Raw genomic sequence first — 72,089 nt, 5'->3', positions numbered from 1 at the left:
ACTCTAACAAACCTTCTCCTGTTCCACTGCATCTATCATTATTTTAATTCTCCAAATCGAAACGCCAAACCCCAAACTGTGTACTGCTGAATGAATCGACTGTTAAACAGGTTGATCCGAAAATGGAAATGTTCAATTGACTCTTTGCAAACAACGTTGATTAACACAATCTATTTATTCTGCAGGGAAAGTTTATGACGGAGAAGGTATTAACTTTAATTTCAGAAATCGGTTTCTCCAAAAGAATCAGGGCAGAATGTGTGAGCAATAAACAGTTTTGATGACAGACAGACACAAACTCCTTTTCTAATAACTATACTCAGAACATCAGCATCTACTGTTTTGTTCATTAATTCACTCCAGTCCGGAGTGAGTCCCTCAAGTGAATAGATTCTGAGCCCTTTGTTTATATCTATTGCTCAGGGTTACCTAATTTGCCCAGGTTTACATCCCAAAGATTTCATAGGCAATGAGATTCACCTGGTCCCAGTCATAATGGAAAGTGCTGAAAATATTATTTTCTAATGAATTCTGTACAATGTTCAGTAACACATCTGTTTTGTTTTTCTCCAGCAGTGCGACCTTGGTATGGTCAAGGTAATGCCTTTAATTCTGTAGATCAGTTGATTTGAAAATGATGGGAAAAAAGAAATAGGCTTATCAATATATCATAATGGTGAGTTTTTTCGCCATGAACTAGATTCAAACAAATCCCAGTTGCTGGGTCGGATTTGGGCACAGTGTGGGAATATGACATTGGGATAGATGATCAGCCACCCACTAGTATGGCAGGATAGAGTCAAATGGGTAAATAGCCTTCCCACATTCCCATGTATTTATCATTCTTTTAATTCTGCAAATAGAAACACCAACACGCAGACCGTGTAATTCTGAACAACCCAAATGTTGAACTGATTCTGATGTAAACGTAAACGTGTGATGGACTCATTGCAAACTCCTTTCATTAACAGAATTTGTTTATTCCACAGGGCAAGGTTATGATGGAAAAGGTATTGTCTCTAATTTTTGTCATTGGTTTCTCCAAAGGAATCAGGGCAGAGAGAGTGAGGGTTTGATGACGGACATACGCAAACCATGTTCCTTTAACTATAACCTCAACCTGAGCATCTATTTTTTATTTGCAACTTATTAGCTGAGTGAATTTTTTTTATCATAACCAAATTTGGACATGGAACATACACAGTGTATTATGAGAAAGAGATAGAGAAAATTGGCAATGTGAATAGTTTGAAAATTTGAAGAGATGAGTAATTTACAACAAAATCAGTAAGAATTGGAAAGTACACTGAAAATTTTCAAATAGTAACTGTACTCAATAATCTGTTCTGCTCCATATGTACCTCAACTTTTAAACAGAAAATTCCGAAATTATAATTTTACATTTAATTCTTTAAATTGTTGAGTGACACATCTGCGTTGGTATCCTGCAAATGTGAGACCTTTTTACAGTCCAGGTAATGTCTATAATTCCATAGATCTGTTGATTTAAAAGTGATAGGACCCAAGAAGTAGTCTTATTAATAAATGATAATTTTGACATTATAGCTGTGAACTAAATTCAAACAAATCCCTGTCGAATTGCCCTAAAAATGTTTTTGGTATCTGAAGATACTGATATGGAATGTGCCAAATTTCCAGCAGGCCTTCTCAATATCAAGGCGGAATGTGAGCACACGGTTGCAGCATTAAAAACCAACACATTTTGAACTGAGCTGAATAGAAATTTCTTCACTCAATGAGACAGTGACTTTTTAGGAACCATTACCTCCAGGGGCTGGTGGAAGATCATCGTTGAGCGGATACAAGACAGAAATTTACAGATTTCAAATTCCTTCTCATGTCAAGGGATATGTGGATGGTGTGGGAACATGGCATTGAGAGAGATGATTAACCACATTTTGGAATGGGGGAACAGATTCAAATTTTCTTTCAAACTTCTCCTGTTCAAATGCATCTATCATTCTTTTAATTCTGCAAAGAAAAACATCGACCCCCCAGACTGTGTAACTTTCAACAAACGAAATGTTAAACTGATTGAGTTGTAAATGTAAATGTGCGATTGATTCTTTCCAAAGACAGTTCATTAACACAATCTGTTTATTCCACAGGAAAAGGTTATGACAGAACAGTTATTGTCATTAATTTCAGAAATCAGTTTCTCCAAAGGAATCAGGGGAGAATAACTGAGCAATGAATAGTTTTAATGACAGACAGACACAAACTGCTTTTCTGTAACAATACCTTAAACATTCACACCCATTGTTTCATTGCAAAGTATAAATTGGGTGAATTTTTTTATTCTAACCGTATTTGACTGTGGGCCAAATACATTATATTATGAGAAGATAAAGAGAAAATATGTAATATGAATAGATTGATGTTCATTAGGACATTAAAAACAATGAATAAATTGTCATAAAATCACAAAGACAGTCTCATTGGGGAACTCTGATCGATAATCTCTTCTGTTTGGAATGAACCTCAATTATTGAGTGGCGAAATCACTGCACAGAGTCAATATTCCATCAGCAAGTCACTCTTTACTTATATGTTTGCAGTACACTGTCTGTGACCGTCCAGCTCAGAGTCAGCCGATTGAGTGAGGAGATTCTGAATCTCCTGTTTACATTTATCACTCATGGATTCTAGAGTGCCCCAGGTTAACAATCCCAAATCAGAAATCTCATCATCAATGAGATTGATCTGGTCCCAATCACGACAATAGAAAGTACTGAAAATATAATTTCCCAGTTAATTCTCTATAGTGAGCAGTGACGCCTCTATTTTGCTTTTCTCCAACGGTGGGATCTCTTTATACTCCAGGTAATGTGTTTAATTCCATAGATCTGTTGATCTAAAAGTAATAGGAAAAAAAAATAGGCTAATCAATATATGATAATGTTATGTTTTTAGTCATGGACTAGATTCAAACAAATTCCTGTTAAATTATCCTACGTATATTTTTGTATCTAAAGATACTGACAGGGAATGTGTCAAGTTTCCAGCAGGTCAGCTCAATTTCCAGAGATAATGTGAGCACACTGTTCTAACATTAAAATATCAAGGCATTTTCAATTGAGATAAGAAGGAATTTCTTCACTCAGAGGTGGCATAAATCTTTGGAATTCCCAGCATTCAGAGACTGGTGGAAGATCAGTCGCTGAGTAAAGTCAAGACAGAAATATACAGATTTCCAATTTCTTCCCATATCAAGGAATATGGGGAAGGTGTGGGAACCTGTTATTGGGATAGATACCAACCATAGATTGGAATGGGAGAACAGGCTCAAACTTTGAACTAGCCTTCTGCTGTTCAAATGCATCTATCATTCTTTTAGCTCTGCAAAGAGAAACATCAGCCCCTAGACTGTGTAATTCTCAACAGACCAAATGTTAAACCGATTGAGCTGTAAATGCAAAAATGCGATTGATTCTTTCCAAACACTGCTCATTAACACAATCTGCTTATTCCACAGGGAAAGGTTATGACAGAAAAGGTATTGTCTTTAATTTCAGAATCAGTTTCTCCAAAGGAGTCAGGGGAGAGTGGGTGAGAAATGAATGGTTTTGATGACACACAAACACAAACTGCTTTTCTACAACAATACCCTCAACATTAGCATCTATTGTTTTGTTGCAAGTATTAATTGGGTGACTTTTTAATTCTATCCATATTTGGCCATGGGCCAAATATATTATATTATGAGAAGATAAAGAGAAAATATGTAATATGAATAGATTGATATTCATTAGGACATGAAAAGCAATGAATAAATTGTCATAAAATCACAAAGACAGTCTCATTGGGGAACTCTGATCGATAATCTCTTCTGTTCAGAATGAACCTCAATTATTGAGTGGCGAAATCACTGCACAGAGTCAATATTCCATCAGCAAGTCACTCTTTACTTATATGTTTGCAGTACACTGTCTGTGACCGTCCAGCTCAGAGTCAGCCGATTGAGTGAGGAGATTCTGAATCTCCTGTTTACATTTATCACTCATGGATTCCAGAGTGCCCCAGGTTAACAATCCCAAATCAGAAATTTCATCATCAATGAGATAAATCTGGTCCCAATCACGACAATAGAAAGTACTGAAAATATAATTTCCCAATAAATTCTCTATAGTGACCAGTGACGCCTCTATTTTGCTTTTCTCCAACAGTGGGATCTCTTTATACTCCAGGTAATGTGTTTAATTCCATAGATCTGTTGATCTCAACATGACAGGAACAAAAGAATTGGCCAATCAATAAATAATAAATTTGTGTTTTTAGCCATGGACTAGATTCAAACAAATCCCTGTTAAATTTTCCTAAGTATGCTTTTGGTATCTGAAAATACTGACAAGGATTGTGTCAAGTTTCCAGAAGGTCTGGTCAATTCCCAAGGAGAAATGTGAGCATACTGTTCTAACATTAAAAAATCAAGGCATTTTCAACTATAATGAGAAGGAATTTCTTCACTCAGAGGTGAATCTTTGGAATTCCCTGCCTTCAGAGGCTGTTGGAAGATAAATCATTGACTAAGCTAAAGGCAGAAATATACAAATTTCCAACTTCTCTTCATATGGCAATGTGTAGGAACATAGCATTGAGATAGATGATCACCTACACACCAGAATGGCAGACTTGGGTCAAACGGCTAAATAGCCTTCCTGTGTTCCCAAATATCTATCATTCTTTTAGTTCTGCAAAGAGAAACACCAACCCCCCAAGCTGTGTAATTCTGAACAAACCAAATTTGAAATTGATTGAGATGTCAATGGAAACGTGCGATTTACTGTCTGATGTCACTGTTCATTAACACAACCCATTTCTTCCATAGGGTACGGCTATAACAGAAAAGGTACTGTCTTGAAATTCAGAAATCGGTTTCTCTGAAGCTATCAGTATAGAGAGAGTGATCAAAAACAGTTTTGATGACAGACAGAAACAAACCCCTTTTCCATAACAATACCCTGAACATTAGCACCTAATGTTTTGGAGCAGAGTGTTAATTGAGCGAATGTTTTTATTCTAACCATATTTGGCCATGGGCCATATACATTTCATTAATAGGAAATAAAGAGAAAATATGCAGTATGAATAAATTGATATCCTTTAGAAAATTGCTGGAGATGAATAAATTGTCATGAAGTCACTAAGAATGGGAAAGTTCCTTGAACTTTTCATAGAGTATCTCCGATCGAAAATCTTTAGTATCCTGAATGAACTTCAGTTGTTGAATGGTGGTGACTGCGCAGAGGCCAGCATCCCATCAGCAGATTACCCTTTATTTATGTTTACACAGTACATTAGTTATGGCCAACCAGTTCAGAGCCATTCACTAAAAACATGAGATTCTTAATCTCTTGTTAAAATCTATAGCTCAGGGTTTCTTGAGGTAAACTGCCTCAATCAGGGATGTCATAGTCAATGAGATCCACCTGGCCTCAATCAGTGCAACAGTGAGCACTGAACATGTAATTTTCCAATTATTTCTCTACAATGCTCAGTAACACATCTGTTTTGGTTTTCTTCAACAGTGAGGCCATATTACAGTCGAGGTAATGTCTTTAATTCCATACGCCTGTTGACCTAAAAATACTAGGAAAATAGAAATAGGCCACTCAATAAGTGATAATATTAAATTTGAAGCTATCAACTAGACTCAAACAAAAGCATAATAAAATGTGAGGCTGGATGAACACAGCAGGCCAAGCAGCATCTCAGGAGCACAAAAGCTGACGTTTCGGGCCTAGACCTCTCTGATGAAGGGTCTAGGCCCGAAACGTCAGCTTTTGTGCTCCTGAGATGCTGCTTGGCCTGCTGTGTTCATCCAGCCTCACATTTTATTATCTTGGAATCTCCAGCATCTGCAGTTCCCATTATCTCTCAAACAAAAGCATGTTGGATTGTCCTAAATATATTTTTGGTATCTGGAGATACTGGCAGGTAATGGGTGTAGTTTCCAACAGGTCTGTTCAATATCCAATGATGATATGACTGCACTATTCCAGCATTCAAAAACCAAGGAATTTTGAGCTGAGATGAATTTCTTCACTTGGAAGGGGGTGGGGGTGTGAATCTTTGGATATCTCTCGCCCCAGAGGCTGGTGGAATTTCAGTCATTGACAAAATTGAAGTCAGGAATTTTCAGATTTCCAATTTCTTCTCATTTCAAGCGAAATGGGCATAATGTGGGAATATGGCATTGAGATGGATGATCAGCACTCACGAGAATGGCGGAATAGCATTAAACAGCGAAACAGCCTTCCCATATTCCAATGTATCTTCATCCTCATTCTGTTAATTCTGCAGACTGTGTAATTCTCCCAGACTGTGTAATTCCGAATGAACCAAATGTTGCACTGATCAAACTGTAAAGGTAAATGTGGGATTGATTCTTCGCAAACACCATTCATTAACACAATCTGTTTGCTTCCAAGGGAAAGATGATGCTGGAAGAGTTATATTCTTTAATTTCAGAGACTGGCTTTTTCCAAAGGAATCAGGGCAAAGCAAGAGAGCAATGGATGGCTTTGATGAGAATTAGACACAAACTGCTTTTCTATAACAGTTACCAGAACATTAGCATCTATTGTTTTGTTGAAAAGTACTAATTGGGTGAATTTTTTGTTCTGACCGTATTTTGCATTGTACCAAAGACATTTCCATTATGAGAAAATAAAGAGAAAATATGCAAAACAAATAGGTTGATGTTCATTAGAAAGTTAGAAGCAATGAATAAATTGTCATATAATCGTGAAGAACTTCGTATAGAGTAACTTCAATCGATGATCTCTTCTGTTCCAAATGAATCGCATTTGTTGAGTGCTGAAATAACTGGTCTGAGGCTCACATCCCATTGCCAAGCCAGACTTTAATTACGTGTGCGCAGTACACTGTCTGTGGGCAGCCAGCTTGGAGTCAGTCCCTCAAATGAGGTGGTTCCGAACCCCCTGATTACATCAATTGCTCAGGGTTTCCTGATTAGACAGGTTAACAAGCCTAATCAGAGATCTCATCATCAATGAGATCGACCTGTTCCCAATCAATACAAAAGAAATGCTGAAAATATAATTTCCCAATTAATCCTCTTAACATTAAATGATGCATCTGTTTTGTTTTTCTCCAACAGTGGGATATCATTATACTCCAGGTAATGCCCTTAATTGCATAGACCTGTTGATCAAAAAGTGATAGGAGCAAAGAAATAGGCTAATCAATAAGTGATAACATTGAGATTTTAATTGTGAACTAGATTCAAACAAATCCCTGTTAAATTGTCTGACATATGTTTTTTGGTAAATGAGAATACTCAACAGGGAACATATCAAATTTCCAGCAGGTCTGTTTAATTTCCAGAAATAATGTGAGCATACTGTTCCAAAGTTTAAAAATCAAGGCATTTTCAACTGAGGAGAAAAGGAATTTCTTCAATCAAAGGTGGCATGAATCTTTGGAATTCCCTGCCTTCAGAGGCTGGTGGAAGATCAGTCATTGAGTAAACCAAAGACAGAAATTTACGTATTTCCAATTTCTCCTCATATGAGTATTGTATGGGAACATGGCATCAGGATAGATGATCAGCCACACACTGGAATGGCAGAATAGGATCAAATAGCCAAATAGCCTTCCTGCATTCCCATGTATCTATCATTCTTTTAATTCTGCGAAGACAAACGCCATCCCCGAGACTGTGTAATTCTGCATGAACCTAATGTTAAACCGATTGAGCTGTAAATATATTATAATATAACATAATCTGACTACTCCACAGTGAAAGGTTGTCTTAGAAAAGATATTGTCTTTAATTTCAGAAATCAGCTTCTCCAAAGGAATCAGGGCAGTGAGAGTGAGCAATGACTGGATTTGATGACAGACAAACATAAACTCCTTTTCTATATGCATACCCTGAACATTCGCATCTAATGTTTTGTTGCAAAGTATTAAATGGATGAATTTTTCATTCTAACCATACTTGGCCATGGACCAAATACATTCCTTTATGAGAAGATAAAGAGAAAATATGTAATACATATAGGTTGATATCATTAGAAAATTAGAAGAAATAAATAAATTGTCATAAAATGTCAAAAATAGAAAGGTCCTTGAACTTCTCAGGGAGTAGTTTCAATCAATCATCTCTTAATTCTGAATAAGTCTCAGTTGTTGAACAGTGAAATAACTGCACAGAGGCTAGAGTTCACACTTTACTTCTATACACATAGTTCACTGTTGGTGGGTAGCCAGCTTGGACTCAGTCCCTCAAGTGAGGAGATTCCGAGCCCCCTATTTATATCTATTGCTCGGGGCTTCTTGATTGGCCCAGATTAACAGACCCAGTCACGGATCCCAACATCAATGAGACTCACCCAGTCCCAATCACTAGTACAGAAAGTGCTGCAAATATAATTTCTGAATTAATTTTCTGAAATGTTCAGTAACACGTTGTTTTTCTCCAACAGTGAGATATCAATACGTTCCAGGTACTGTCTTTAATTCCATTGATCGGTTGATCTAAAAATGATAGGAACAAAGAAATAGGCTTATTAACAAATGACAGTGTTGAATTTTTAATCATGAGCTAGATATAAACATATCCCTGTTAAATTGTCTGAAACATATATTTTGCATCTGAAGATGCTGATAGGTAATGTGTCAAGCTTTCGGAAGCTTTTGTAGTGTTCAGAGACAATGTGAGCACACCATTCCAATGTTCAAAAACCAAGGCATTTTGAAATGAGATGAGGTGGCATTTCTTCACTCAGTTGCGAGGGTGGGAGCTGGGTGTAAATCTTTGCATTCTCTGCCCCTGGAGGCTGGTGGAAGATCAGCTATTGAGTAAATTCAAGGCAGAAATTTACAGATTTCCAATTTCTCCTCATATCGAGGGGTATGGGCATTGTGTGGAAACACGGCATTGAGATAGATAATCAGCCACACACTGGAATGGCCGAACAGGTTTAAACATCTGAATAGCTTTCCTGTGTTCCCACACCTCTATTGTTCTTTTAATTCTGCAAAGAGACGCCCCAACCCCCAGACTGTGTAATTCTGAATGAACCAAATGTTAAACGGATTGAGCTGTAAATGTAAATGTGTAATTGGCTCTTTGCAAACACAGCTCATTAACACAATCTGTTTATTCCGCAGGGAAAGGTTATGACAGAAAAGGTATTGTCTTTAGTTTTAGTAATTGATCGCTCCAAAGAAATCAGGGCAGAATGTGTGAGCAATAAACTGTTTTTATGACAGAAGATACAACACCCTTTATGATAAAAGCAGCCCAAACTTAGATTTGTTGCACAATATTAATTGGGTGACTTTTTATATTCTAACTATACATGACCTTCAACCAAATACATTTCATTATGAGAAGATAAACAGAAAATGAGCAAAATGAACAGATTGATATTCATTAGAATGTTAGAAGAGATGCATAAATTTTCATAAAAGCACTGAGAATGTGTAAGTTATAGGGGGATGGGTTTTGGTGGGCTGCTCCAAGGGGCGGTGTGGGCTGTTGGGCTGAAGGGCCTGTTTCCATACTGTAGGGAATCTAATCAAGTCTAAACCAAATTGGAACTTTTTATAATGTAACTCCAATCAATAATCTCTTCATTCTGAATGAGCCTCAATTGTTGAGCGGTGAAATAAGTGCACCGAGACCAGTATCTCATCACAAAGTCACAATTTACTTGCAAGTACATAGTTCACTGTTTGTGGGCAGCGAGCTCAGAGCTAGCCCCTCAAGTGAGGAGATTCTGAATCTCCTGCTTGTATCTATCACTCAGGATATCCTGATTGGCCCAAGTTAAAAGCCCCAATCAAGGATCTCATCACCAATGCAATTCACCTGGCCCCATTCACTGCAACAGAAAGTGCTGTAAATATAATTTCCCAATTAATTCTCTGCAGGGTTCAGTAATATGTCCTGCCTCCCTAACCTGTTCTTCCTCCCATCCCAAGCCGCACCTCCATCTCCTACCTACTAACCTCGTCCCACCTCCTTGACCTGCCCGTCTTGCCTGGACTGACCTATCCCCTCCCTACCTCCCCACCTATACTCTCCTCTCCACCTAGCTTCTTTTTTCTCCATCTTCGGTCTGCCTCCCCCTCTCTCCCTATTTATTCCAGAACCCTCTCCCCATCCCCCTCTCTGATGAAGGGTCTAGGCCCGAAACGTCAGCTTTTGTGCTCCTGAGATGCTGCTGGGCCTGCTGTGTTCATCCAGCCTCACATTTCATTATCAGTAATATATCTGTTTTGTTTTTCTCCACCAGTGGGACCCTTTTACCGTCCAGGTAATCTCTTTAGTTCCATTGATCTGTTGATCTAAGATTGATAGGAGGAAAGTAGTAAGCTTATTAAGATTTGATGTTAGGAAGCAGGATGTGCTAGAAATTTTGAAAAACACGAGGATAGATAAGTCCCCTGGGCCAGACAGTATACACCCGGGGTTGCTACAGGAAGCGAGGGAAGATATTGATGCACCTTTGGCAATAATGTTTCGGTCCTCACTCCATTGGAATAGTACCAGAAGATCGGAAGATGGCAAATGTTATTCCCTTGTCCAAGAAAGGGAATAACAGACCAGTCAGTCTTACTTCCATGGTGGGCAAATTATTGGAGAGGATTCTGAGAGATTGTGTTTATGATTATTTGGAAAAGCGCAGTTTGATTGAAAATAATCAACATGGCTTTGTGAGGGGCAGGTCATGCCTCACAATCCTTATTGAATTCTTTGAAGATGTGACAAAACACATTGATGAAGGCACAGCAGTGGATGTGGTGTATATGGACTTTAACAAGGCATTTGATAAGGTTCCCTGTGGTAGGCTCATTCAGAAATTAAGGAGACATGGGATTCAGGGAAATTTGGCTGTCCAATCGAAGATGGAGAGTGGTAGTGGATGGAAAGTATTCAGCCTGGAGTTCAGTGAGCATCTGTTCTGGGACCTCTGCTCTTTGTGATCTTTATAAATGACTTGGTTGAAGAAGTGGAAAGATGAATTAGTAAGTTTGCCAATGACATGAAGGTTGGTGGAGTTGTGGACAGCGTGGAGGGCTGTTGTAGGTTGCAAAAGGACATTGACAAGATGCAGAGCTTGGCAAGAAAGTGGCAGATGGAATTCAACCCAGGAAAGTTTGAAGTGATTCATTTTGGAAGGCCTTAGTTGAATGCAGAATACAGGGTTAATGCAGGATTTTGGCAGTGTGGAGGAACAGAGGGATCTTGGGGTCCATGCTCCCCAAACTGATAGGGTTGTTAAGAAGGCATGTGGTGTATTGGCTTTCATTGTCAGGAGAATTGAGTTTAAGAGCTGCGGTGTTATACTGCAGCTCTAAAAAACTCTGGTCAGACCACACTGGGAATATTGTGTGCAATTCTGGTCACCTCGTTATAGGAAGGATGTGGCAGCTTCAGAGAGGGAGCAGTGAAGATTTACCAGGATACTGCCTGGACTGGAGGGCAGGTTGTATGAGGAAAAGTTAAGGGAGCTAGGGCTTTTCTCATTGGAGCGAGGAAGAATGAGAGGTGACTTGATAGAATGTACAAGATGATGAGAGTCTTGGAGTGGATAGCCAGAGATATTTTCCCAGGGTGTAAGTGACTACTGCAAGGGGGCACAATTTTAAGGTGATTGGAGGAAGGTATACGGGAGATGTCAGAGGTAGGTTCTTCACACAGAGAGTGGTGGGTGCTTGGAATGTGCTGCCAGCAGTGCTAGTGGAGTCAGATACAATAGGGTCATTTAAGCAACTCTTGGGTAGGCACATGGAAAATAGTAAAATGTAGGGTGTGCGGGGTAGTTTGATCTTAGAGTAGGATAATAGGTCAGCACAACATCGTGGGCCAAAGGGCCTGTACTGTGCTGTACTGTTCTATGTTCTGTGTTCTTATAAATGACAGCATTGAATTTTTAACCATGAACTTGATACAAACAAATCTCTGTTAACGTTCCCAAAATATGCTTTTGGTACCTTGAAGATACTGAACAGGTAATGTATCAAGTTTTCAGTGGGTCTTGTAATATTCAGAGACAATGTGAACACATTATTCCATCATTCAGAATTCAAGGCATTTTGAAATGAGATTAGAAGGAAGTTCTTCAGTCGGTTGAACACATGGGTATATCTTTGGAATCCTCTGTCTCCAGAGGCTGGTGGCAGATCAGAAATTAAGCAAATTAAAGGCAAGAATTTACAGATTTCCAATTTCTCCTCATTTCAAGTGATATGGGCATTGTGTGGGGACATGTCATTGGTGCCGACCATCAGCCACACACTAGAATTGCAGACATGGGTCCAGTGGCGAAATAGCCTTCCTGTGTTCCAATATATCTGTCATTCTTTTAAATCTTTTAAGAGAAACACGGACCCCCAGACCTCAAACACTCTGAATGAATCAAACGTAAAACCGATTGAGCTATTAATGTAAGTGTGTTTGGCTCTTTGCAAACACCGTTCGTTAACACAATCCGTTTATTCCACAGAGAAAGGTTATGACGTTAAAGGTATTGTCTTTAATTTCATTAATTGGCTTCTCAAAAGTAATCAGGGCAAGTTGTGTGAGCAATAAACTGTTTTGCTGACAGAAGAAACAAAATCTTTTGTTATAACCATAGCCCGAACATTAGCATCTCTTCTTTTATTTTACACAGTATTAATTTTTGAATTTTTATTCTAACCATATTTGGCCATTGACCAAATATTTTTCATTATGGTAAGATAAAGAGAAAATATTCAATATGTATAGATTGATATCTGATAAAATTTTCGAAGAGACGACTAGATTGTCATCAAATCAGTAAGAATTGGAACTTTTCACAGAGCAACTCCAATCGATAGTCTGTTGTATATTTTCCTTTTTCAAGTGCTGAAAGTATAATTTTACAATTAAATCTCTACAATGTTTAACACATCTGTTATGTTTTTCTGCAACAGTGGGACCTCTTTACATCCCAGGTATCCCATAAAGTTGAGTTTTTAGATTCAAACAACTCCCTGTTAAATAGTGCTAAATATGTATTTGGTATCTGAAGATACTGGCAGGGAATGTGTCAGAGGTCTAGCAGGTCTGCTCAGTATCCAGGGACAATGTGACCACACTATTCCAACATTGAATAGCCAAGGAATTTTGACAAGGAATATCTTCATTCAGCAGGGTTTGCATCTTTGGAATTCTCTGCCCCTAGAGACTGGTGGTGGATCAGTCATTGAGCAAATTCAGGGCAGAAATTTACAGATGTCCAATTTCATATGAATGGATGCGTGGATGGTGTGAGAACATGGCATCGAGATAGATCATCAACCCCACACTGGAATGGAACGATAGGTTCACAAAACTACCTAGCCTTCTCCTGGTCCAATGTATCTATCATTGCTTTAATTCTGCAAAGAAAAACAACGACCCCCAAACTGTGTAATTCTGTGAATGAACCAAATGTTAAACTGATTGAGCTGAAAATGTAAATGTGCAATTGTCTGTCTCATGCCACTATTCACTAACACAATCTTTTTGTTCCACAGGGAAAGGTTATGATGACAAAGGTATTGTCTTTAATTTCAGAAATCGTTTTCTCCAAAGGAGTCAAGGCATTGTGTATACACATTAACGGTTTTGTTGACAGACACAAACCCTTTTGCTATAACAATACCCTGAACATTACCATTGATTCTTTTGTAGTGCTGGATTAATTGGGTGAAATTTTTGTTCCAAACATAATTGACCGTGGAACAAAGCCATTTTATTATCTGATTTAGTTTTAAATTTAAATACACATGTGAATAAATGGATAATCATTAGGCAGCTAGAAAAGATGAATAAACTGACATAAAATCAATAGCAATTACAAAAATCATTAAACTTTTCAAACAGTAACTCCAGTCTATAATCTGTTCAGTTTTGAATGAACACCAAATAGATTCCAAAGCAATTTATTCCCGACTGTTATCAGACTACTGAACAGATCTCTGAAGTGTTAATTCTGATCTCTCTCTCTCCCTGCACCTTCTCTGTGGCTGTAACACTGTGTTCTGCATTCTGTTCTGCCACCCTGATATACCAGTGTGGTCCAATCTGCCCATAGAGCACTCAGTAACAACACTTTTCACTGTACCTCAGTACATGTAATGACAATCAATCAATCGACCAATTGTTGAATGGAAAGTGCTGAACACCCAATTTGACAGTTAATTCCCTACAATGTTCGGTAGTGTCAGCTCTATTGTTTCCGTCAACAGTAGGGCTTCCTTACAATGCAAGTACTGTCTTTAATTTCATAGATTTGTTGATTGAAAAGTAATAGGAACAAAGAAATAGGTTAAATAAATGGTAATGTTGAGTTTTTGAATCACAAACTAGATTCAAACAAATTCCCGTCAAGTTGTCCCTAATTATATTTTTGGAATCAGTAAATACTGAAGTAAATACATCAAGTTTCTAATTGGACTGTTGAATGGCCAGGTGCAATGTCAATACACACTTACATGTTCACAAGCCAAGGTATTATGAACTGAGAAGGGGAGGAATTTCTTCACTCAATAGCAGAGTGAATGGTTGTAATTCTGTGCCACAGAGGGTACTGGAAGTTCAAATGTTGAGCAAATAGAAGACGGGAATTGACAGGTTTCTAGTTCCTGCTCATATCAAGAGATGTGGGAAGATGAGATTGAGTTAGATGCTTAACTATGGCCTGGAATGACAGTACAAACTCAAGGGACTGAACAGCCTTCTCCTGTTCCCATGCACCTGTCATCAATTTAATTTTGCAAAGGCAAACATTGATCCCCACACCAAACAACCAAATGTTAAGATAATAAAATGTGAGGCTGGATGAACACAGCAGGCCAAGCAGCATCTCAGGAGCACAAAAGCTGACGTTTCGGGCCTAGACCCTTCAGCAGAGAGGGGGATGGGGAGAGGGAACTGGAATAAATAGGGAGAGAGGGGGAGGCGGACCGAAGATGGAGAGAAAAGAAGATAGGTGGAGAGAGTATAGGTGGGGAGGTAGGGAGGGGATAGGTCAGTCCAGGGAAGACGGACAGGTCAGGGAGGTGGGATGAGGTTAGTAGGTAGATGGGGGTGCGGCTTGGGGTGGGAGGAAGGGATGGGTGAGAGGAAGAACCGGTTAGGGAGGCAGAGACAGGTTGGACTGGTTTTGGGATGCAGTGGGTGGGGGGGAAGAGCTGGGCTGGTTGAGTGGTGCAGTGGGGGGAGGGGACGAACTGGGCTGGTTTAGGGATGCAGTAGGGGAAGGAGAGATTTTGAAACTGGTGAAGTCCACATTTATACCATTAGGCTGCAGGGTTCCCAGGCAGAATATGAGTTGCTGTTCCTGCAACCTTCGGGTGGCATCATTGTGGCAGTGCAGGAGGCCCATGACGGACATGTCATCTAGAGAATGGGAGGGGGAGTGGAAATGGTTTGCGACTGGGAGGTGCAGTTGTTTGTTGCGAACTGAGCGGAGGTGTTCTGCAAAGTGGTCTCCAAGCCTCCGCTTGGTTTCCCCAATGTAGAGGAAGCCACACCGGGTACAGTAGATGCAGTATACCACATTGGCAGATGTGCAGGTGAACCTCTGCTTAATATGGAATGTCATCTTGGGGCCTGGGATAGGGGTGAGGGAGGAGGTGTGGGGACAAGTGTAGCATTTCCTGCGGTTGCAGGGGAAGGTGCCGGGTGTGGTGGGGTTGGAGGGCAGTGTGGAGCGAACAAGGGAGTCACGGAGAGAGTGGTCTCTCCGGAAAGCCGACAGGTGTGGGGATGGAAAAATGTCTTGGGTGGTGGGGTCGGATTGTAAATGGCGGAAGTGTCGGAGGATGATGCGTTGTATCCGGAGGTTGGTAGGGTGGTGTGTGAGAACGAGGGGGATCCTCTTTGGGCGGTTGTGGCGGGGGGCAGGGTGTGAGGGATGTGTTGCGGGAAATACGGGAGACGCGGTCAAGGGCGTTCTCGATCACTGTGGGGGGGAAAGTTGTGGTCCTAGAAGAACTTGGACATCTGGGATGTGCGGGAGTGGGATGTCTTATCGTGGGAGCAGATGCGGCGGAGGTGGAGGAATTGGGAATAGGGGATGGAATTGTTAAACCAACTGAGCTCCAAACATAAATGTTTCGATTGACTCTCTGCAATTGCTGTTCATTAACACAGTCTGTTTGTTCCACAGGGAAAGGTTTGTCAGCAGAAGTATTGTATTTTATTTTAGTAATTGGAATCTCCAAAGCAATCAGGGCCAAGAGAGTCAGCAATACAAGACAAGCGCAAAACCCTTCATAACAATAGAATCTAACACAGCCCACTGACTCCTTTCATGCAACGTATTAATTGGATGACTTCTCTCTTCTATACATATTTGCCTATGGAACAAATTCAGTTGAATGTCAGAGGTTATAGCAAAAATATAATATTTGACTGGATAAATGTCTATTCGAGGTGAATAAATGAATGAGAATGGCAAAAGTAACTTGACTTGTCAAAGAGTAACTCCAATAGATTCTCTGCTCATTTCTGATTGTTGAACAGAAAGAGCTTTGTATGTATAATTTCACAATTAATTCTTTACAATGTTCAGTCATACAATATGTTTTTTTTTCTCCCCAACAGTAAAAACTCCCTACAGTACAGGTAATATCTTTAATTCTATAGCTCTGTTGATCCAGAAGTGACAGGAACAAGCAAATAGGTTAAACAAAAGGCAGTGTTGAATTTTTAAGTCAAACAAATCCTTGTTAATTATTTCTAAATATATTTTTGGCATTTGAAGATATTGTTATGGATCAGACCAGACCCCTCAAAATATTTTAAGAAAGTAGCCAAGGTCCTTGCTTTTCTTATTTTGAAGGCAAATGTGAAGTGCTCCATTACAGATGCAATTTGATTAGTCAAACAACTCGACATTAAGCAATACACAATTTATTCAAACATGAAAGTTAAAATACAACAAAACAAGAAGAACTTGGAATAAAGCTTAATAGAATGATAGATACAGCATCAATTACTAATTTACTGCTCCAATGCAGTAGCATGTCATAAACACACCCCTTGGCCAAAAGACAGATTCAGAAAGCAGATATTCTCCCAGGGCAGAAATGGCTAGCACGAGGGGTCATAGTTTTAAGCTGGTTGGTGGAAAGTATAGAGGGGATGTCAGAGGCAGGTTCTTTACGCAGAGAGTTGTGAGAGCATGGAATGCATTGCCAGCAGCAGTTGTGGAAGCAAGGTCATTGGGGTCATTTAAGAGACTGCTGGACATGTATATGGTCAAAGAAATTTGAGGGTGCATACATGAGGATCAATGGTCGGCACAACATCGTGGGCTGAAGGGCCTGTTCTGTGCTGTACTATTCTATGTTCTATGTTCTATATTCTTACATGCAACGCCTGCAGTAGAAGGACAACCCCCAGATGCTAGCTGTAACCGAGAGAGGAGAAAATAGTAGCTTCTACTTCTTCAAGAATCCAGTCGCTTCTGCTGAATCTAAAAGCTAAAAAATACTAGACACCCAGTTCTGTGAGGCCTGGCAACACCCAGGCAGTCTGCTTCTATTGTTCCAACATTAAAAAGAAGCCCAAGACCTCTAAATTCTTTATGTTACTACAGACTGCTTAGTGCCTGTCATTCAATCTGCCTTTTAAAAGAAACCAGGGCAAAATATACCTCATGAAGCCAAAGCATCATCACAATATTGATGGGAATGTGTCAAGTTTCCAGCAGGACTGCTCAATATCCAGGTATAATGTGAGCACACAATTTAAACATTCAACAGCCAGGGTATTTTGAACTTAGAGGAGGAAGAGTTTCTTCACTCAGAGGGGCATGAATGGTGGAAAACTCTGCCTCAGAGGGTTGTGGAAGCTCATTCATTGAGTTAATTCAAGAGCTTGATATCTTCTAGTTTCTCCTCATAACATGGGATACGAGGATAGTGTGGGATGTTAGCATTGAGATAGATCATCAACACAGATGTAGAATGGGAGAAAAGACTCAAGGGGCCAAATGGCCTTCTTTTGCTCCCACTTATCAATTTGGTTAATCTTGTAATGAGAGGCGCAAAGACCCAGACTGTCTAGCCCTGAATGAGCCAAATGTTAAACTGTTGGAGCTGAAAGCATAAATGTTCAAATGACTCCTAACCAACATTGTTCATTAACACAAACTGTTCCACAAGGAAAAGTTTTGTCAGCAAAGGTATTGTCTTTTATGTTAGAAATCAATTTCTCCAACGAATCTAGGGCAGAGAGAGAAAGAGAGAAAGAGAGAGAGAGAGAGAGAGGTATTAGTAATGGATAGACAAACACAAACCCCTTCACTGCGCTGTTATCCTCAACATTCCCATCCACTGCTTTGTTACAAAGCACAGATCAGGAATTCTTTATCCACAGGCTTTCAGATAAAGGGTAATTTCAGTTTTTGGATTTATTGTAAAGCGTTCGGATTCTTTGAAAAAAAACACTTTTGTAAACCAAACAGACATGAACAGATGTAAAGGTTATGCTTTTTTCCAGAGACCCTGAGCTTACAAAGCCTGCAAAGTCCACTTCTAAAAAGATCTTCTGTTTTTAGGACTTTCCCCAGTTTTCATATCACAGGAAAGGATATCTGATTTGTATTAATTGGGGAAATTTTCTGCTCTGACCATAGCTGGTGGCAGAATAAATTTGTTTCATTATCAGAAGGCACAGTGAAAATACGATATTTGGCTAGATAGATATTCATTAGAAATGTGGAAGAGATTAGTAAATTGTTGTAAATTTGATAGGAATTAGAAAGTTTATTTGATATTTCAGCAGGAGACACCATGGCTGAGTGGTATTGTCACTGTACTGTTAGCCCAGAGACCCAGATAACATTGTGGGGACTCAGGGTTGAATCCTGCCATGGTGGATGGTGGAATTTGAATTCAATAAAATATCTGGAATTAAGAATCTAATAATTGTTGGGTGAAAACTCACGAATGACCTGAGGGAAAGAAGCTACCATCCATTTAGTCTACATTTTTTTAAAAAATTCATTCACAGGATTAGGGCATTACTGGCTAGGCCATTGTTAATTGACAAGAGGGCAGGTAAGAGTCAACCATATTCCTGTGAGCCTGGAGTTACATATAGGCCAGACCAGGTAAGGATGGCAGCGTCCTTCCCGAAAAAACATGAGTGTGCCAGGGCTTTTTCCTCCCCCCTGCCCAACAATTGACAATGGATTCATGGTCATCATTAGATTGTTAATTCCAGATATTTAATGAACTAAAATTCCACCATCTGCCCATGGCAGGATTCGAACCCAAGTCCCCAAAGCTTTTTCTGGGTCTCTGGATGAACAGGTCAGCAATAACACCAATGGGTCACTGCCTCCCCATGTGACTCCAGACCCAAAGCAATGTGGTTGTCTCTGTATTGCCCTCTGGTCAATTAGGGGTGGACAATAAATACTGCTTCACCAGCAACCTCCTCACCCCATTAATGAATAACTGAAACAGTAGCTACCACCCATACCTGTTCAGTTCTGATCAAACACTGATTTTTGAAAGGAATGTGGTGTAGACATAATTTTTGCAATTAATTCTCTCCCATGTTCAGTATCGTCATCTGTATTCTTTTCCCCCAGTAACAGGACTGCCGTACGTTGGAGGTACTGTCTTTAATTTTATTGATCGATTTATCTAAAACTTATAGGACCAAAGCAATAAGTTCTAAAATAATTGAGAATGTCGAGTTTTTATGCCACTAACTAGATTCAAGCAAATCCATGTGAAATTGTCTTCAATATGCTCTTGATATCAGATGATACAGAAGTAATACCTCAAGGTTGAGGCAAATTTTTCTCACTGAGGGTGGTGCGTGTATGGATGGAGCTGCCAGAGGAAGTGGTGGGGGATGGTACAGTTACAACATTTAAGAAGCATCTAGATGGGTACATGAACAGGAAAGGTTCAGAGGGATATGGGCCGAATGCTGGCAAATGGGACTCAATTAATTTAGGATATCTGGTCGGCATGGACAAGTTGGGCTGAAGGGTCTGTTTCCATGCTGTACAGCTCTGTGACTGGTCAATATCCAGGTACAATGAAAGCACAGAATTCAACATTCAAAAGCCAAGGCATTTGTACCAATATAAGGAGGAATTTCTTCACTGCAGAGAAGGTGAATCTTCGGAATTCTCTGACCCAGAGGGTAGTGGAAGATCAGTCATTGAGTAAATTAAAGACAGAGTTTGACAGGTTTCTAGTATGTCTTCATATTAAGGGACATGGGGAGAGTGCAGGAAGATGGCATTGAGATAGATGATCATCTATGAACTGCAATGGCAGAATAGGCTGAAAGACCTAGCCAACCTTCTCCTGTTTCAAGTCCCTAGGTAGCAACCATTATATGGGAAGAGTCAGGGTTATAACTCCCCAGGCTCTGTAATTCTGAATGAACCAAATGTTAATGTGACTGAGTTGAAAATGTAACAGAGCTGAAAATGCGAATGTATAATTGACTCTCTGCTGACATCATTCATTAACACAATCCATTTGTTCCACAGGGAAAGGTGATGATGAAAAAGGTACGGTGTTTAAATTTAGAAAGTGGCATCTGCAAAGGAATCAGGACTAAGATAGTGAGAAATAAAAGGTGTTGATGATGGTCAGACAGACACAAAACCCTCACTGCCCAAGCACCCTGAACATCCTCAGTTGCAAAGTACAGATAAGGAAATTTTTCTCCAAAAACCTCTGGGGAAACTGGTTTCTGGGGCAAAGGATCTACTCTAGTGTACCAGAGTCATACAGCATAAAAACAGACCATTCAGTCCAACCAGTCCATGTTGACCATTATATCAAACTAAACTGTCCCACCTGCCTGCTCCTGACCCATATCCCTCCAAACCTTCTTGAGCACTTATTCAAGTGTCTTTTTTAACATTGTAACTATACCTACTCCCACCTCTTCCTATGGACGTTCATTCCACACACGAACCATCCTCTATGTAAATCAATTGCTCCCTGATATCTATTTTAAATCTCTGGATTCATCATGTCCTTCAGAAAAAAAAGTTAACAATTTGTTGTTAACAGTCTAAAGACGTGCGAGTTAGGGTGGGTTGGCCGTGCTAAATTGTTCCACAATGCCCAGGGACGTGCAGGCTAGGGTGGATTGGCCGTGCTAAATTGTCCCGTAGTGCCCAGGGATGTGCAGTTTAGGGTGGATTGACTGTGCTAAATTGTCCCGTAGTGTCCAGGGATGTGTGAGTTAGGGTACATTGGCCGTGTTAAATTGTCCCGTAGTGTCCAGGGATGTGCGGGTTAGGGTGGGTTGGCCGTGCTAAATTGTCCCGTAGTGCCCAGGGATGTGTGAGTTAGGGTACATTGGCCGTGCTGAATTGTCCCGTAGTGCCCAGGGATGTGCGGGTTAGGGTGGATTGGCCGTGCTAAATTGTCCCGTAGTGTCCAGGGATGTGCAGGTTAGGGTGGATTGGCCATGCTAAATTGTCCCGTAGTGCCCAGGGATGTGCAGGTTAGGGTGGATTGGCCGTGCTAAATTGTCCCATAGTGCCCAGGGATGTGCGGGTTAGGGTGGGTTGGCCGTGCTAAATTGTCCCGTAGTGTCCAGGGATGTGCGGGTTAGGGTGGATTGGCCATGCTAAATTGTCCCGTATTGCCCAGGGATGTGCAGGTTAGGGTGGATTGGCCGTGCTAAATTGCCCCGTAGTGTTCAGGGATGTGCAGGCTAGGTGGATTAGCCATGGGAAAAGCAGGGTTACAGGGATGGGTAGATCTGGGTTTGATGCTCTTTGGAGGGTCATTGCAGACTCGATGGGTCAAATGGCCTGCTTCCACACCGGAGGGATTCTATGATTCTAACTGAACTGACCCGCACAAACTGTAAAGTGAAGCTTTTCCCCAAAGGCCTGGACTCAGTTCATCTACAGTGCCATCCAGGCCCATTTCTGAAGAGAGCTTTAGTTTTTAAGAATTTTTCTGGTTTTCCTATTACGTATTAATTAGGAGAATTTCATGTTCTAAACACAATTTGAGATGGAATAAATTCATTTTGTTAACAGATGGCTCTTGAAAATGTAATATATCACGAGATATATATCCCTTAGAGATGTAGAGGACATGAATAAGTTGTAATAAGATCAACAGGAATTCGAAGGTTTATTTAACTTTTCGAAGAGTAACTCCAACAGATAGTTCAGCTCAGAAGGGTGGCTCGGTGGTTAACTCTGCTACCTCACAGCACCAGGAGCCCGCGTTCAATGCTAGCCTAACTGTGTCGAGCTTGCATGCCCTCCTTGTATCTGTGTGGGTTTCTTCTGGGTGTTCCAGTTTCTTTACACAATCCAAAGATGTGCAGGTTTGGTTGATTAGCTCATGCTAAATTGCCCAGTAGATTAGGCCCTCTCAAATCACATCAGGGGAAAAAGATCCTCAATCAATGCCATAATCCTAAACTAGTCCCACCTGCCTGTGTTTGACCCAAATCCCTTCCATCCTCTTTAGTCAAAGACTTAAATGACTTTGAAACATTGTAAATGTACCTGCAACCATCACTTCCAAGGAAGTTCACTCCACATGTGAACAACTCTCTGCACTCAAATTGTCTTTTTTAAATCTTTCTTCTCTCTCCTTAAAAATATGCCCATGAGTCTTGAAGTACCCCACCCCAGGGAAAATATACCTGCCTCTGGATGCGAGTTTGCTCGCTGAGCTCGAAGGTTAGTTTTCAGACGTTTTGTCACCATTCTAGGTAACATCATCAGTGAGCCTCCGACGAAGCGCTGGTGTTATGTCCCGCGTTCTATTTATCTGTTTAGGTGATAAGGTTTATGCTGGAAGGTGGCAAATGGAGTTTAATACGGATAAATGTGAGGTGATTCACTTTGAGAGGAATAATAGGAAGGCAGAACACCGGGTCAATGGAAAGATTCTTGGTAGTGTGGATGTGCAGAGGGATCTTGGTGTCCATGTACATAGATCCCTGAAAGCTGCCACCCAGGTTGATAGTGCTGTTAAGAAGGCTTACGGTGTGTTAGGCTTTATTGGTAGAGGGATTGAGTTCTGGAGCCGTGGTGTCATGCTGCAACTGTACAAAACGCTAGTGCGGCCTCATTTGGAATATTGCGTGCAGTTCTGGTCGCCCCATTACAGGAAGGATGTGGAAGCATTGGAAAAGGTGCAGAGGAGATTTACCAGGATGTTGCCTGGCCTGGAGCGCAGGTCCTATGAAGAAAGGCTGAGGGGCTTGGGTCTGTTCTCATTGGAGAGAAGGAGGCTATGAGGGGATTTAGTAGAGACATACAAGATGACCAAAGGATTAGATAGGGTGGACAGTGAGAGTCTTTTTCCGAGGATGATGACTTCAGCTTGTACGAGGGGGCATAGCTACAAATTGAGGGGTGATAGGTTTAAGACAGATGTCAGAGGCAGGTTCTTTACTCAGAGAGTGGTAAGGGCGTGGAACGCCCTGCCTGCCAATGTAGTTAACTCAGCCACATTAGGGGCTTTTAAACAGTCCTTGGATAAGCATATGGATAATGATGGGATAGTGTAGGGGGATGGGCTTAGATTAGTTCACAGGTCGGCGCAACATCGAGGGCCGAAGGGCCTGTTCTGCGCTGTAATGTTCTATGTTCTATGTTCTATATCAAGTGTCTGAGCAATGAAGGCAATCGCGCTAAACGCCTTCTTAACCATCCCGCCTACTTGTGATGCAAATTTCAAACAGCTGCTAGGTTTCTCTGTTCTAAACACTACCCAAGGCCCTATTTTTAATTGTCTAAGTCCTGCCCTTGTTTATTTCACCAAAATGCAATACCTTGCACCTGCCCAAATTGAACTCCATACGCCACTGCTCAGCCCTCCAGCCACGGGCCGGGTAATGCAGGGATTTGGAGTGGGTCTGTGTGGAATCCTCATTGGAGGATGAGTGCAAATTCAGTTGGCGAACTGGCTGCTATCTGCAATGTAGGGTTTCCTGACGTAAATTGATGCCAGTTGTTGAGGAGAAAGTGTTGCAAATGCAATTTTACAATGAACTCTCTCCAACATTCAGGAACACAACATGTTTCTTCATCTCCCAACAACTGTTGATCTAAACGTGATAGAAACAAAGAAACGTGTTCATAAATGCTGTTGGGGAGTTGTTAAAATACTAATTATATTTTAAGAACTCCTTGTTCGATTAACCTAAATATATTTTTGCTTTCTGAAGATACAAATGAGAAATTGTCAAGTTCCCAGCAGAACAAGTCAATATCCAGGGACAATATGAGCACACATCTTTGGAATTTTCTGCACCAGAGAGTCGTAAATGATCAGCCATTGGGTAAATTCAAGATAGTGACTGACAGAATTCCGTTTTCTCCTTCTTTCAATAGATACGGAGATAACGGGGGAAAGTGGCAGTGAGATCGATACTCAGCCATGATCTCCGAAAGACGTTGTTAATCTTGAGACGGAGCAGAAAAGATTTACATAGATGTTGCTGGCTTTGGAATCATGGAATCCCTACAGTTTGGAAACAGGCCCTTCAGCCCACCAAGTCCACACTGACCCTCAGAGCTTCCCACCCAGACCCATTTCCCCTATAACCCACCTAAACTACACACCCCTAAACAAGTTAGCACAGCAAATCCACCTAGCCTGCACACCTTCGGACTGTGGGAGGAAACCCATGCAGATGCAGGGAAAACGTGCAAAATTCACGCAGTCACCCAAGAGCGGCATTGATCCTGGGCTGCTGGTGTCCTGATGCAGCAATACTAACCACTGAGCCACTGTGCCAGCCTACTCGTGCTACAGGGAGAAGCTGAAAAGGCTGGGGTTATTTTTTTCTGGAGTGTTAGGGACCTTATCGAGGTTTATAAAATCATGGGAGGCATGCATAGGGGGAATAGCCAAGGTCTTTTCCCCAGGGTAGGGGAGTCCAAAACTAGAGGAGCATAGGTTTAAGATAAGAGGAGAAAAACTTAAAAGGGACCTGAAGGGGCAACCTTTAAACGCAGAGGGTGGTGTGTGTGTGGAGTTGCCACAGGAAATGGTGGAGGCTGGTGCAATTACACCATTTAAAAGCCGTCTGGATGGATCTATGAATAGAAAAGGAGGAAAATGGGCCAAATATTGGCAAATGGGACTAGATTAACTTAGGATATCTGGTCAGCATGGACGAGTTGGGCTGAAGGGTCTTTTTCCGTGCTGTGTGACGCTATGACACTACAATGTTAGAACAAGCTTAGGGGCTGAATGGTCTCCTCCTCTCCATCTCCTTATGGATCTAACATTCACTTATTTTTGCAAAAAGAACCATCGACCCTCAGGAAGTGCAATTCTGAATGAACCAAATATTAAATCCTTTGTGCTGAAAATGTAAACGTGCGATTGACTCTCTGCAGATGCTGTTCATGAACACAACCTCTTTGTTCCACAGGGAAAGGCTATGGAAGCAAAGGTATTGTCTCTGATTTTAGATATTGGAATCTCCAAAGGAATCAGGGCAAAGAGAGAGAGCAATAAAAGGTGTTGGTGACAGACACAAACCCCTTCATTGTAACAATATCTGAAACATTCCTTCTTTGCAATACTCCTGTATTGCAAAGTCTTCTTGAAAAGTTGGGGGTGGGGGCATGGTGGCTCAGTGGTTTAGGACCATTGTCTCCCTGTGCCAGGGATTTGAATTTGATTCCAGGGTGACAGTTTGTGTGGAGTTTGGAGATACTGGTGTGCATGGTGCTGCTGTCACTTTAAAAGATTATTCTGTCTTTCTTTTCGAAAGGAGGTTGGAAAGCAGAGGCGTCAAGCTGTCTCTAAGAAAGTAAACAATTTGTAAGGATTTTCAAAAGCCACCAGCTCTTACAGAGATGGCTTTCCAGCTTTGGTTAGCTTTTAGGTTTAGTTTTAAGCAGAAGCTGTTATGGCCTCAAAAGAGTTGGAAGCTTCAGTGAAAGTCTCCTAGCTGCCACTCTCTCTAATTTCCAGCTTGTTCCCAGCTGCTATTAAACTGATGAATGCACTCTCTAACTTCAAATTATGTTGATCTTGCTAATGTTGATCTTGCCCCGCGCACGCCCTGTACAACATAACTCATATGTCTCTGTCTAAGTCTTTTTGCACCGTATGATCTGTATGTCCTTACTTACTATGATCTGCCTACTGTTCGTAAACAAGAATACATAGGACAATAAATCAATCAAATCAAATCTTGATGCTCTTCCCTCCTGGATTGAAGAACTGCTTATAAGAATCTGTGTCTGAATTTTCCTTTTTTTACTAAGGGGTATGTTGATAGGATGTTTCCATATTAGAAAAGTTAATGGTAATAGCTACTGTACCTATTATTCTGTTAAGTTTCTAATAGAGATGTTATTCTAATTTCCTCTTTCTTTGTTTGTATTTTGACTATCGTGTTTAAAAAAATTGTGCGGTGTTTAATGCCAGTAGTTTGACCAGTCGCTTCGCATTTGGAGCTCGGCACTTCACATCAACCTTAAAAATAAGAAAAATTTGGGGTCCAGTCTACCTCCCTAAAATATATTGAGGGTGTCAAATTTCCAGCAAGACTGGTCAACATCCAGGTACAGAATCTGTCGAATCCCTACAGTGTGAAAGCAAGCCATTTGGCCGATTGAGCCCACACCAACCCTCCAAAGAGCATTCCATTCAGGTGCTCCCCACTGCCCTATGTGAGCCAATAATTCCAGCATTGAATAGCCAAGTCATATTGAACTGAGATGAGGAAGAATTCCTTCGTTCAGAGAGGTGGCTGATTCTTTGGAATTCTCTGCCGCCATAATGGTCGAAGCTCAGCCATTGAGTAACTTTAAGGAAGAGATTCTAGTTTCTCCTCATAGCAACGGGTATGGGGATGTTGCAGGAAGATAGCATTGGGAGAGATGATCAGCTTGTGATCTGGAATGACGGAACAAACAAAAGGGGCCAAATGGTCTTCTCTCGTTCCCTTGTATCTATTGTCAATTTAATTCTGGAAAGAGCAACACAGACCCCTCAGGCTATTTATCACTGAATGGAAATTGATTGAGGTTAAAACATAAATGTTCGCTTGAAGACGCTGTTTGTTGACACAGTCTGTTCCACATGGCGAGATTTTGTCAGCAGAGGTATTGTCTTCAATTTTGGATATCAGAAACCTCAAAGGAAGTAGGGCAGACAGAGTGAGAAATATAAGCTGTTAGTGACAGACAGATAGACACAAACTCCTTCACTGCAAAGTGACCTCGAATATTTCCACTTAATCCTTTCTTGCAATGTATTAATTGGCCGAATTCCTTCTCGAGACACATTTGACCAAAGAATAAAATAATTTTATTGTCAGAAGTTATAGTAAAATGTGTAATATGAATCAGTATTTATCCATTAGAAAGGTAGAAGAGATAAATAAGTTATAAAGAAACAAATTGAGATTGGAAAATAAACCTAACTTTTCAAACAGTATCTCCATCAACATCAAATGTGTCAAATTTTCAGCAGGACTGGCCAATAGTCAGAAGTAAGCACACAATACAAACATTCAAAATTTAAGATACTTTAAACTGAGATGAGGAGGAATTTATTCAGTCAGAAGAGTGTGAATCTTTAGAATTCTTTGCCCCAGAGGGTGATGGAGTCTCAGTTATAGAGTCACAGTGTCATATAGCATGGAAATAGACCCTTCCGCTCCAACCAGTCCACACCAAACATAATCTCAAACTAAACTAGTCCTACCTGACTGCACTTAGCCAATATCCCTCCAAACCTTCCCTATTCATGTACTTACCCAAATGTCTTTGAAATGCTGTAACTGTGCCCATATCCATCACTTCCTCTGAAGTTCATTCCACGCATGAACCACATTCTGTGTAAAATAAAAATTACCACTCACGTCTTTTTAAAACATTTCTCCCCTCACCTTTAAAAAAGTCTTGAAATCGCCCATCCTTGGGGAAAAAGGTACCTGCCATTCACCTTATCTATACCCCTCACGATTTTATAAATCTCTATAGGTCACCCCCCAACCTCCTGCACTTCAGTGAAAAAAGTCCCAGCCTCTCCTTATAACTCAAACCCTCCACATCCAGTAACGTCCTGGTAAATCTCTTCTGAATCCTCTCCAGCTTCATAATACTCTTCCTGACAAGTTATGGAGTAAATTGAAGACAGAGATTGACAGGTTTATAGTTCCTCTTCATTCGAAGAGATCAAGCTGCTTTCTCCTGCTCTTACTTTCCCATAGATCTATGATTATATTAATTTTTGAAAGTTGACTCCGAACAGTAACTTTGTACCCCCGAGTGATCCAAATATTAAACCAATTCAGCTGAAGATGTAACAGTTTAATTGACTCTCTGCTGACGCTATCATTAACACGAACTTTTCTTTTCCACAGGGAAAGGTGCACCCAGCAAAGGTACTGTCTTTGATTTTAGAAATCGGATTCTGCACAGGAGTGAGGGCAGAGAGAGTGAGCAATAAAAGGTGTTGGCGACAGGCAAATACAAACCTCTTTGTTGCGATGTAAACCCGAACATTTCCCGACAACTCTGTTGTTGCAAAGTATTCACCGAATCCCTGCAGTGTGCACACGGGCCATTTGGTGTGTCAAGTCAAACCAACTTTCTGAACAGCATCCCACCTAGCCCTGTAATTCTGTATTTCCCATGGCTAATCCACCTATCCTGCACATCCTTGGACAATTTAGCATGGCCAATCCATCCTAACCTGCACATCTTTGGGCTGTGGGGGCGAAACTCATGCAGACACAGGTGAGAACGTGCAAACTCTACACAGACAGTCACCATCAGCAACGGTCACGTTAAATGGGGCTGGCTTGAAGGGCCGAATGGCCTACTCCTGCACCGTTTTTTATATTGTCATGCTCAGCTCTGAAATGTGATCATAAATCAAATTTCAACATTACTTTATCTAACTTAATGGCTTCGTTAGGATACCAATTCTGCACTAATGTCATTTAGGGACATTTGTTTTCACAATGATGCGAGTAACAGTTTCAGTGGATAGCAGACATAGTAATGTCAAACAGCTAAAACACTCTTGTTCAAAAATCAATCAGACCTGTTTTAAGATGAGAAGTGAAATATCATAAAAATTTACAACAATTTTTGAGCCCAGGTCCCTGGTGTTGTGAGACACCATGTGAACCATTGAGACGCTGTACCAGCCCAGATTATTTGGCTGAATTCTCTGTTTTAACATTATTGGTCATCGAATAGATAATTTTTATGATCAGACAATATAGTGAGTAGCGACATTTGAGAATCCTTGTATTAACTAGACCCTACAACTGAAACTGGAAGAGAAGGACAGCAAATTCCAAACTCTGGCCTCTCTCTAATGTTCTTCTGATTATATTACTAAAGGACTGACATTCCAAAGATGGCAACAGTGGGAATCCATTGTGAACCACAGAAACCTCCTGAATGTTTAACCAGGCAGCAGTAAAGGAGATGGGGAAAGTAGACAGAAATAAATCATGTCTTAGACTCAGCTTACATTGTCCCTGAGAGTTTGAACATCGAATGAAATGCTACCATGTAATGGGTTCAACAAATGTTTGGAGGTTATCTGTGGCTGTTCAATAAGACATTATGATGTGAGTGTATAATTACATCCATCAAAAGCTTTTCTGAGCCATGTGATCAGTCCAGCCCTGAAATGTCATCATAAACCAGTCCACATTTACAGTGGCTCAGTGCTCAGCACTGCTGCCTCACAGCACCAGGGACCTGGGTTTGATTCGACTCTCAGGACACTGACTGTGTGGAATTTGCAAGTTCTCCCCGTGTTTCCACTGGGTGCTCAGGGTTTCTCTCACAGTCCAAAGCTGCGCAAGTTAGCGTGGATTGGCCGTGCTAAACTGCCCCATAGTGCCCAGGGATGTGTGGGTTAGGGTGGATTGGCCGTGCTAAATTGTCCCGTAGTGCCCAGGGATGTGCGGGTTAGGGTGGGTTGGCCGTGCTAAACTGCCCCATAGTGCCCAGGGATGTGCAGGTTAGGGTGGATTGGCCGTGCTAAATTGTCCCGTAGTGCCCAGGGATGTGCGGGTTAGGGTGGATTAGCCGTGCTAAATGGTTCCGTAGTGCCCAGGGGTGTGCGGGTTAGAGTGGATTGGCCGTGCTAAATTGCCCCATAGTGCCCAGGGATGTGCAGGTTATGGTGGCTTGGCCATGCTAAATTGCCCCGTAGTGCCCAGGGGTGTGCGGGTCAGGGTGGATTGGCCGTGCTAAATTGTCCCATAGTGCCCAGGGATGTGCGGCTTAGGGTGGATTGGCCGTGCTAAGTTGTCCCATAGTGCCCAGGGATGTGCAGGTTATGGTGGCTTGGCCATGCTAAATTGCCCCGTAGTGCCCAGGGGTGTGCGGGTTAGGGTGGATTGGCCATGCTAAACTGCCCCATAGTGCCCAGGGATGTGCAGGTTAGGGTGGGTTGGCCGTGCTAAATTGCCCCATAGTGCCCAGGGATGTGCGGGTTATGGTGGCTTGGCCGTGCTAAATTGCCCCGTAGTGCCCAGGGGTGTGCGGGTTAGGGTGGATTGGCCGTGCTAAATTGTCCCGTAGTGCCCAGGGATGTGCGGGTTAGGGTGGATTGGCCGTGCTAAATTGTCCTGTAGTGCCCAGGGATGTGCGGGTTAGGGTGGATTGGCCGTGCTAAATTGTCCCATAGTGCCCAGGGATGTGCAGGTTAGGGTGGATTGGCCGTGCTAAATTGTCCCATAGTGCCCAGGGATGTGCGGGTTAGGGTGAATTGGCCGTGCTAAATTGTCCTGTAGTGCCCAGGGATGTGCGGGTTAGGGTGGATTGGCCGTGCTAAATTGTCCCATAGTGCCCAGGGATGTGTGGGTTAGGGTGGGTTGGCCGTGCTAAATTGTCCCGTAGTGCCCAGGGATGTGCGGGTTAGGGTGGATTGGCCGTGCTAAATTGTCCTGTAGTGCCCAGGGATGTGCGGGTTAGGGTGGATTGGCCATGCTAAATTGTCCCATAGTGCCCAGGGATGTGTGGGTTAGGGTGGGTTGGCCGTGCTAAATTGTCCTGTAGTGCCCAGGGATGTGCGTGTTAGGGTGGATTGGCCGTGCTAAATTGTCCCGTAGTGCCCAGGGATGTGCGGGTTAGGGTGGGTTGGCCGTGCTAAATTGTCCCATAGTGCCCAGGGATGTGCAGGTTAGGGTGGATTGGCCGTGCTAAATTGTCCCATAGTGCCCAGGGATGTGCGGGTTAGGGTGGGTTGGCCGTGCTAAATTGTCCCATAGTGCCCAGGGATGTGCCAGTTAGGGTGGATTGGCCGTGCTAAATTGTCCCATAGTGCCCAGGGATGTGTGGGTTAGGGTGGGTTGGCCGTGCTAAATTGTCCCATAGTGCCCAGGGATGTGCAGGTTAGGGTGGGTTGGCCGTGCTAAATTGTCCCATAGTGCCCAGGGATGTGCGGGTTAGGGTGGGTTGGCCGTGCTAAATTGTCCCGTAGTGCCCAGGGATGTGCAGGTTAGGGTGGATTGGCCGTGCTAAATTGTCCCATAGTGCCCAGGGATGTGCAGGTTAGGGTGGATTGGCCGTGCTAAATTGTCCCATAGTGCCCAGGGATGTGCGGGTTAGGGTGGGTTGGCCGTGCTAAATTGTCCCATAGTGCCCAGGGTTGTGCAGGTTAGGGTGGGTTGGCCGTGCTAAATTGTCCCATAGTGCCCAGGGATGTGCGGGTTAGGGTGGATTGGCCGTGCTAAATTGTCCCGTAGTGCCCAGGGATGTGCGGGTTAGGGTGGGTTGGCCGTGCTAAATTGCCCAGGGAATCTGTGGGTGTACAAGCTGAGTGGATTTACTGTGGGAAATACAGTGATAGGATTGGGGGTGGCTTTGGGTTGGATGTTCTTCAGTGGTTTCAATGGGCTGAATGGCCTACTTCCACACTGTAGGGGTTCTATGTTTGCTTATATTCTATGTTACTCAGGTCTGTCCTTATACTGTAGTCATACACAGCCTTTGTGAGGCCACACCTTGAGTATTGTGTGCAGTTTTAGTTCCCTAGTCTGAGAAAGGGGATTCTTGCTATTGAGGGAGTCCAGCGACTAATTCCCAGGATGGCAGGACTGATAAATGAGGAAAGATTGGATTGACTGGACTTGTACTCATTGGAATTTAAAAGAATGAGGGGAGGATCTCATAGAAACATGCAAAGTGCTGAGCGGACAGGCTAGGTGTGGGAAAAAATGTTCCCAATGTTGGCCAAGTCCAGAACATGGGGTCACAGTCTAAGAAGAAGGGGGTAAGCCGTTCAGGGTTGAGGTGAGGAAGAATTTCTTCACTCAGAGAGCTGTGAACCTATGGAATCCTCTCCCACAGGAAGCTATCGGGGCCAGTTCATTCGATATATTCAGGAGAGATGTGTGGGTGGAGAAATCAACAGCTATGGAGAGCAAGCGGGAGTGGGATATTGAGATTGCACGATCAGCAATAATCATGTTGAACAGTGCTGGCATGAAGGGCCAAATGGCCTACTGCTGCACCGTTTTTTATGTTGTTATGCTCAGCTCTGAAATGTGATCATAAATCAGATTTCAATATTACTTTATCTAACTTAATGGTTTCATTAGGATACCAATTCTGCACTAATGTCATTTAGGGACATTTGTTTTCACAATGATGCGAGTAACAGTTTCAGTGGATAGCAGACAAGGTAATGTCAAACAGCTAAAACACTCCTGTTCAAAAATCAGTCAGAACTGTTTCAAGATATGAAGTGAAATATCATAAAAATTTACAACAATTTTTGATTTAGTTGTGTAGCAATTTGGAATTTGAGCACTGTTGACAAAATTGACAAAAAGCAGCATCCATCCCACTGACCAATTCCCACCACACCGTACCTGCACTCATCTATCACCATCCTACCGACCTTTTCTAGCCCCAGCCCCTCCTCTCTTTCTATTTATATCTCAGCTCCCTTCCACATCCCCACTTCTCAAGAAGGGTCCCGACCTCAAACGTCATCTTTCCTGCTCCTCTGATGCTGCCTGGACTGCTGTGTTCCTCTAGCTCCACACTATGTTATCTCCATCTCCAACATCTACAGTTCTTGCCATCTCTTTTGCTAAGGGCCTATTGCCTTAATCTCATCACGACAACTTACAAGAATAGCAATTTAAGGGGAAGAAATCATCTGTGTCATATGAGAGGAGTGTTGTGTTTGGTCTCCAAGAGTCATGTGATGGTAGCGATGTTATCATAAAGAATACACTTGTTAATGATAGTTGACAGTTAACTGCTGGGCTTTGATCAAATTTATAAGCAGCCAGATTGATGCCAACTTTGACTTTGTTTGCAGCAGCATCTTGTGTATAATTGGATATATACAAGAAAAGACAGAATATAAATTGAACTGATAGAAACATAGAATCCCTACTGTGAGGAAGCAGACCGTTCAGCCCATCGAGTCTACACCGACCCTCAAAGACCAACCCTCCCAAACCCACCCACTCCTGCTGTATCCCTGTAACTTATGCTTTGGTGAGGGAGAGATATCTACCAGGGAGTTAAAATAGATGAATAAATTGTAATAAAATGATATGATTTGTAATATTAATTTACCTTTTTAAAGAATAACTCAAATTGATAATCTGTTCAGTTCTAAACAAATTCCAATTGTTGAATGGAAAGTGCTGAAAATTAATAATTCTCTCCAATATTCAGCCCACCTTTTTCTCTCCCGTCCTCCCCACAACAGGACTTCCTTACCAAGTACATATTTTGTTTAATTTCATAGATGTGTTATATCTAAAATGCATTAAGACAAATAAATCAATGAAAAGGCCTGTTGATTTGGTCAGCTACAAATTAGCCTTTTTTTTAAGATTTCCTTGTTAAAATGTCCTAAATACATATGCAATATCAGAAGATATGGAAGTAAATTCATCAAGTCTCTTACAAGACTGGTCAATATCTAGGTACACAATTCAAACATTTAAATGCCAAGTAATTTTGAACCGAGATGAGGAGGAATTTCTTCACTCAGGGGCAGATGAACTTTTGGAATTCTATAACCTACAGTGTGGTGGAAGATCAACGATTAAGTTCAAAACAGATGTTGTATTCAATTCCAGCTGCCACGTAATAGGAGGGGTATGGCGGCTTTGGAAAGGGTGCTTTACCAGGATGCTGAGAGATTAGACAATACCAGCTTTAAGGAGAGGCTAGATAAACACAGATTGCTTTCTCTGGAGTGGCAGAGGCTGAGGAGAGACTTGTTCGAGGCCCATAAAATTATGAGATAGGGTTGACAGTCAGAATCTATTTCCCAGAGTTGAAATGTCTAATCCTAAGGGGCATGCATTTTGGGTGAAAGGCAGAAAGTTCAAAGGAGATGTGAGGGGTAAGTTTTTAACCGAGGGAGTGGTAGGAGTCTGGAGCACACTGCCAGGGATGGTGGCACAGGTAGACACAACAAAGGTATTTAAGGGACTTTTAGATGAGCTCATGAAAATGCAAGGAATGGAGGGATATGGACCAAAGGCAGGCAGAGGGATTAGTTTAATTTGGCATCATGTTAAGCCCAATATTGTGGGCCAGAAGGGTCATTCCTGTGCCGTACTGTTCTATGCTCTGCGTTCTGTTGGTATATTCCTGATAATGGAGGACTGCGATACTCTAAGAACCGATCGTTGAGACTGGGGATCAGCCCTGGCCACACAGCAGGTTCAGGGGAGGTTGAATGGCCACCCCTTGGCCCTATCATCCCCTGGTCCTACACGGTCCTATGCATCTGAACTTGGTTCAATTTTCAAAGAGAAACTTTGACCTAGAAACTATGCAGCTTTGTTTGAACAAGCACTGCGCCAATCTCATCCAAAATGTGAACAGTTCAACTCAGCCTTCATGGCCATTGTTCATTCACATCAAGTCATAGAGATGTGCATTATGGAAACAGACCCTTTAGTTCAACTTGTCCATGCCAGCCAGATATCCTAAAATAATCTAGCCCCATTAGTAGCATTTGGCCCATATCCCTCTAAACCCTTCCTATCCATGTATCCAGCCAGATGCCCTTTAAATGCTGTAATTGTACCAGCCTCCACCACTTCCTCTGGCAGCTCATTCCATACATGCACCGCCCTCTGCATGAAGCATTTGCCTCATCAGTCCCTTTTAAATCTTTCCCATCTCACCTTAAACCTATGACCCCCTAGTTTTGGACTCCCCTACCCGGGGTGAAAGACCTTGACTATTCACCCTATCCATGCCCCTCATGATTTTGCAAACCTCTATAAAGTCACCCCTCAGCTTCCAATGCTCCAGGGAAAATATCTCCAGCTTATTCAGTCCCTCTCTATAGTTCAAACCCTCCAGTCCTGGCAACATCCTTGTAAATCTTTTCTGTACCCTTTCAAGTTTCATACCATCCCTCCTTTGGCCAGGAGACCAGAATTGAAAGTAGTTTTCCAAACATTGGAGTTCAATCCGTGCAAATACGTGGTGAAGCATTTTGGAAGATCTAATTCAAGGGCGAACTATACAGTAAATGGAAAAGTCCTGGGGAAAATTGATGAACAGAGAGATCTGGGTGTTCAGGTCCATTGTTCCCTGAAGATGGCAACGCAGGTCAATAGGGTGGTCAAGAAGGCATATGGCATGCTTTCCTTCATCGGACGGTGTATTGAGTACAAGAGTTGGCAGGTCATATTACAGTTGTATAAGACTTTGGCTCGGCCACATTTAGAGTACTGTATACAGTTCTGGTCGCCACATTACCAAAAGGATGTGGACACTTTGGACAGGGTGCAGAGGAGGTTCACCAGGATGTTGCCTGGTATGGAGGGTGCTAGCTATGAAGAGAGGTTGAGTACGTTAGGATTATTTTCATTAGAAAGACGGAGATTGAGGGGGGACCGTATTGAGGTCTACAAAATCATGAGGGGTATAGACAGGGTGAACAGCAAAATGCTTTTTCCCAGAGTGGGGGACTCAATTACTAGGGATCATGAGTTCAAAGTGAGAGGAGGAATGTTTAAGGGAGATATGCATGGAAAATTCTTTACGCAGAGGGTGGTGGGTGCCTGGAACGCGTTGCCAGCGGAGGTGGTAGACGCAGACACGTTAGCGTCTTTTAAGATATATCTGGACAGGTAAATGGATGGGCAGGGAGCAAATGGACACAGACCTTAGAAAATAAATGACAAGCTAGACAGAGGATCTCCATCAGTGCGGGCTTGGAGGGCCGAAGGGCCTGTTCCTGTGCTGTAATTTTCTTCGTTCTTTGTTCCTTGTTCAAAGTGCCCAAACCAATATCCTGTACAACCACAACATGATATCTCAATTCCTATACTCAACACACAGACTGATAAAGTCAGAACCGCATGATGCCAGGTTTATTTGAAGTCACATGCCTTTGGAGCGCTGCTCCTTTGTCAGGTGACTCTGAAAGCTTGTCAAATAAACCTGTTGGCCTATAACCTGGTGTCGCGTGATTTCTGATTTTGTCCACCCCAGTCCAAAAACTGGCCCCTCTACATCACGGTGACCAATAAAGGCAAGCGTACCAAATGCCTTCTCCAGTACCCTGTCTACCTATGACCCCACTTTCAAGGAACGATGAACCTGCACCTGTCGTGGAGAATCACCAGGAGATGTAGGGAGTTCTTCAAGAAGTTAAACTACTATTTGCAAACAAAAGCTGCGGCAATCAGAAAATGGCTTCCCCATCGTCCCCCACCCGCCGCCCCCCCACCCCGACCTTCGGGGCTAGTTTTTTTTTATACCTTTTCAGTTATCATGCTTTTCTGAGGTTACCAGCAGACCGATTATGTTAGCTCATGTTATCTCTCTGAAGCTATGCAGCAGACCGATTATGTTCGCTCGTGTTACCCGTCTAAAGCTTTTTGTCTTCTGAGTCACTTTCTGCTGCAGCGGTTCTCTAATTTCTACCACAGTGGTTTTCTATTTTTTAGACTTAACCTATTCCATCCTGAAGATCTCCAGCCACAATGATCTTTTATTTTAAACTTAATCTGTTACATTATGGTTATTTTCTGCCACAATGGTCTTCTACTTCGCACCTAATCTATTACATTATGTCACTGCAGCCTTCAATATTTGTTTGCATGTCACATGATGTTACTATCCTAATCATACTGAACTACCATTGTTTCAGTACCCCTAATCTATTACATTATGTCATTATGGCCTTCAGCTTTTTTACCTTTATGTCACGGGATTTGACAAACCTATTCATATTGTCTTCCATTCATATATACTTAATTTGTTCCTCTTAATTTGTTCTATGTAGCTCTACAGGTTTTTATGTTCCACTTTATTTTCCATAAACCCCAAGATCTCTTTATTTGGCAACACTCCCCAGGACCTTACCATTAAGTGTATAAGTCCTGCCCAAATGTGCCTTTCCAAAATGCAGCGTCTCACATCTATCTAAATTAAACTCCATCTGCCACTCCTCGGCCCATCAGTTCATCTACTTGTTCACAGCAGAAGGTTACAGCAGCAAAGGTGATCCCTTTAATTTCAGAGATCCATTACTTGAAAGGAATAAGAAAAGAGAGAGTATGCTGTAAACCGCAAACCTCTTTGCAACAAAGTTGGCCTGAGCACTCACCTATGCCCTTCAATGGAAATGGTCGGTGAAGCGAGTTTGGTGCTCTAAACCAACTGAGGAATAAATATATTTATTTTGAAAAGAAAACTTTAAAAATGAATTTAGGCAATTGCATATTATCTAGGTTCAGCTAACTAGTCGACACAATGAATCATTCCATATAGGTCCAAGTAATTTGCTGGAGAAATCAACATTTATCCCCAATGTGGGTCTATACTTCTGTTAACCAAGTACTTTTTAAATGACGCAAGCCTGACCTGCCTTGAGATGAGGTGACTGACAAGACCACAACACTAATACATCCAACTTAAAAGTTTCCTTTTGATAAAACTTCTGTGCCCAATTAATTCAGGAGTATCGTAGATTTTCCACAGCAAAGTGAATTACTGGCTGTGTTTCAACAAAAAGCAAAAGTATGCCCTGCATCTCAAACACTATCTGCGCTTGAATGGTCCCTTCAAAACATTGCATCAATATGTAGACAGGATGGTTAAGAAGGTGTTTAGCACACTTGCCTACGTTGCTCAGACCTGTGAGTATAGGAGTTGGGACGTCATGTTAAGGTCGTACAGGATGTTGGTGAGGCCGGTTCTGTGTCCAGTTCTGACCCTCCCTGTTATATGAAGGATATAATTAAGCTGGAGAGGGTTCAAAAGAGATTTACCAGGATATTGCTGGGGATGGATGGTTTGAGTTACAAGGAGTGGCTGGGATTTTTTTTCACTTCAGCCTAGGTGGCTGCGGGTGACCTCAGAGAGGTTTATAAAATCATGATTAAAAAAATGACAAGGAACTTTTCCCTAGGGTTGATGATTCCAAGAGTATTTTTCAGGTGAGAGGAGAGAGATTTGAAAAATACATGAGGGGCAACATTTTGCACAGAGTGTGGTTCGTGTGGGGAATGAACTTCCAAACGAAGCGGTGGGCACAGTTACAATGTTTAAAATACATTTGGATAAGCTCATGAAATAAGAACGGTTCGGAGGAATATGGGCCAAGTGGAGGCAGGTGGGAGTAGTTTTATTTTAGATTGTAGTTGGCACTGACTGGTTGGACTGAAGGGGCTGTTTCCTTGCTGCATGACTCTATGACTGTCCGATGCTCTACAAGGTTCAAGAAACTGAATGCAAAGGGGACAATAACTTGATTTTTTTTCAAATCACTGCAATTTTTAATTTGGGAACAGAGATACAACGAGGTTAGTTATTCATAATTGAAGGGGGAAGAGATAATTAAACTCCAGAGAGGAGTAGGCCATTCAACCCTTTGAATCTGCTCTGCCAATCAAGGCTATCATGCCTGATCATCCGACTCAGACCCCTGATCCTGCTTTCTCTTCCACAACCCTCAATACCTCAACTCTTTTTTGAAAGCACTCCGTGTATTGACCTCAACCGTAATCTATGGCAGGGAATTCCACAAGCTCCTCGCTCTCTGGGAGAAGACAGTTCTCTTCATGACAGCCCTACCCCATCTCCTTCAGATTGTGAGCTCCTGGTTCTGGTCTCCTCCACTATCAGGAGCATCATTTCTGCATTTACCCCTATCAAGTCCTGTTAGAATCTTATGACAATGAATGAGTGCATGCTGGAAGGTTTATTTGGTCAGATTATGACTCAATCATTGTATGAGAGGCCAATATTCACATGAAAAAGGGTGAAGAGATGAATAAACTCAAACAAACGGATGTGAACTGCATGTTCATTTAACTTTGGAAAGGAATGCTGCTCCAAGACTGTGTAATTCAGAATGAGCCAAATGTTTAAACAACTGAGCCGAGAGTGCAAGCACTCAATTGATTCCATGCACATGTCGTTCATTAACAATCTTTCTGTCCCGCAGGGAAAGGTTGTGACAGTAAAGGTATTGTGCTTAATTTTTTAAAAATCGATTTGTCGAATGGAAGGACAGAGAGAGAGTGAGCAACAAAATGTGTTGGTGAAAGACACAAGCACAAACCCCTTTGTTGCCATGTTACCCCGAACAAAAAATATATTCCTTTAACCTTTTGTGTGGTAGATAGCCACTTCACGTGAGGCACAGAGTTTCATAGAGTCATAGAAGTGTATTAGCATGGAAACAAACCTTTTGGTCTAACTTGGCCATGCTGACAGTGCACCCTATATTAATTGAGTCCCATTTGCCTCATATAACATCCCAATTCCTATAATCAATGCACTGACCAATAAAGGCAAGCATAGAAGCTGCCTTCTTCATTACCCTGTGTATCTGTGACTCCAATTTCAAGAAAAGCTGAACCTGTACCCCAAGGTCTCTTTGTTCTGCAGCACTCCCCAGGACCCTATCATTAAGTCTATAAGCCCTGCCCCTGATTTGCCTTTCGAAAACACCACACCTCACTTTTAGTTCTATGAAACTCCATCTGACTCTGTTCCATTCCTCCCGGACGCTGCCAGACCTGCTGAGTTTCGCCTGAAATTTCTGGCTTCATTTCAAATCTTAATCCAATAGAGCTGAAAATGGAAATGTACGACTGACTCACTGCAGTCGCTGTTTATTAACGCAATCTGTTTTCTCCACAGGAAAGGGTAAAGACAGCAAAGGTATTATCTTCCAGTTTAGAAATTGGCTTCTCCAAAGGAGTGGGGGCAGGGAGAGTTTTCAATAAAAGGTATAGATGACAGACACAAACTCCTTCACTGCGAAGTTACCCTAAATCTTGACATCTCCTCCCTCTTGTGGCTAAGTGATAAATGTATGAATTTTTTGTGTTAGAAGTTACTGACCAGTGAAAGAAAAAAGCATTAGGAGTCATAGAAGCATAGGGATGTACAGGACGGAATCAGAGCCTTCAGCCCATCACATTTGTGATGACCAGATATCCTGAATTGATCTAACCCCATTTGTCAACATTTGGCCCATGTCCATTAAAACCCATTCTGTCATATATCCACCCAGAATATGCCTTTTACATGTTGTACCAGCCTCGACCACTTCATCTGGCAGCTCAGTCCATACAAACATCACCCTCTGAGTTAAAGTGTTGCCCTTGAAGCCCCTTTTAAATCTTTCCCCTCTCACCTTAAACCTATGCCCCTCTAATTTTGGGCTCCCCAACCTGGGAAAAAAGACCTCATCTATTCACACTATCCATGCCCCTCATGATTTAATAACCTTCCATCAGGTCCTCAACTCGGCATCCGATGCACCAAAAAAAAATAAACCCCACCTCTCCCTCTTGCTCAAGCCTTCCAAATCCAGCAACATTCTTGTAAATCTTTCTCTGCATCCTTTAACAAAAGCTTTCCTATAGGAGGGAGGTCAAAATTGAAAGCAGTATTCCAAATGTAGCTTAATAAATGTCCTTTATGGCCTCAACATGACATCCCAACTCCCACACTCAATTCACTGACCAATAAAGATAAATGTATCAAACACTGTCTTTACTGTCCTGCCCACCAGGGACTCCACCTTCAAGGAAATATGAACCTCCACCTCAAGGTCTCTTTCTTCAGCAGTGCTTTGCAGGATCTTACTTTTAAGTTTATAAGTCCTGCCCTGATTTGCCTTTCCAAAGCACAGTACCTCACTTTTGGTTTTCTAAAGCTCCACCTGCTGCTCCTCAGCACATCTGACTGTTTCATTCCTCATGCCAGACCCGTTGAGTTTCTCCTGCAATTTCTGCCTTCATTTCAAATCTTAATCCAATAGAATGGAGAATGTAAATGCACGACTGATTCTCTGCAGTCGCTGTTCATTAACACAATCTGTTTTCTCCACAGGAAAAGGTAAAGACATCAAAGGTATGATCTTTAATTTTAGAAATCGGCTTCTCCAAAGGACTGAGGGCAGGGAGAGTTGGCAGCAAAAGGTGTTGGTCACAGACAGGCACAAAGCATTTCACTGCAAAGTGAATCTTCCAATTTCCTCCTTCGTTGCTAAGTATTAATTGGCTGTATTTCTTGTGTTGGAAATTACTGGCAGAAGAAAGAAAAAATGCATTTACTGTAACATTTGAGGATACATTTAGGGGGTTTTGTATTGACTACTCAGTCCTCTGATATTGGAAAAGAAGAAAAGCAAATTTTGCTTCATTCCCAGGAAATACTGAAGTCTTGCCTCTTACATTCTGGCTCTGGTGATATTGAGAGGAGGAAGAATCGAAGTGTGATAACAGCAAAATTACAAAACCCCAAGATAGAACAGACCCTCACCATTAATTCATAAGACTACAGTAAGACCTCAAAATTTAGGTGTTGAATTAGGCTATTCGGCTCATTGAGTCTGCTCCACCAATTGATATTTCTCATTCCCATTCTCCTGCCTTCTCTCGGTAACCCTTGATCCTCTCTTTGAAAATAACAAACCTATTTACCTTTGTCTTAAAGACACTCAATTAATTGCCCTCCACAGTCCTCTGTGAGTTCCACAAAGTTACCGCCCTCCAGCTGAAGAAATTCCTCCTCATCTTAGTTCTAAAGGGTAATCCCTTCAATCTGAGGCTGTATCTTCGGGCCCTAACCTCTCCTCCTGGTGTGCAAACAGTTTGAGAGAAGATTATAGTCTAGTGGTCTTATCGCTAGTCTGTTACTCCAAAGACCCAAGTTCTGGGGGGGACCCTGTTTGAACCCTGCTATAGTGGAAATTGACTTCAGTTCTGAAAAAAAAACAGAATGGAATTAAGAGTTTAATGATGATCATTGGCAATTGTTGGCTGAAGCCCATCTGGATGACCAATGTCCTTTAGGGAACGAAAATGCCAGTGGGTCTTTAATTCATTTTTCTCCAGTGTTTAAACTAACGCTATCCATTACTTTTCCCCACAGGAACAGGCTATGGCTCCAAAGGTAAGGCATAGGGAGAGGTGGCTTGGCATCTGCAAACAGATAGACAAACACCTGATTTCAGAACCTTGAAGTCCAAAAGTCCCGTCTAGCAACAGCCTCAGACCAATCAGATGGCCCGAGATTCTTGCACTCAGACACTACACTGCAGACCCTGCTGGTGGGATATGTCCAGGGAGAGTAGAGAGACAAAAGTCTCAGCTAAATATAAAGGCAATTGGGCAGGGATTTTGACAGGTGGTGGGCAACTTGACCCCATCCCATACTCAATGCACCATTACTAGTCCCTTATGCATTGCCCTTTGATTGAGAGCCCCCATTCCCCACCGAATCCCCAACCCCGTTCAGTTGGTAAATATCTTTCGTGCATTACAAGGCAAGAGCGGGTCATGATATGAGGTCCTCACATTGTATTCACTGACCATTGAAGTTCCTCAATTGTCTATAGGGCAACGTGCTCAACCAATTCCTTCCTGAAAATTACCCCAATCAGTAGCTGCAAGGCTGTAGTTTTCAACAATTGCACCATCAACCTCAAAACTCCCCACCAGCAAGATCTAACGACCCCACCTTATAATACAGCTCATTCATCTCTCCTGTCTATTGGTGGCCAGTGGTGCACCAAAGGACTTAGGGCTGGGAGTCACGATTATTGGAACATAGGAATAGAGCCAGGACATTCTGCCCCTTGAGTCCACACCGCCATTCAATAAACTCATGGCTGGTCTGTAGCATAACTCCACCAGGCTGCCTTGGGACATTGTCTCTTGATACTATTGCTTCATAAAAATGTATCAATTAGCATCACACACCATTTACAGTCATAGAGCAGTGCAGTATGGAAACAGACCCTTTGCTCCAACTTGTCCATATCGACCAGATTTCCCAAATTAATCTAGTCCCACTTGCCAACATTTGGCCCATATCCCTCTAAACCCCTCCTATCCGTGTACCTATCCAGATGCCTATTAAATATTGTACCAGCGTCCACCACTTTCCCTGGCAGCCCATTCCACACACACACCACCTTTTGAGGAAGAGTGCCAAACCTCCAGTGCTCTTTGCTGTAGAAGTGTTTTCTAACATCTCCCCGAATGGCCTGGCCCCAATTCTTAAACTATCACCGCGCCACCCCCCCACCCCACCCCAGTTCTGAAATCTTCAATATTTTATTATTGACAATATGTATCAATGATTTGGATGAGGCATGTAACATTTCCAAATTTACAAATGTCACAAAAATATCAAGTAGGCAAACGAACACTGAGGGCGAGACATAGATACTGCAGAGGGGTATGGATGCATTAAGAAAGTGGACAAAAGACTTTGCAGATGGATACATAATTTGGGGAAATGTGAGGTCACACACTTTGGCAGAAAGAATACAGGAGCTGAATATTATTTGCATGCAGAAAGGCTGAAGAAAGCTACTAATAAGTGTGTTAGACCAGCCCTGATTTGCCTTTCGAAAACACAATGCCTCAGTTTTATTTCTATTAAACTCCATCTGCCACTTTGCGGACTATCTGACTCTGTTTCATTCCTCACAAATTCTGACAAAACCTACTGAGTTTCTCCCGCAATTTCTGTATTCATTTCAAATCTTAATCCAATTGCGCCAAAAATGTAAATGTAGGATTAGCTTTCTGCAGATGCTGTTTATTAATACAATGTCTTTCTTCCACAGGAAAAGGTCGAGATGGAAAAGGTAGCATCTTCAATTTTAGAAATTGACTCCTCCAAAGGATTGAGGGCAGGGAGAGTTTTCAATAAAAGGCGTTGGTGGCAGACACAAACGCCTTCACAGCTAAGTTATTCTGAATATCCCCATCTTCTCTTTTGTTGCTAAGTATTAATTGGCTGAATTTCTTGTGCTAGAAATTATTGGCCAGTGAAAGAAATATGCATATATTGTTACTTTTGAGGAGGCATGAGAGGGGTTTTGTGTTAAGTAGTCAGCCCACTGATATTGGAAAAGAAGATAAGCACATTTTGCTTCATTCCCAGGAAATACTGAAGTGTTGCCTCTTACTTTCTGGCTCTGATGATATTAGGAAGAGGAAGAACCAAAGTTTGAAAATGTTAAAATTACCAAAACGCAAGATAGTCCGGACTCTCACTATTTATTCATAAGGTTATAGTAAGTCCACAGAAGTTTGGAGTTGAATTAGGCCATTGGGGCTATTGACCCTGCACCGCCAATCAATAGTGACTGATATGTTCCCCATTTCCATTCTCCTGCTTTCTCCCCATAACACTTGATGACCTTTTTGAAGATTACAAAACTGTCTATCTTTGTTTTAAAGATAGTCAATTAATTGTCCTCCTCTGTGAGTTCCACAGAGTCACCAAGCTCAGGGTGAAGAAATTTCTCCTTATCTTAGTTCTAAAGGGTAGTCCCTTCAATCTGAGGCTGTATCCTCAGGCCCTAACCTCTCCTACTGGTGTGCAAGCACATTAAGAGAAGATTATGGTCTAGTAGTCTTAACACTAGTCTGTTATTCCAGAGACCCAAGTTCTGGAGGACCCTGGTTTGAATCCTAGCATGGTGGAATTTGAACTCAATTATTAAAAATCAGAATGGAATTAAGAGTCTAATGATGATCACTGTCAATTTTTGGGGAGAAGCCCATCAGGCTGACCAAAGTCCTTAAGGGAACAAAAATGCCATCCTTCTGTGTTCTGGCCTACACGTGACTCCAGTCCCACAGCAATGTTGCTGACTCTTAACTGCCCACTGGGCAATTAACAATGGGCAATAAATGCTGGCCTTGCCAGCAATGTCCTCAACTTGTGAATGAATAAATAAAAAAGATGAGGAGTAGGACCACCGAGCTGCATTACACAACATAATCCCACCGCTTTGTAAAAGAGAAAAATGAACACAAAGTCCATTGAATTCTGAAAGAGCCTACTGTTAAGTCAATTGTGTTGAAATTTGTGGTTGGTGGCTCAGTGGTCAGCACTGCTGCCTCACAGCGCCAGGGACCTGGTTTCAACCCTACCCTCGGGTGACTGTCTGTGTGGGCCTTGCATATTGTCCTTGTGTCTGGATGGGTTTCTTCTCACAGTTCAAGATTGCTCAGGCTAGTTGGACTGGCCTGCAGTTTGCAGGGATGTACAGATTGGTGGCTGTCGACATGGGAAAGGCAGAATTCCACAGATTGAGTGAGTCTGGGTGGGATGATCTTTAGAGGGTCACTGTAAGGATTCTGCGAGAAGTTGTGAGTCTTTAATTCACTTTTCTGCAGTGTTCAAACTAGCGCTGTCCATTTCTTTTCCCCACAGGAACAGGCTACGGATCCAAAGGTATGGAGGAGAGGGAGGTGGCTTGGTGTCTGCAAGCAGATTGAACAGAGGCAAAGACGCACAGGCCTGATTTCAGGACCTTGAAGTCCAACTGACCCGTCTAGCAACAGCCTCAGACTAATCGGACGACTGGAGATTCTTGCACTCAGACACTACACTGGAGACCCTGCTGGTGGGGCATGTACTGGAATGTCCAGGGAGAGTAGAGAGACAAAAGCCACAGCTAAATAGAAGGGTAATGGGGCAGGAATCGTGACTGCTGGTGGGCAACTTGCCCCCCATCCCATACTCAATACACCGCAACTCAATCCCTCAAGAGCTGAACTCTGATTGAGAGCTCCCATTCCCCACCGAATCCCCAACCCCGTTCGGTTGGTAAGTATCTTTCGTGCATTGCAAGGCAAGAGCAGGTCATGCTATGGGGTCCTTACATTGGATTCACTGACAATTGAAGTTCCTCAATTGTCTATAGGGCAACGTGCTCAACCAATTCCTTCCTAAAAATTACCCCAGTCAGTAGCTGCAAGGCTGTAGTTTTCAACAATTGCACCATCAACCTCAAAACTCCCCACCAGCAAGATCTAACGACCCCACCTTATAATACAGCTCATTCATCTCTCCTGTCTATTGGTGGCCAGTGGTGCACCAAAGGACTCAGGGCTGGGAGTCACAATTATTGGAACATAGGAATAGAGCCCGGCCATTCTGCCCCTTGAGCCCACTCCGCCATTCAATAAACTCATGGCTGGTCTGTAGCATAACTCCACCAGGCTGCCTTGGGACCTTGATAATAAAATGTGAGGCTGGATGAACACAGCAGGCCAAGCAGCATCTCAGGAGCACAAAAGCTGACGTTTCGGGCCTAGACCCTTCATCAGAGAGGGGACCTTGGGACCTTGTCTCTTGATACTACTGCTTCATAAAACGGTATTAATTAGCGCCACACACCATTTACAGTCATAGAGCAGCGCAGTATGGAAACAGACTCTTTGCTCCAACATGCCCATAAGGATCAGACTTTGCTAATGAATCTGGTCTCATTTGCCAGCATTTGGCCCACATCCCTTGAAACACTTCCTATTCATGTACCCATCCAGATGTCTTTTTAAGTTTTGCAACAGTGCCAGCCTCCACCTCTTCCCCTAGCAGCCCATTCCATTCACATCCCACCTTTTTTGTAAGAGAGTTCCAAACCCCGACTACTCTTTGCTGTAGAAATGCTTTCTATCCCCTCTAATTCGGAAAACTATGACCCCCAGTTCTGAAATCTTCAATAGTTTATTATTGACAATATATATTAACGATTTGAATGAGTAATATTGCCAAATGTACAAAACTCACACAAATATCAGGTAGGCAAACGAGTGCTGAGGGTAAGAAATAGAGACTGCAGAGGGATATAGATGAGTTAAGGCAGTGGACAAAAGACTTGGCAGATGAAACATAATGTGGGGAAATGTGAGGTCACACACTTTGGCAGGAAGAGTACAGGAGATGAATATTATTTGCACGCAGAAAGACTGAAGAAAACGACTCATAAGTCCATAGGCCCTGCCCTGATTTGCATTCCCAAAACGCAATGCCTCGCTTTTATTTGTATTAAACTCCATCTGTCACTCCTCAGCACATCTGACTCTGTTCCATTGCTCCCGGACGCTGCCAGACCTGTTGAGTTTCTCCTGCAATTTCTGCCTTCATTTCAAATCTTAATCCAATAGAATGGAGAATGTAAATGCACGACTGACTCTCTGCAGTCGCTGTTCATTAACACAATCTGTTTTCTCCACAGGAAAAGGTAAAGACATCAAAGGTATGATCTTTAATTTTAGAAATCGGCTTCTCCAAAGGACTGAGGGCAGGGAGAGTTGGCAGCAAAAGGTGTTGGCCACAGACAGGCACAAAGCATTTCACTGCAAAGTGAATCTTCCAATTTCCTCCTTCGTTGCTAAGTATTAATTGGCTGTATTTCTTGTGTTGGAAATTACTGGCAGAAGAAAGAAAAAATGCATTTACTGTAACATTTGAGGATACATTTAGGGGGTTTTGTATTGACTACTCAGTCCTCTGATATTGGAAAAGAAGAAAAGCAAATTTTGCTTCATTCCCAGGAAATACTGAAGTCTTGCCTCTTACATTCAGGCTGTGATGATATTGAGAGGAGGAAGAATTGAATTTTGATAATGGCAAAATTACAAAACCCCAAGATAGAACAGATCCTCACTATTTATTTATAAGATCATAGTAAGACCACAAAATTTAGGTTTTGAATTAGGCTATTCGGCCCATTGAGTCTGCTCCACCGATTGGTAGCTACTGATAAATTTCTCATTCCCATTCTCCTGCCTTCTCCCGGTAACCCTTGATCCTCTCTTTGAAAATCACAAACCTATCTATCTTTGTCTGAAAGACACGCAGTTAATTGTCGTCCACAGTCCTCTGTAAATTCTACAGAGTCACCACCTTCGGGCTGAAGAAGTTCCTCCTCATCTTAGTTCTGAAGGGTGGTCCCTTTAATCTGAGGCTGCACCCTCAGGTCCAAGTCTCTCCTACTGGTGTGCAAATACGTTGAGAAAATATGATGGTCTAGTGGTCTTATCACCAGTCTGTTATTCCAGAGACCCGCGTTCTGGGATATTCATATTTGAATCCTGCCACTGTGGAATTTGAATTCAATTATTAAAAAACAGAATGGATTTGAAAGTCTAATGATGATCATTGTCAACTGTTGAGCGAATCCAATCCAACTGACCAATGTCCTTTAGAGAAGCAAACTGCCATTGATAGTGTCCCGGTCGACATGTGACTCCAGTCCCACAGCAATGTTTGCTGACGCTTAACTGCTCACTGGGCAATTAGTAATGGGCAGCCCATGCGGGCTCCACCAGCAATGCCCTCAACCCCTGAATGAATGACTAAAAATGATGAAGAGTAGGATCCCCAAGTTGCATTAAACAACAAGGTCCAAACTGTCCATGTACCTGTAAAAGAATGAAATGGACACATTGTCCATCGAATTCCGAAAGAGCTGACCGTTGAATCAATTGTGTTGATATTTGTGGTTGTTGGCTCAATGCCTTGCATTGCTGCCTCACATCACCAGGGGTTCAATCCTACCCTTGGGTCACCACCTGTGTGGAATTTCTATGTTCTCACCATGTCCGAGCGGGTTTCCTAACACAGTCCAAAAATGTGCAGGTTAGCTTGTCTGGCCTGCAGCTCCTGGAGGTTTGACAGCTTGGTGGGTTAGACATCGGAAAGTCAGGTTTTTACAGATAAGGGTTTCAGAGTGTCAGTGTGGACTGGATGGGCTGAACACACAGTGTAAGGAGACTGTGGCAAGTTTCAAGAATTTAATTCATTTCTCTCCAGTGTTCAATCTAATGCAATCCATTTCTTTCCCCTGCAGGAACAGGCTATGGCTCCAAAGGTATTGTGGAGGGGGAGGTGGTATGTGTCTGCAAGCAGATTGGACAGGGGCAAAGACACACACAGGCCTGATTTCAGGCCCTTGAAGCCCAATGTTCCATCTAGCAACAGCCTCAGGCCCATAGGGCGACTGCTGAATGAGGAGATGGCCAAGTCATAGTATCACCTGTCTCTAAATCAAGCAACCCAGATAATGTTCTGGTGATCTGAGTTCAAATCCTGCTATTACTGAAAGTAGAATTGAGCTCAGTAAACGGCTGGAGTCTTGACTCTAATGATGATCATAAATCTGTTGCTGATTGTCAGGACGAAAAACCCAATCAGGTTCACTAATGTCCTTCAGGGAGGATAAAATAGTATCTCTTGATACTATTGCTTCATAAAAATGTATCAATTAACATCAACCACCATTTAGAATCATAGTGTAGTATGATTTTGCTTCATTCCCGGGAAATACTGAAGTCTTGCCTCTTACAGTCTGGCTCTGATGATATTGGGAGGAGGAAGAATCAAAGTTTGATAATGGCAAAATTACACACACCCAAGATAGACAAGATCCTCACCATTTATTCATAAGACCATAGCAAGACCATAAAATTTAGGTGATGATTTCAGCCATTCAGCCCATTGAGTCTGCTCCACTAATCGATAGTGACTGATATATTTCTCAATCCCATTCTCCTGCCTTCTCCCCAAAACCCTTGATCCCCTCGATGAAAATCAGAAACGTATCTATCTTTGCCTTAAAGACACACAATTAATTGTCATCCACAGTACTCTCTGAGTGACACAGAGTCACCACCTATAGCTGAAAAATTGTTCCTCATCACAGTTCTAAAGGGTCGTCCCTTCAATCTGAGGGTCTTCGTCTCTCCCTCAGGTGTGCAAACACATTGAGAGAAGATGATGGTCTCGTGATCATAACAATAGTCTGTTATTCCAGAGACACAAATTGGAGAGCTCCCTGGTTTGAATCCTGCCATGGTGGAATCTCAATTCCATTATTAAAAAAACAGAATGGAATTAAGATTCTAATGATGATCATTGTCAATTGTTGGGAGAAGCCCATCTGGATGATTAATGTCCTTTAGAGAAGGAACCTGCCATCCTTATGTGTTCTGACGGACATGTGACTCCGGTCCCACAGCAATGTTACAGATGCTTAACTGCTCACCGGGCAATTAACAATGGACAATAAATGCTGGCCTTGCCGGCAATGTCCTCAACCCATGAATGAATAAATAAAAAGATGAGGAGTAGGACCCGCAAGCTGCATTACATAGGAAGATCCTACCTGTTCACCTCCCTGTAAAAGAACAAAATGGACAAAAAGTCCATTGAATTCTGAAAGAGCCCACTGTTGAGTCAATTGTGTTGCTATTTGTGGTTGGGTGGTCAGTGGTTCGTACTGCTGCCTCACAGCACTTGTAACTTGGGTTCAATGCCACCCATGGGGAAATAAATGTGTTGTGCGTAAGTATTCTCCATGTGTCTGAAAGGGTTTCCATACACAGTCCAAAAACGTGCAGGTTCAGTGGATTCATCTGTAGTTCCTGGAGATTTGAAGACTTCGTAGGTTAGACATGTGAAAGGCAGAGTTGTACGTTTAGGATACTTCGTATGTTCAGTATGGTCTGGATGGACTGACAAGTCTGCTTCCACACTGTAAGGATTCTATGACAAGTTGTGAGATTTGTATTCATTTTTGTCCAGTGTTCAATCTAATGCAATCCATTTCCTTTCCACACAGGAACAGGCTATGGCGACAAAGGTAAGGTATAAAGGGAGGTGGCTTTCATCTGCAAGTTGATTGGACAGGGGCAAAGACACACACAGGCCTGATTTCAGGACCTTGAAGCCAATGCCCAATCTAGCAACAGCCTCAGGCCAATAGGGTGACCAGAGAAAGTGGCAATGTCCGAGTGATAGTATGACTTGTCTGTTAATATAGAGACCCAGATAATGGTCTGGGGATCTGGGTTCAAATCCTGCCATGACCAAAGGTGGAATAAAGCTCAATAAACAGCTGGAATTTAGACTCCAAAGATGATCATGAATCCATTGCTGATTATCAGGACAAAGAATCCATCTGGTTTGCTAATGTCCTTTAGGGAAGGTAGAATAGTCCCTCTTGATACTATTGCTTCATCAAAATGTATCAATTAGCATCAACCACCATTTAGAATCATAGATCAGTATGATTTTGCTTCATTCCCAGGAAATACTGAAGTCTTGCCTCTTACAGTCTGGCTCTGATGATATTGGGAGGAGGAAGAATCGAAGTGTGATAACGGCAAAATTACACACACCCAAGATAGAACAGATCCTCACCATGTATTCATAAGGTCACAGTAAGACCACAAAATTCAAATGTTGAATTAGGCCATTCGGCCCATTGAGTCTTCACCCCCAATCGAGAGTGACTGATATATTTCTCATTCCCATTCTCCTGCCTTCTCTCCGAAACCCTTGATCCCCTCGTTGAAAATCATCATCCAACCTATCTTTGTCTGAAAGACACACAATTAATTGTCATCAACAGTGTTCTGTGAGTTCCACAAAATCACCGCCCGTGGCAGAAAATTTGTTCTTCATCTGAGTTCAAAAGTGTCATCCCTTCAATCTGGGGGTCTCTCACTCTAGTGTGCAAACACATTGAGAGAAGATGATGGTAAAAGTGGTCATAATGCCAGTCGGTTATCCCAAAGTCCGAACTTCTAGGGGGCCCTGCTTTGAATCCTGCCATGGTGGAATTTCAGTTCCATTATTTAAAAAACAGAATGGAATTAAGAGTCTAATGATGATCATTGTCAATTGTAGGGAGAAGCCCATCTGGATGACCAATGTCCTTTAGAGAAGGAAACTGCCATCCTTATGTGTTCGTGACGATTAGCGAAGGGCAATAAACGTTGGCCTCACCAGCAATGCCCTCAAACCCGTGAATGAATAAATAAAAACTCGAGGAGTAGGGCCACCGAGCTGCATTACAAAGAAAGATCCAACCTGTTCACCTACCTGTAAAAGAATGAAATGGACACAAAGTCCATTGAATTCTGAAAGAGCCTACTGTTGAATCAATGGTGTTGATGTTTGTGGTTGGTGGTCAGCAGTTTGAACTGCTGCCTCACAGCACGAGCAACTTGGGTGCGATCCTACCCTTGGGCAAATGTCCGTGTTAAGCTTACATGTTCTCTTATATGTTCTATGACAAGTTGTGAGCTTTTAATTCATTTTTCTCCAGTGTTCAATCTCATGCAATCCATTTCTCTTCCCCACAGGAACAGGCTATGGCAACAAAGGTAAGGTGTAAAGGGAGGTGGCTTGCATCTGCAAGCTGATTGGACAGGGGCAAGGACACACACAGGCCTGATTTCAGGCCCTTGAATGCCCAATGCCCCATCTAGCAACAGCCTCAGGTCAACAAGCTGGCCGGAGAGTGAGGCGATAGACAAGAGATAGTATCACTTGTCTGTTAATGTAGAGATCCAAATAATGTTCTGATAATCTGGGTATGAATCTAGTCATGACAGGAGGTGGTGAGGGAGATAATGGGAGCTGCAGATGCTGGAGAATCCAAGATAACAAAGTGTGAAGCTGGACGAACACAGCAGGCCAAGCAGCATCTCAGGAGCACAAATCTGACATTTCGGGCCTCTGATGAAGGGTCTAGGCCCGAAACATCAGCTTTTGTGCTCCTGAGATGCTGCTTGGCCTGCTGTGTTCGTCCAGCTTCACACTTTGTTATCTGTGACAGGAGATGGAATTGAGCTCAATAAAGAGCTGGAATTTAGACTCAAATGATGATCATAAATCCATTGCTGATTGTCTGAACAAAAACCCCATCTCATTTGCTAATTTCCTTTCGGGAAGATAAAATCACATCCTTTGATACTATTGCTTCATTAAAATGTATCATATAGCATCAATCACCATTTAGAATCTTAGAGAAGTATGGTTTTTCTTCATTCCCAGGAAATACTGAAGTCTTGCCTGTTACATTCTGGCTCTGAAGACATTGGGAAGGAGGAAGAATTAAAGTTTGATAATAGCAACATTACAAAAACCCAAGATAGACCAGATCCACACTATTCATTCATAAGACAATCATAAGACCACAAAGTTTTGGTGATGAATGACATCATTTGACCCAAATTCTAGGTGATCTTGGTTTGAATCTTGCCATGGTGGAATTTGAATTCCATTATTACAAAAGAGGATGGAATTAAGAGTCTAATGATGATGATTGTCAATTGTTGGGTGGGGCCCACCTGGATGACTAATGTCCTTTAGAGAAGGAAACTGCGATCATTGTTTGTTCAGGCCTACACATGACTCCAGTCCCACAGGAATGTTGCTGATGCTTAACTGCTCACTGGGCAATTCGCAATGGACAATGAATGCTGGCTTCACCAGAAATGCCCTCAACCTGTGAATGAATAAATAAAAAGTTGAGGAGTATCACTGCCGAGCTGCATTCCAAAGCAAGATCCTATCTGTTCACCTACCTGTAAAAGAACGAAATGGACAAAAAGTCCATTGAATTCTGAAAGAGCCTACTGTGGAATCAATTGTGCTGATATTTGTGGTTGATGGTCAGTGCTCAGAGCTGCTCCCTCACAGCACTGGTAACTTGGGTTCAATCCTACCGTTGGGCAAATGATTGTTTTGCGCTTATATATTCTCCCCATGTCTGAGTGGGGTTTCTCACACAGTCCAAAAATATGCAGGTTCAGTGGATTCATCTGTAGTTATGGGGATTTGAAGACTTGGTGGGTCAGACATGTAAAAGGCAGGGCTGTACAGATAGGGTAGGTCTGTGTGGGTGAGGTTTCAGAGGGTCGGTGTGGTCTGGATGGGCTGAAAATTCTGCTTCCACACTGTAAAGATTCTATGACAAGTTGTGAGATTTTAATTCATTTTTCTCCAGTGTTCAATCTCGTGCAATCCATTTCCTTTCCCCACAGGAACAGGCTATGGCGTCAAAGGTAATGCGTAATGGGAGGTGGCTTGCATCTGCAAGTTGATTGGACAGGGGCAAAGACACACACAGGCCTGATTTCAGGCCCTTGAAGCCCAATGCCCAATCTAGCAACAGCCTCAGGCCAATAGGGTGGCCAGAGAGTGTGGCAATGCTCGAGAGTTAGTATCACTTGTCAGTAAATCTAGAGACCCAGATAATGTTCTGGGGATAATAAAATGTGAGGCTGGATGAACACAGCAGGCCCAGCAGCATCTCAGGAGCACAAAAGCTGATGTTTCGGGCCTAGACCCTTCATCAGAGAAGGGGATGGTGTGAGGGTTCTGGAATAAATAGGGAGAGAGGGGGAGGCGGACCGAAGATGGAGAGAAAAGAAGATTGGTGGAGAGGGGAGTATAGGTAGGGAGGGGATAGGTCAGTCCAGGGAAGACGGACATGTCAAGGAGGTGGGATGAGGTTAGTAGGTAGGAGATGGAGGTGCGGCTTGGGGTGGGAGGAAGGGATGGGTGAGAGGAAGAGCAGGTTAGGGAGGCAGAGACAGGTTGGACTGGTTTTGGGATGCAGTGGGTGGAGGGGAAGAGCTGGGCTGGTTGTGTGGGGCAGTGGGGGGAAGGGACGAACTGGGCTGGTTTTGGGATGCGGTGGGGGAAGGGGAGATTTTGAAGCTGGTGAAGTCCACATTGATACCATTGGGCTGCCGGGTTCCCAAGTGGAATATGAGTTGCTGTTCCTGCAACCTTCGGGTGGCATCATTGTGGCACTGCAGGAGGCCCATGATGGACATGTCATCTAAAGAATGGGAGGGGGAGTGGAAATGGTTTGCAACTGGGAGGTGCAGTTGTTTATTGCGAACCAAGCGGAGGTGTTCTGCAAAGCGGTCCCCAAGCCTCCGCTTGGTTTTCCCAATGTAGAGGAAGCCACACCAGGTACAGTGGATGCAGTATACCACATTGGCAGATGTGCAGGTGAACCTCTGCTTAATATGGAAAGTCATCTTGGGGCCTGGGATTGGCTGTGAGGGAGGAGGTGTGGGGGCAAGTGTAGCATTTCCTGCGGTTGCAGGGGAAGGTGCCGGGTGTGGTGGGGTTGGAGGGCAGTGTGGAGCGAACACGGGAGTCACGGAGAGAGTGGTCTCTCCGGAAAGCAGACAGGGGTGGGGATGGAAAAATGTCTTGGGTGATGGGGTCGGATTGTAGATGGCGGAAGTGTCGGAGGATGATGCGTTGTATCCGGAGGTTGGTGGGGTGGTATGTTCTGGGGATCTGGCTTCAAATCCTGCCATGACAGAAGGTAGAATTGAGCTCCTTAAAGAGCTGGAATTTGGACTCTAATGACGATCATAAATCCATTGCTGACTGTCAGTACGGAAACCCCATCTGGTTTGCTAATTTCCTTTAGCGAAGATAAAATTGTATCCCTTGATATTATTGCTTCATAAAAATGTATCAATTAGCATCTATCACCATTTAGAATCAGAGACCTGTATGATTTGGCTTCATTCCCAGGAAATACTGAAGTTTTCCCTCTTACATTCTGGCTCTGATGATATTGGAAGGAGGAAAAATTAAAGTTTGGGAATGGCAAAATGACAAAACCCCAAGAAAGAAAACACCCTCACCATTTATTCATAAGACCATAAAGTTTAGGTGATGAATTAGGTGTTCGACCCAAATTCTAGGGGAAACTGGTTTGAATCCTGCCGTTTTGGAATTGAATTCCACTGTTGAAAAACAGAATGGAATTAAGAGTCTAATGATGATCATTGTCAATTGTCAGGAGAGGCTCATCTGGATGACTAATGTCCTTTAGAGAAGGAAACTGCGATCATTGTTTCTTTGGGCCTACACGTGACTCCAGCCCCACAGCAATGTTGCTGACGCCTAACTGCTCACTGGGCAATTAGCGATGGGCAATAAATGCTGGCCTAGTTGGCAATGCCCTCAACCCACGAATGAATAAATCAAAAGATGAGGAGTAGGATCACCAAGCTGCATTACAAAGTAAGATCTGACCTGTTCACCTACCCGTAAAAGACTGAAATGGACACAAAGCCCATTGAATTCTGAAAGAGCCTACTGTTGAATCAATTGTGCTGATATTTGTGGTTGGTGGTCAGTGCTCAGAGCTGCTCCCTCACAGCACTGGTAACTTGGGTACAATCCTACTGTTGGGCAAATGTCTGTGTTGCGCTTACATATTCTCCCCATGTCTGAGTGGGTTTCCTCACACAGTCCAAAAATGTGCAGCTTAGGTGGATTCATCTGTAGTTCCTGGGGATTTGAAGACTTGGTAGGTTGGACATGGAAAAGGCAGGGCTGTACGGATAGGGTAGGTCTGTGTGGGTTAGCCTACACACCACTTATTGATAAGACCATTGTTTGATCACAAAATTTAGGTGATGAATTAGGCCATTCAGAGGGTCAGTGTGGACAGGACGGGTTGAAAAGTTTGCTTCCACACTGTAAGGATTCTATGACAAGTTGTGAGTTTTTAATTCCTTTTTCCCCAGTGTTTAATCTAATGCAATCCATATGTTTTCCCCACAGGAACAGGCTATGGCAACAAAGGTAAGGTGTAAAGAGATAATGGGAACTGCAGATGCTGGAGAATTCCAAGATAATAAAATGTGAGGCTGGATGAACATAGCAGGCCAAGCAGCATCTCAGGAGCACAAAAGCTGACGTTTCGGGCCTAGACCCTTCATCAGAGAGGGGGATGGGGAGAGGGAACTGGAATAAATAGGGAGAGAGGGGGAGGCGGACCGAAGATGGAGAGTAAAGAAGATAGGTGGAGAGAGTATAGGTGGGGAGGTAGGGAGGGGATAGGTCAGCCCAGGGAAGACGGACAGGTCAAGGAGGTGGGATGAGGTTAGTAGGTAGGAAATGGAGGTGCGGCTAGGGGTGAGAGGAAGGGATGGGTGAGAGGAAGAACCGGTTAGGGAGGCAGAGACAGGTTGGACTGGTTTTGGGATGCAGTGGGTGGGGGGGAAGAGCTGGGCTGGTTGTGTGGTGCAGTGGGGGGAGGGGACGAACTAGGCTGGTTGAGGGATGCAGTAGGGGAAGGGGAGATTTTGAAACTGGTGAAGTCCACATTGATACCATATGGCTGCAGGGTTTGGAGGCGGAATATGAGTTGCTGTTCCTGCAACCTTCGGGTGGCATCATTGTGGCAGTGCAGGAGGCCCATGATGGACATGTCATCAAGAGAATGGGAGGGGGAGTGAAATGGTTTGCGACTGGGAGGTGCAGTTGTTTGTTGCGAACTGAGCGGAGGTGTTCTGCAAAGCGGTCCCCAAGCCTCCGCTTGGTTTGCCCAATGTAGAGGAAGCCGCACCGGGTACAATGGATGCAGTATGCCACATTGGCAGATGTGCAGGTGAACCTCTGCTTAATGTGGAATGTCATCTTGGGGCCTGGGATAGGGGTGAGGGAGGAGGTGTGGGGACAAGTGTAGCATTTCCTGCGGTTGCAGGGGAAGGTGCCGGGTGTGGTGGGGTTGGAGGGCAGTGTGGAGCGAACAAGGGAGTCACGGAGAGAGTGGTCTCTCCGGAAAGCAGACAGGGGAGGGGATGGAAAAATGTCTTGGGCGGTGGGGTCGGATTGTAGATGGTGGAAGTGTCGGAGGATGATGCGTTGTATCCGGAGGTTGGTAGGGTGGTGTGTGAGAACGAGGGGGATCCTCTTGGGGCAGTTGTGGCGGGGGCGGGGTGTGAGGGATGTGTTGCGGGAAATACGGGAGACGCGGTCGAGGGCGTTCTCGATCACTGTGGGGGGGAAGTTGCGGTCCTTAAAGAACTTGGACATCTGGGATGTGCGGGAGTGGAATGTCTTATCTTGGGAGCAGATGCGGCAGAGGCGGAGGAATTGGGAATAGGGGATGGAATTTTTGCAGGAGGGTGGGTGGGAGGAGGTGTATTCTAGGTGGCTGTGGGAGTCGGTGGGCTTGAAATGGACATCAGTTACAAGCTGGTTGCCTGAGATGGAGACTGAGAGGTCCAGGAAGGTGAGGGATGTGCTGGAGATGGCCCAGGTGAACTGAAGGTTGGGGTGGAAGGTGTTGGTGAAGTGGATGAACTGTTCGAGCTCCTCTGGGGAGCAAGAGGCGGCGCCGATACAGTCATCAATGTACCGGAGGAAGAGGTGGTGTAAAGAGAGGTGGCTTGCATCTGCAAGCTGATTGGACAAGGGCAAAGACACACACAGGCCTGATTTCAGGCCCTCGTAGCCCAATGCCCCATCTAGCAACAGCCTCAGGCCAAAAAGCTGACCGGAGAGGGAGGTGATGGACGAGAAATAGTATCCCTTGTCTGTTAATGTAGAGACCCAAATAATGTTCTGGGGAGATAATGGGAACTGCAGATGCTAGAGAATCTGATGAAGGGTATAGGCACGAAACGTCAGCTCTTGTGCTCCTGAGATGCTGCTTGGCCTGCTGTGTTCATCCAGCTCCACACTTGGTTATCTGTAATGTTCCGGGGATCTGTCTTCAAATCCTGCCATGACAGAAGGTGGAATTGAGCTCAATAAAGAGCTAGAATTTTGACTCTAATGATGACCACAAACCCATTGCTGATTGTCAGGACAAAAAACCCTTCTGGTTTGCTGTCATCCTTTAGGGAAAATAAAATAGTATCCCTTGATCCTATTGCTTCATTAAAATGTATCAATTAGCATCAATCACCAGTTATAATCATAGAGCAGTATGATTTCGCTTCATTCCCAGGAAATCCTGCCTCAGAAATTCTGGCTCTAATGATATTGGGAGGAGGAAGAATCGACGTTTGATAATGGCAAAATTACAAAAACCCAAGATAGGCCAGATCCACACCACTTATTGATAAGACCATTGTTTGATCACAAAATTTAGGTGATGAATTAGGCCATTCGACCCAAATTCGAGGGGAAGCTCGTTTAAGTCCTGCCATAGTGGAATCTCAATTCCATTTTTGGAAAAGAGGATGGAATTAAGAGTCTTATGATGATTATTGTCAATCATTGAGAGAAGTTCATCTGGATGATTAATGTTCTTTAAAGAAGGAAACTGACATTGTTATGTGTTCTGGCCTACATGTGACTCCAGTCCCACAGCAATGTTCCTGATGCTTAACTGCTCACTGCGCAATTAACAATGGGCAATGAATTCTGGACTCGCCAGCAATGCCCTCAACCCGTGAATGGATAAATAAAAAGATGTGGAGTAGAAATGCCAAGCTGCATTCCAAAGCAAGATCCTACCTGTTCACCTACCTGTAAAAGAACGAAATGGACACAAAGCCCATTGAATTCTGAAAGAGCCCACTGTGGAATTGTTTGTGCTGATATTTGTGCTTGATGGTCAATGCTCAGAGCTGCTGCCTCACAGCACGAGCGATTTAGCTGCAATCCCACCCTTGGGCAAATGTCTGTGTTGTGCTTAAGTACTCACCCCATGTCCGAGTGGATTTCCTCACACAGCCCAAAAATGTGCAGTTTTGTTGGATTCGTCTGTAGTTTCTGGGGATTTGAAGACTTGGTAAGTTAGACATGTGAAAGGTAGGGGTGTATGGATAGGGTAGTTCTCGATGGGTTAGCTTTCAGAGGGTCAGTGTGGCCTGGATGGATTGAAAATTCTGCTTCCACACTGTAAGGATTCTATGACAAGTTGTGAGTTTTTAACTCATTTCTCTCCAGTGTTCAATCTAATGCAATCCATTTGTTTCCCCACAGGAACAGGCTATGGCGACAAAGGTAAGGTGCAGTTGGAGGTGGCTTGCGTCTGCAATCTGATTGGACAGGGGCAAAGACACACACTGGCCTGATTTCAGGCCCTTGAAGCCCAATGTCCTGTCTAGCAACAGCCTCAGGCCAATAGGGCGACCGGAGAGTGAGGCGATGGCCGAGTGATAGTATCACTTGTCTGTTAATATAGAGACCCAGATAATGTTCAGGGCATCTGGGTTCTAATGCTGCCATGACAGAAGGTGGAATTAAGCTCATTGATGAGCTGGAATTTAGACTGTAATGGTGATCATAAATCCATTGCGGATTCTCAGGACGAAAACCCCATCTGGTGCGCTGATGTCTTTTAGGGAACATAAAATAGTAACTCTTGATACTATTACTTCATCAAAATGTATCATATAGCATCAATCAACAGATAGAATCATAGATCAGTATGATTTTGCTTCATTCCCAGGAAATACTGATGTCTTGCCTGTTACATTATGGCTCTGATGATATTGGGAGGAGGAAGAATTGAAGTTTGATAATAGCAACATTACAAAAACCCAAGATACAACAGATCCTCACCATTTATTCATAAGACCATAGTGAGACCACAAAGTTTCGGTCATGATTTCGGCCATTCAACCCAAATTGTAGGTAAAATGGTTTGAAACCTGCCCTGGTCAACTCTCAGTTCCATTTTTGAAAACAGAATGGAATTAAGATTCTAATGATGATCTTTGTCAATCTTTGTTGAGAGAAGCCCATCTGGATGATTAATGTCCTTTAGGGAAGGAAACTGCCATCCTTATGTGTTCAGACATGCACACGACTCTAGTCCCACAGCAAAGCTCCTGACGTTCAACTCCTCACTGGGCATTTGGCAATTTTCAACAAAAACTAGCCTCGCCAGCAATGTCCTCAACCCGTGAATGAATAAACAAAAAGATTGGGATTAGGGCCGCCGAGCTGCATTACAAACCATGATCCGACCTGTTCACCGACCTGTATAAGAACGGAATGGACACAAAGTCCATTGAATTCTGAAAGAGCTTGCTGTTGAATCAATTGTGTTGATATTTGTGGTTGGGTGGTCAATGCTTAGAGCTGCTGCCTCACAGCGCGAGTGACTTGCATTCAATCCTACCATTGGGCAAATGATTGCATTATGCTTATATATCCTCCCCATGTCTGAGTGGATTTCCTCACGCAGTCCAAAATGTGCAGGTTCGGTGGATTCATCTGTTGTTTCTGGGGATTTGAAGACTTGGTAGGTTGGACATGTGAAAGGCAGGGCTGTATGGACAGGGTAGTTCTGGGTAGGTTAGCTTTCAGAGGGTCAGTGTGGACAGGACGGGCTGAAAAGTCTGCTTCCATACCGTAAAGAATCTATGACAAGTTGTGAGTTTATAATTCATTTTTCTCCAGTGTTCAATCTAATGCAATCGATTTGTTTTCCCCACAGGAACAGGCTATGGCAACAAAGGTAAGGTGTAAAGGGAGATTGCTTGCATCTGCAAGCTGATTGGACAGGGGCAAAGACACACACAGGCCTGATTTCAGGCCCTAGAAGTCCAATGCCCAATCTAGCAACAGCCTCAGGCCAACAGGCTGACCAGAGAGAGACACGATGGCCGAGAGATAGTATCACTCGACTGTTAATGTAGAGCCCCAAATAATGTTTTGGGGATCTGTCTTCAAATCCTGCCATGACAGAAGGTGGAACTGAACTCAATAAAGAGCTGGAATTTAGACTCTCATGATGACCATAAATCCATTGTTGATTGTCAGGACAAAAAAAGCCATTTGGTTCGCTATGGTCCTTTAGGGAAGATAAAATAGTGTCCCTTGATACAATTGCTTCATAAGAATGTATCAATTAGCATCAATCACCATTTAAATCATAGAGCAGTATGATCTTGCTTCATTCCCAGGAAATACTGAAGCCTTGCCTCTGAAATTCTGGCGCTGATGATATTGGGAGGAGGAAGAATCGAAGTTTGATAATGGCAAAATTACAAAAACCCAAGATACAACAGGTCCTCACCATTTATTCATGAGACCATAGTGAGGCCACAAAGTTTCGGTCATGATTTCGGCCATTTGACCCAAATTGTAGGTAAAATGGATCGAAACCTGCTGTGGTCGAATTTCAGTTCTATTTTTGAAAAACAGAATGGAGTTAAGAATCTAATGATGATCATTGTGAATTGTTGAGAGAAGCCCATCTGGATGACCAATGTCCTTTTGGGAAGGAAATTGCCATCCTTATGCGTTCTGACCTGCACATGACTCCAGTCCCACAGCAATGTTGCTGATGCTTAATTGCTCCCTGGGCAATTAGCGATGGGCAATAAACGCTGGCCTCGCCAGCAATGCCCTCAACCCCTGAATGAACAAATAAAAAGATGAGGAGTAGCACCACCGAGCTGCATTCCAAAGCAAGATCCTACCTGTTCACCTACCTGTAAAAGAACAAAATGGACACAAAGCCCATTGAATTCTGAAAGAGCCCACTGTGGAATTGTTTGTGTTGATATTTGTGCTTGGTGGTCAGTGCTCAGAGCTGCTCCCTCACAGCACGAGCGACTTGGGTTCAATCCTACTGTTGGGCAAATGATTGTGTTGCGCTTATATATTCTCCCCATGTCTGAGTGGGTTTCCTCACAAGGTTGAAAAATGTGCAGGTTCGGTGGATTCATCTGTTGTTTCTGGGGATTTGAAGACTTGGTAGGCTAGACACGTAAAAGGAAGTGTTGTACAGATAGTTTAGTTGGGTGGGTTAGCTTGCACAGTTTCGGTGTCGTCTGGATGGACTGAAAAATCTGCTTCCACACTATAAGGATTCTATGACAAGTTGTGAGATTTTAATTCATTTCTCTCCAGTGTTCAATCTCATGCAATCCATTTCCTTTCCCCACAGGAACAGGCTATGGTGCTAAAGGTAAGGCGGATTGGGAGGTGGCTTGCAATTGCAAGTTGATTGGACAGGGGCAAAGACACACACAGGCCTGATTTCAGGCCCTTGAAGCCCAATGTCCATTCTAGCAACAGCCTCAGGCCAATAGGGTGACCAGAGAGTATGGCGATGCTCGAGAGATAGTATCACTTGTCTGTAAATCTGGAGACCCAGATAATGTTCTGCGGATCTGGGTTCATATCCTGCCATGGCCAAGGGTGGAATTGAGCTCCTTAAAGAGCTGGAATTTGGACTCTGGCGATCATAAATCCCTTGCTGATTGTCAGGATGAAAACTCCATCTGGTTTGCTAATTTCCTGTAGCAAAGATAAGATCGTATCCCTTGATACTATTGTTTCAGAAAGTAGTAACAATTAGCATCAATCACCATTTAGAATTATAGATCAGTACGATTTTGCTTCATTCCCAGGAAATACTGAAGTCTTGCCTCTTACACTCTGGCTCTGGTGATATTGGGAGGAGGAAGAATCGAAGTGTGATAATGGAAAATTTACAAAAACCCAAGATACAACAGATCCTCACCATTTATTCATAAGACCATAGTACGGCTCCAAATTTTAGGTGGTGAATTAGGCCATTCAACCCAAATTCGAGGGGCAACTGGTTTGAATCCTGCCATGGTGGAATTTCAATTCCATTATTACCAAATAGAATGGAATTAAGATTCTAATGATGATCGTTGTCAATTGTTGGGAGGAGCCCATCTGGATGATTAATGTCCTTTAGAGAAGGAAACTGCCATCCTTATGTGTTCAGACCTGCACATGACTCCAGTCCCACAGCAAAGTTCTTGACGCTTCACTGTTCACTGGGCAATTGGCAATGGACAATAAACGCTGGCCTCGCCAGCAATGTCCTCAACCCGTGAATGAATAAATAAAAAGAAGAGGAGTAGGAAAGCCGAGCTGCATTACAAAGCAAGATCTCCACTGTTCACCTCCCTGTAATAGAGCGAAATGGACATAAAGTCCATTGAATTCTGAAAGAGCCTACTGTTGAATCAATTGGGTGGATACTTGTGCTTGATGATGGTCAGTGCTTAGAGCTGCTGTCTCACAGCACTGGTAACTTGGGTTCAATCCTACCCTTGGGCAAATGTCTGTGTTGTGCTTAAGTATTCTTCCCAAGTCTGAGTGGGTTTCCTCACACAGCCCAAAAATGTGCAATTTAGGTGAATTCATCAGTAGTTTCTGGGGATTTGAGGACTTGGTAGGTCAGACATGTGAAAGGCAGGGCTGTACGGAGACGGTAGGTCTGGGTGGGTTGGCCTTCAGCAGATCAGTATGGCCTGGATGGGCTGAAAAGTCTGCTTCCACACAATAAGGATTCTATGGCAAGTTGTGAGATTTTAATTCATTTTTCTCCAGTGTTCAATCTCATGCAATCCATTTCCTTTCCCCACAGGAACAGGCAAAGGCACCAAAGGTAAGGCATAATGGGAGGTGGTTTGTGTCTGCAAGTTGATTGGATAGGGGCAAAGACACACACAGGCCTGATTTCAGGCCCTTGAAACCCAATGTCCTGTCTAGCAACAGCCTCAGGCCAATAGGGTGACTGCAGAGCAAGGTGATTGCCAAGTGATAGTATCATTTGCTTGTTAATCCAGATAATGTTCTGCGGATCTGGGTTCGAATCCTGCCATGAGAGAAGGTGGAATTGAGCTCAATAAAGAGCTGGCATTGAGACTCTAATAAATCCATTGCTGATTGTCAGGAAGAAAATCCCATCTGGTTCACTAATGTCCTTTAGGGAAGATAAAATACTATCTCTTGATACAATTGCTTCATAAAAATGTATCAATGGGCATCAATAACCATTTCGACTCATAGAGCCAAAGATTTTGCTTCATTCCCAGGAAATACAGAAGTCTTGCCTCTTTCAATCTGGCTCTGATGATCTTGTGAGGTGGAAGAATCGAAGTTTGATCATGGCAAAAGAATAAAAAGCAAAGATAGAACAGACAATCACCATGTATTCATGAGACCACAAAATTCAGGTGTTGAATGAGGACATTCGGCCCATTGAGTCTGCTCCACCATTCGAGAGTTACTGATGTATTTCTCATTGCCATTCTTCTGCCTTCTCCCCGAAACCCTTGATCCCCTCTTTGAAAATCAGAAACCTATCTATCTTTGCCTTAAAGATACCCGATTAATTGTCATGTACAGTACTCTCTGAGTGACACAGAGTCACCACCTATAGCTGAAAAATTGTTCCTCATCTTAGTTCTAAAGGGTCGTCCCTTCAATCTGAGGGTCTTCGTCTCTCCCTCAGGTGTGCAAACACATTGAGAGAAGATGATGGTCATGAGGTCAGAACACTACTCTGTTATTCCAGTGACCCAAATTCTCGGGGACCCTGGTTTGAATCCTCCCATGGTGGAATTTCACTGCCAAGATTACAAAAGAGAATGGAATTAAGATTCTAATGATGATCATTGTCAATTGTTGGGAGAAGCCCATCTGGATGAATAATGTCCTTAAGAGAAGGAAACTGCCATCATTCTGTGTTCTGTCATACACGCGACTCCAGTCCCACAGCAATGTTACTGACACTTAACTGCTCACTGGGCAATTAGCAATGGGCAATAAACGCTGGCCTCACCTGCAATGCGCTCAACCCATGAATGAATAAATAAAAAGATGAGGATTAGGGCCGCCGAGCTGCATTACAAAGCAAGATCTCACCTGTTCACCTCCCTGTAAAAGACTAAAATGGACATAAAGTCCATTGAATTCTGAAAGAGCCCACTGTTGAAACAATTATGTTGATATTTGTGATTGGTAGTCAGTGGTCAGTACTGCTGCCTCACACTAATAGCGACTTGGGTTCTATCCTACCCTTGGGCAAATATCTGTGTTGCTCTTATATATTCTCCCCATGTCTGAGTGTGTTTCTGCACACTGCCCAAGAATGTGCCGGTTTAGTGGATTCGCCTGTAGTTCCTGGGGATTTGAAGACTTGGTAGGTCACTCATGTGAAAGGTTAGGGTAGGTCGGCGTGGGTTGGCCTTCAGAGGGTCAGTGTGGACAGGATGGGCTGAAAAGTCTGCTTCCATACTGTAAGTATTCTATGAAAAGTTGTGAGTTTTTAATTCATTTTTGTCCAGTGTTCAATCTAATGCAATCGATTTGCTTTCCCCACAGGAACAAGCTATGGCGACAAAGGTACGGTATAAAGGGAGGTGGCTTGCGATTGTAAGTTGATTGGACAGGGGTGAAGACACACACAGGCCTGATTTCAGGTCCTTGAAGCCCAATGTCCATTCTAGCAACAGCCTCAGGCCAATAGGGTGACTGGAGAGTCAGGCGATGGCCGAGGGATAGTATCCCTTGTCTGTTAATATAGAGACCCAGATAATGTTCAGGGCATCTGGGTTCTAATGCTGCCATGACAGAAGGTGGAATTGAGCTCATTAAAGAGCTGGAATTTAGACTGTAATGATGATCATAAATCCATTGCGGATTCTCAGGACAAAAATCCCATCTGTTTCACTAATGTCCTTTTGGGAAGATAACATCGTATCCTTTGATACTATTGCTTCATAAAAATGTATCAATTAGCATCACTCACCATTTAGAATCATAGAGTGGGATGATTTTCCTTCATTCCCAGGAAATACTAAAGTCTTGCCTCTTACAGTCTGGCTCTGATGATAGTGGGAGGAGGAAGAATCGAAGTTTGGTAATGGCAAAATTACAAAAACCCAAGATAGACCAGATCCACACCACTTATTCATAAGACCATAGTAGGACCACAAAGTTTAGATGATGAATTAGGCCATTTGACCCAAATTCTAGGGTAAACCTGTTTGAACCCTGCCATGGTGGAATTTCAATTCCATGATTACAAAAGAGCATGGAATTAAGAGTCTAATGATGATCATTGTCAATTGTCGGGAGAAGCCCATCTGGATGACTACTGTCCTTTAGAGAAGAAAACTGCCAACCCTCTGAGTTCTGGCCTACACGTGACTCCATTCCAGTAGCAATGTTCCTGACGCTCAATGTTCACTGGGCAAACAGCAATGGGCAATAAACGCTGGCCTCGCCAGCAATGCCCTCAACCCATGAATGAATAAATAAAAAGATGAGTAGGACCACCGAACTGCATTCCAAAGCAAGTTCCTACCTGTTCATATACCTGTATAAGAACGAAATGGACACAAAGTCCATTGAATTCTGAAAGAGCCCACTGTTGAATCAATTGTGTTGATATTTGTGGTTGGTGGTCAGTGGTTGCCTCACAGCACGAGCAACTTGGGTTCCATCCTACCATTGGGCATATTTCTTTGTTGCGCTTATATATTCTCCCCATGTCTGAGTGGGTTTCCTCGCACAGTCCAAAAATGTGCAGGCTTGTTGGATTCGTCTGTATTTCTGGTGGTTTGAAGACTTGGTAGACATTTGAAAGGCTGGGTTGTACAGATAGGTTAAGTCTGTGTGTGTGAGCTTTCAGAGGGTCAGTGTGGACAGGACGGGCTGAAAAGCCTGCTTCCACACAATAAGGATTCTCTGGCAAGTTGTGAGTTTTTAATTCATTTTTCTCCGGTGGTCAATCTAATGCAATCCATTTCCTTTCCCCACAGGAACAGGCTATGGCGTCAAAGGTAATGAGCAATGGGAGGTGGCTTGTATCTGCAAGCTGATTGGACAGGGGCAAAGATACAAACAAGCCTGATTTCAGGCCCTTGAAGCCCAATGTCCCACCTAGCAACAGCCTCAGGCCAATAGGGTGACCAGAGAAAGTGGCAGATAGTTTGACTTGTCTGTTAATATAGAGACCCACATACTGTTCTGGGGATCTGGGTTCAAATCCTGCCATGACAGAAGGTAGAATTGAGCTCATTAAAGAGCTGGAAATTAGACTCTAATGACAATCATAAATCCATTGCTGATTATCAGGACAAAAACCCCATCTGGTTTGCTAATTTCCTTTAGCCAAGTTAAAATCGTATCCCTTGATACTATTGTTCCAGAAAGAAATAGCAATTAGCATCACTCACCATTTAGAATCATAGAGCAGTATGATTTTGCCTCATTCCCAGGAAATACTGAGTCTTGCCTCTTATAATCTGGCTCTGATGACATTGGGAAGGAGGAAGAATGGAAGTTTGATAATGGCAAAATTATAAAAACCCAAGATACAACAAATCCTGACCATTTATTCATAAGACCATAGTAAGGCCACAAAGTTTCGGTGACGAATTAGGCCTTCAGACCCAAATTCTAGGGGAAACTGGTTTGAATCCTGCCATGGTGGAATTTCAATTCCATGATTACAAAAAAGAATGCGACACCAGTCCCACAGCAATGTTCCTGACGCTTAACTGCTCACTGGGCAATTAGCAATGGGCAATAAACGCTGGCCTCGCCGACAATGCCCTCAACACACGAATGAATAAATAAAAAGATGAGGAGTACGACCGCCAAGCTGCAATACATAGGAAGATCTGACCTGTTCACCTCCCTGTAAAAGACTGAAATGGCCATAAAGTCCATTGAATTCTGAAAGAGCTTACTGTTGAATCAATTGTGCTGATATTTGTGCTTGATGGTCAGTGCTCAGAGCTGCTCCCTCACAGCACTGGTAACTTGGGTTCAATCCTACCGTTGGGCAAATGCCCGTGTTGCGCTTATATATTCTCCCCATGTCTGAGTGGGTGTCCTCACACAGTCCAAAAATATGCCGGTTTGGTGGATTTGTCTGTAGTTTCTGGGAATTTGAAGACTTCCTAGGTTAGACATTTGAAAGGCAAAGTTGTACGGATAGGGTAGGTCTGTGTGGGTTAGCTTTCAGAGGGTCGGTGTGGTCTGGATGGACAGAAAAGTCTGTTTCCACACTGTAAGGATTCTATGACGATTTTTGAGTTTTTAATTCATTTTTCTCCAGTGTTCAATCTAATGCGATCCATTTCTTTTCCCCACAGGAACAGGCTATGGCGACAAAGGTAAGGTGTAAAGGGAGGTGGCTTGCGATTGCAAGCTGACTTTACAGGAGCAAAGGCACACACAGGCCTGATTTCAGGCCCTTGAAGCCCAATGTCTGATCTGGCAACAGCCTCAGGCCGATAGGTGACCGGAGAGTGAGGAGATGGCCGAGTGATAGTATCATTTGTCTGTTCATCCAGAGACCCAGGCAATGTTCAAGGGAGCTGGTTTTGAATCCTGCCATGACAGAAGTTGGAACTGAGCTCATTCAAGAGCTGGAATTTAGATTCTAATGACGATCATAAATCCATTGCCACTTATCAGAACAAAAACTCCATCTGGTTTGCTAATTTCCTTTAGCGAAGATAAAATTGTATCCCTTGATACTATTACTTCATAAAATATGTGTCAGTTAGCATCAATCACCATTTAGAATCATAGATCAGTATGATTTTGCTTCACTCCCAGGAAATACTGAAGTCTTGCCTCTTACACTCTGGCTCTGATGACATTGGGAAGGAGGAAGGATTGAAGTTTGATAATGGCAAAATTACAAAAACCCAAGATAGACCAGATCCACACCATTTATTCATAAGACATAGTAGGACCACAAAGTATAAGTGATGAATTAGGCCATTTGACCCAAATTCTGGGAGAAATTGGTTTGAATCCTGCCATGGTAGAATTTCAATTCCATGATTACAAAAGAGAATGGAATTAAGAGTCTAATGTTGATCATTGTCAATTGTTGGTAGAAGCCCATCTGGATAACCACTGTTCTTTAGAGAAAGAAACTTACATCCTTATATGTTCTGGCCTCCATGTGACTCCAGTCCCAGAGCAACGATCCTGACGCATAACTGCTCACTGGGCAATTAGCAATGGTCAATAAATGCTGGCCTTGCCAGCAATGCCCTCAACCTGTGAATGAAGAAATAAAAATTGAGGAGTAGGAATGCCGAGCTGCATTACAAAACAAGATCCTACCTGTTCACGTACCTGTAAAATAATGAAATGGACATAAAGCCCATTGAATTCTGAAAGAGCCTACTGTGGAATTGTTTGTGCTGATATATGTGGTTGATGGTCAGTGCTCAGAGCTGCTCCCTCACAGCACTGGTAACTTGGGTTCAATCCTACTGTTGGGCAAATGTCTGTGTTGCGCTTATATATTCTCCCCATGTCTGAGTGGGTTTCCTCACACAGTCCAAAAATGTGCAGGTTCAGTGGATTCGTCAGTAGTTTCTGGGGATTTGAAGACTTGGTAGTTTAGACATGTGAAAGGCAGGGCTGTATGGATAGCATAGGCATGTGTGGGTTAGATTTCAGAGGGTCAGTGTGATCTGGATGGACTGAAAAGCCTGCTTCCACACTGTAAGCATTCTATGAAAAGTTGTGAGCTTTTAATTCATTTTCCTCCAGTGTTCAATCTCATGCAATCCATTTCTTTTCCCCACAGGAACAGGCTATGGCAACAAAGGTACGGCATAAAGGGTGGTAGCTTGCATCTGCAAGCTGATTGGGCAGGGGCAAAGACACACACAGGCCTGATTTCAGGCCCTTGAAGCCCAATGTCCATTCTAGCAACAGCCTCAGGCCAATAGGGTGACCATGTGAGGCGATGGCTGAGTTATATTATCACTTATCTGTTTATCCAGAGACCCAGGCAATGTTCTGATGAAGGATTTAAGCCCGATACGTCAGCTTTTGTGCTCCTAATATGCTGTTTGGCCTGCTGTTTTCATCCAGCTCTACACTTTGTTATCGCGCAACCCCCAGCATGTGCAGTTCCCAGTATCTCTAATGTTCTGGGGATCTGGGTTCGAATCCTGCCATGACGGAAGGTGGAATTGAGCTCCATCAAAAGCTGGAATTTAGACTCATAAATCCATTGCTGATTATCAGGAGGATAAACCCATCAGGTTCACTAATGTCCTTTTGAGAAGGACTCTGCCATCCTTAACCCAGTCGTGCCTACATGTGACTCCAGAACCACAGCAATGTAGTTGACCCTTAGCTGCCCTCTAGGCAATTAGGGATGGGCAATAAATGCTGCCTCGCCAGTGATGCCCTCTTCCCATTAATGAATAAAGGGAAAAAAATGATTCTTGCACTCATGCACTGCCCCGGAGGCCATGCTGATGAGGCATGTACTGGAATGTCCGGGGAGAATACAGGGACAAAAGTCTCAGCTAAATATAAGGGCAATTGGGCAGGGATTTTGACAGGGGGTGGGCACCTTGCCCCATCCCATTCTCCAGGCGCTATGACTCAGTCCCTCATGTATTGCCCTTTGATTGAGAGCTCCCATTCCCCACCGAATCCCCAACCCCGTTCAGTTGGTAAGTATCTTTCATGCATTGCAAGGCAAGAGCAGGTCATGCTATGAGGTCCTTACATTGCATTCACTGACCATTGAAGTTCCTCAATTGTCTATAGGGCAATGTGCTCAACCAATTCCTTCCTGAAAATTACCCCAGTCAGTATCTGCAAGGCTGTAGTTTTCAACAATTGCACCATCAACCTCAAAACTCCCCACCAGCAAGATCTAACGACCCCACCTTATAATACGGCTCATTCATCTCTTCTGTCTATTGGTGGCCAGTGGTGCACCAAAGGACTCAGGGCTGGGAGTCACAATTATTGGAACATAGGAATAGAGCCAGGACATTCTGCTCCTTGAGCCCACTCCGCCATTCAATAAACTCATGGCTGGTCTGTAGCATAACTCAATTCGGCTGCCTTGGGACCTTGTCTCTTAGAACATAGACCATAGAACAGTACGGTACTATACAGGCCCTTCAGCCCATGATGTTGTGCCAACCTTTTACCCTAAACCTAAGGTCTACCTAACCTCCACCACTACCTTATACTATCATCCATATGCCAATCTATTAGTTGCTTTCGTGCCCCTAATGAGGCCTACTCCACTACCCTCTCTGACAGTGCATTCCAAGCCCCTGCCACTCTCTGAGTAAAGAACCTACCTCTGACATCTCCTCGATATCTACCTCCTTTCACTTTAAAACTATGCCCCCTTATAAAAGCTACCTCCACCCTAGGAAAAAGTCTCTGGCTGTCCGGTCTATCTATACCTCTGATCATTTTGTACACCTCTATCAAGTCACCTCTCATCCTTCATCCTTCTGAAGAGAAAAGCCCAAGGTTTCTCAACCTTTCCTCATAAGACCTTCCTTCCGTTCTAGGCAACATCCTGGTAAATCTCCTCTGCGCCTTTTCTCACTCTTCCACATCTTTCTTATAATGACGCGACCAGAACTGGACACATTACTCCAGATGTAACCGAACCAGGCTTTTGTAAAGCTGGAGCATAACTTCATGGCCCTTGAACTCAATCCCTGT

This window comes from Stegostoma tigrinum, chromosome 45 (genome assembly GCF_030684315.1).
Source record: "Stegostoma tigrinum isolate sSteTig4 chromosome 45, sSteTig4.hap1, whole genome shotgun sequence".
Classification (NCBI taxonomy): Eukaryota; Metazoa; Chordata; class Chondrichthyes; order Orectolobiformes; family Stegostomatidae; genus Stegostoma; species Stegostoma tigrinum.
The sequence above is the reverse complement of the archived record's forward strand: the minus strand, read 5'-3'. Positions refer to the sequence as shown.